The 72,089-nt window shown below is 39.3% G+C and overlaps 1 protein-coding gene across 4 annotated transcripts; it reads left to right on the top strand.

Moving 5' to 3' along the window:
- Nucleotides 1-25,027: 25,027 nt before the first annotated feature.
- Nucleotides 25,028-59,458, top strand: NGF (nerve growth factor). 4 transcript variants are annotated; one of them, XM_056361371.1, is made up of 4 exons: nucleotides 25,030-26,150; nucleotides 31,528-31,647; nucleotides 55,166-55,306; nucleotides 58,579-59,458. In XM_056361371.1, exon 4 carries the CDS (start codon nucleotides 58,591-58,593, stop codon nucleotides 59,308-59,310), a length of 720 nt encoding a protein of 239 aa, XP_056217346.1. In that variant the 5' UTR covers nucleotides 25,030-26,150; nucleotides 31,528-31,647; nucleotides 55,166-55,306; nucleotides 58,579-58,590; the 3' UTR covers nucleotides 59,311-59,458. The 4 variants fall into 4 exon arrangements, with proteins under 4 accessions (XP_056217349.1, XP_056217346.1, XP_056217347.1 ...); XM_056361372.1 differs by lacking the exon at nucleotides 31,528-31,647; XM_056361374.1 differs by lacking the exons at nucleotides 31,528-31,647; nucleotides 55,166-55,306 and having other exon boundaries at nucleotides 25,028-26,150.
- Nucleotides 59,459-72,089: the final 12,631 nt, after the last annotated feature.

Raw genomic sequence — 72,089 nt, 5'->3', positions numbered from 1 at the left:
TACAGAATCTGTCAAATCAAACAACTTCTGGTCAGATGAAGTCCAAATACATATAAATGCTGAGCAGCAATAGGATGTATCATATGACACAGTCAAGAAAAAAAATGAAAATAGCAAAAGAGGGAAGGAAATCTTGGCTTTGGTTAATTTATAAGTTTGATCTTAGTAATTAAAGAATCAATACCAATATCAAAGAATTACATTGCATGCTGAACTGGTTTAGACAAAGAATTCTTAAAACTAATTTCCTTGCAGTTGAGAACAGATAAAATCCAGCTGTCTGATTGGTGTGCCACAACTCACATGCTACAAAGGAAGTAAACTATTCACAGGAAATACTCTAGATGTGGAAAAAGTCTTACTCACAAGGATGAACTGTATAAGCAGGCAGTGAAAGAAAAAGAAATCCCCTGCAACAAAACCTGAGCTCAGATATTAAGAGACCCAAGATTAATGCAATTCAACACGATGGGTTAAGAAAAATAATTTAGTACAATACAGCAGTTATATATGATTTTTTTCAAAAATATTTATCTATGTTACATACCTTGCATGTGCCAAAAATATTTCCTTCAATAAGAAAAATTAGGATTTTTTGTCATTCAGATACACTATTTGTCTTACTGTAATTCATTCACTGATTCTCAATTACAGGCATTTTTTTGGTATTACTGTACTTGACATCTATGTGAACTTTTTAAACATATTTCAGTTCAGTAGAGACTTGCATGGAATAGTGCTTCCTGTCATCTTTTCCTTGTAATTACAAAGAAAGGCACTACCGAATTTCCTCTCTAATATGAAAAAGTCTTAGACAAAAATATTATTTCCTGATTAGCCAGACTTCTGCTCACTCACACCATAGTCAGTTGTTTTTCCTTTTCCTGCTTTAAGCTAAGATTCAGCTTCAGACTAAGAAAGCATCTTTTAGTGCCATTACCAATACCATGCAAGAGAATCACCCTTCTGCAAGGACACCCATTTGTAATTCATTGTCAGGCCAGCAGCCAAGAGATATGAATGTGCTCATTACCATTTTAAAAACAAATATTGAACTGCGTGGACATCTTTGAGAAGAAAAGGCAAACACCAATGTGGGAATAGCTGCTTTTTTTTTCCCCTCCTCCGATTAGCATTAGACACGATTACTATCTCTTTGTCTATTCCGTTTCTACTTTCCGTAAAAAACACTGAAATACTAAGTTAAACTCGGTGTGGTTTAACCTTGCCTTGCAAATAAGGCCTTCCTGGGGCTCCTGGATCCTCCACTACCACAGGGACCCTGCCTGAGTGTGGGTTGGCAGAGAGGGGTGCAAAAACACAAAAAGATTTCTTAGCAGATATCTGATATTTCCTCTCATCTGTTTCTGGTATAAAAGAAAACTGACCAAGTTCAGCATTCCAGAAATGGTACTTTGGTAGCCTGCAAGACTGTCTAAAGAACTATGAAAATCGACGTCATTACTTACACAATTTACATTTTTCTACTTTAAAATGAAATGCTCTATTTGTGTGAACTCTCCTACAATTGGCAGAAGAGGTAAATTTTCAAATTAAATGCTTCATCTCACCAATTTAAGAAAAAAAAAAACACCACAGCTGTGAAAGCTTTGATTTTCCCAAACCACATTTTTAAATTTATTTTAAAACAAGATGGAAAAGTTTAATAAATTTACTGCTACATATAACATTCATTTAAGCAATCTGACAGATAGTTTCCTGGCATTATACATGAGATACAGAAGGAGCATCACTGTATTTGTGTGTGCCTCAAAAAGGATCATATTATTCTTAAAAACCAAATAGTAAAAATTTAATGGTTTTGAGTTAAAGAAACAAGATTTCCAGGATTTTGCCTTCCAAGCACAGATTGTGCAAGCGTACGTGTCTTCTAAGAAGCTTTGTGAGAGAAGTTGAAGCGGACATTACTTTTACAAAACCACCACCATTCATTCGCATACTGATTGCAGTTTTCCCAGCTATTTCCATAGATCCTGGCTGCCTGATGGGCCCTAAGGATTCCATAACCTTAAACAGTCTTATAAATCTAGTGGGGGAAATGATCTGTCTCTTGTCTTAAGCGGAGAGCCTAGGAGGATGTCTACGGGACTTTACCAGCAAAGCTGCTGAAAAAAGAGCCAAGATTCAGGGGTCCCTGACCTTTCCCAGCCCTCCTCCACCAGTATCAGCCTGCAGCCTGCTCTGAAAAATTTTCTGCTCACCCAGAGAGCAAAATTAGAAATCTTCTCCAGGGACACTCTCTCTTTCTTCCACCAAGCCACTCATCAGTCCAATGAGGCATGGAAACCAGAAAGAAAAAAGTGAGTTACAAAAATGTATGTCACTCAATAAAGGTTTCCCACAGCAGAGTGAAAAAGCCCAGACCTGCCCAGAGCCTGACGCTGCCCAGCAGCAGAGCTCCAGCCTGTGCGTTCAGGCCTTTGGTGTTTGGAGAGAGCTGTGATGGTGAGGAACCTGCGCCAAGCGCTTTCCTGGTGATTCACACATCTATGAAGCATATATGTGTAAACATGCTTAAACTGAGTTAACATCAGCACTTAATAAGTGTCCAGATCCCGTCATCCTCACTGTTAATAGGAATGCACATGGCATTTCATTAAGGGCGTTTTTTCTTGAAAAAATTTTGGACTTATAACTGTCATGTGAGGCTTTTTGAAGTACCAATTTTTTGAAAAAAACTTGTTAGTATAGACTCATTTTTATTGTAAGTCACCACAGATGAAGGTGAAATTGACAACTGTGGAGAATTTTCCAATAAACTAAAAATCTGATACTAAAAATAACCAACTTCAGTACACTATTTTTTTTTTTAGTTCAATTTACTAGTTGTCAGGTTATGATTAGCTTTTAAGTGAAACATATAAAACAGTTTGTCTATCCAATTTTTGCAACCACTTCTAATTCCCGTGGCAGGTTCTGCCCAGGATGTGAGCTTTAGAGAGATTTTGCACCACCTAGTGAGCCACTGATGCCTGCATCAGCAAGAGGGGAATCGGCTGCTGGTACTGAGCTCCACGTGTGTATTGAATGGATAAAATGCTGGGAGTGCCCCAGCACAAAATTCACAGAAGGTTTGGAAACCGCTGTCCCAGAGACACAGGTGTGCTGATGTTCTTTCGGCAGCATAGTTCTAGCCTCTTCACTGTGAGCATCTCCTGCCTTTGCTTTAAAACTGCTCCCTGCTAGTGCTGCTAGACCCTCCTAGTGCTTGTGTTGGAAGAGGCCTTAACAAGTCACTACCCCACTGGCTCCTGGAGGCAGCTACATTCTCTACATGGAGGTCTGAAGTTATAATAGTCTTTACTGCATCCATGTATGAAAACACGATGAAAGCCACAGCCTGCGTGCTCCGCTCGGTAGGCTCTCATCCCAGGAGTCTGGTGGGAGTACAGCACTGGCCGTAACACAAGCCTGCTCTGGGCTGGGACTGCATACAAGTCAGTATTTTTTCCTTAAATAATCACAGTATATCTCAAATTGGAAGGGACCCATAAGGATCATCGAGTCCAACTCCGTGCTCTGTGCAGGACTGTCTAAAACTAAATCATATGACTAACAGCATCACCCAGAGATAATGTATGTAATCACCAGAAATGTAACAGCATGTAAAAATTACTCTATCTCTTAGAAATCCTTGTACTACAGTAAGTATCCCCTATTTTTCTGTACCCTTTTACTCTCTTTTGTGCTTATACTGACAGTCATAGGTATCTCAGGCAGCCAACTACTCTCCGCTCACAGCTTTAAGTACCAGTGCACTGTTTCTCCGGTACTGAACAGTATAAAAACTGCATGTAAAATAAGCAACACAAAAGCAGGGTTTCCCCCTTCCACTCAAACCTCTGTGGAGGTGAAAGGCAAAAACCTTGAAAGATAATGTCCACTGTCAACTATCTTGTTCAATGTAAAAGCTGCAAAATTCATAACTGGACTTCCTTTTTCAATAAATTCTGTTCCACACTGTAGCAAGTAAATGTAGCAAATATTTAACTTCCCTCCAACACAAAGTGCCATAAGTAGTGAACCAGATCAAACATCTGTTCAATTAAATATCTTGCTTCCTGCAGTAATGTCGAAAGGGTAACCACGGAAGTGTGTAAGATTAGGACATACATGTATTACAGGGCTCCAGAATATTCTCTCATCCTCCAGAAACTTGCGTTTTAGGGGTTTCTTAAATCAGAAGACAGCATTGGTCCTCCTGGGATTTCCTTTCCAGGAATGTGCTCATTTTCCTTTGAACCCATACAAATTCCCCATTTTCACATTCTACGTCAATGGGAAGAACAGTCATCTTTTTTACTCTGAGTGGCTTTTGTTGGCCCCTACTTTGCATGTTGTAGAAAGTACACTAGCATTACCTTTGCAATGTCTCTCATGACTTAACAGAATTCTATCAGATCTCTTCCTTCTCCCCCATTATTTTACTCCTTTCCAGACTGAAGTGTTCAATTTATTAGGGTGCTTCTGCATGAAAAAAAAATTGCATACTCTTCATTGTCCTTCTCACCCTTCTTTAAACCTTTTCCATTTCTGCTATCTTCCTTCTGAACAAGTGGAATGAGAACTGCACATGTGTACACAGAGAATTTTTAGCAGTGACAGAGTTTATTCTGCAAGTCACATTGCTTTTTTTTCACTGTTACACACTAATTAAAAAGCAAAACCCACCGATGACTATTGTAAGTATTTTTCCTGATCTATAAAAGTCCCAGACTATGAGAAGTACTTTTCCTGATCTTTAAAAGTCAGCTCAGAGCAAATGACTATAAATGTAAAATTAGGCATGTGAGGGGTTTTTTTGTTTTGTTTTTTTTATCCTGGTGCATCACTTCACATTACCTGCACTGACCGTTTCCTTTGATTTCATTTGACACATAATGTAACAATATCCACCTATAATTCCTCAGAGAGATTGAAGGCAAGATTGAAAACGGAGTCTCCTTATTATCTTCCCATTCCTAATCCCCTATGAATGCTGATGAGCCTGGGTTGAAGACCCCTGCAGGCCTTCCTGGAAAATGAGTACTTAACCACTTCTTCTGGCCTGCCTACTAGACATTCATTTCAATGTATAAGCAGGCTACTCTTACAGACCATGACAGCCTAGCGGTTTCAATACTGAAATGTGGTTGCTGAAATACATGTCAGCATTTTCATGTATCATTCATGTATTTTGATATAATTTTGGACTAGAAGATTATATAATATTTTCATTTGGTTCTATTTAAGTGCATTTCCCAGTACCAGGCTTTAGCATAAACAGGATTTTCCACACCAACTGTTCAGCAGTAACTATATAACTTTTACTCCAAACAAGCAAGGTAACCCCTAAGGTAGCTCATTCCCTGCTCTGCAGCTCTGTCATCAATGCTAAAGGTTTCTCCTCATGGCCAGCCCCAGCATACTGCAAATGTGGCATTCAACTACACTGAAGAGAAGTATAACTAGAGAGTGTTCACTCAAACAAAATCTGTTGTGGTTTTAATTTACATAGTTGCATTACTTACAGAACTTGTATAATTAAACTCTTTAGGAAGAGAGTCATATAACTGTATGTAGTTATAGTTTATACAGCAATTTCAAATATCTATATCTATGCAGTTACAGTTTACCTGTCACCAGAATAAGTTCAGTTCAACATCATACTAAGACAAATGAAATTTTACTTGGTAGTCCGTTAAAACAGGAAGACAAAACATGTGTTAGCAGTAGATTGCTTTTGTCACTAACTAGAACAAATAGTATATTTCCTGCTTATAGTCAGAGAGAATGAAGAATAATTTTTACTGAAGATAACTAGGTTTACAGCTGATTCATGAATCTGCAGATTGCACAAAGTCTCTGAATTATGCTTTGTCAGTAAGTGGAAACTAATGGTGTCTCCTCAGAGAAAGACACTTGTATTCCTCCACAGCCTACAGCTGTAGTTCATAGACTGTGGCAGAAAGAAAGGGCAAGGGCAAGGGCAAGGGCAAGGGCAAGGGCAAGGGCAAGAGAGGAGAACAACAGGAGAGGAAAATGAAGAGGCATTATGGAGCTCCACTGCTTTCTCTGCTCTTATAAATTGTGAGGGGAAAACATATAAAGATTATAAACTTCAATTCTATGAGATAGTTTTACACAGATTTTTGTGAAGAAGTTAAATCATAAACTAAATTCATAAAAAATAGTGATATCAAAATTTACCAGTGCTGTAAATAATTTCCAGGGAAGTTCCCCTCTCAGCTAATGTAAATAATCATAGTTCCACTGAATTTTATGTGTCTTCACATTAACTCTTTCCAATCAATTTTAAATCAATGATTGAAACACCTAGGTTTTGCGCAGTTGATCTCAACTGTGGAATTCAGAACCACATGCCACGAGTAAATGTACCACAACACGCGGGGAACAAAGCACTCCCGAGCAATGGTCATGCCACATCAAGGGAAGTTTAACTGGCTCAGTCTAACCAGTAAAGACTACCAAAAAAAGTGACAATAAGGCTACAGCATATCTAAAATCTTACAGCTCACTGGGAATTGGCTATTTTACCCAAGTATGTAATTCATATCCTGGAACCACTCTCTCAGTAGTAGGCACCCGCAACTTCATTTTCAAAAATCTCTATAGACCCCATTCACTGGAAATGTGGCAGTGAATGCAACTGCTTCCACTGCAGCACACCGCACTCATTCCCTGCCTCCGTTTTTATCGCACCTATCCAGGAAGCAGGAGGCACAAGGTGAATTTCTTCATTCTGTAAAAAAATAATAACCCACATCTCCCATCTTCTGAGAGTGTTCTGCCAACCTGTTACGTTAGGAGTGGGCACTGGCACAGAGCAGAGCAAAGCCAAGCCCACCCCTGTGCTTCCAAGGTCCTCTAAACCACAGGCCAGCCTTAACCACATTCTGAGAACATCTGTTGGATGCAAGCCCTTTGGGATTGTGAGAGGTGACTGCCACATTTCTAGAGTCTGACCTACCTACTGAGAAGCTCAGGGAAGGCAACCACTTCATTTCAGAGCCTCATGGCTCTATGTACTAAACAGCTAACCCTTTCCAAGACTGCTGCATCTCTAGGGACTTAATTAAATTTAAAATAAAAGACTAAGGTGACAGCTCATGGCAGTGCAGTAGATATACTGAAGTTTTTCCACATCACTGTTTTAAAATTAGGTGACCAAACTTGGCCCTCTGATTTTTCTGAACTTTGAATCTGGCTCTTTATGTAAAGTCTTCTGAATATGAAAGACCACATAAAGATGTCACCTGTTATCTGGGCTGGATGGGAGGTGATATTTTTGGCAACATTAATTTTTTATAGACCTTCTTTATGTTCAAGATTCCTTAGCATTTGTTGTTTAGTTATGTGTCCATGTCCTCTGGGACTCTTGGTCTTGAGAACTTTCTGCCATGGTTTTGTTCAGTATTTGAATTAACATTCAGTTTCTTTTTTGGGTCAGGAAGTCATGCCCCCTCCCCAAGACTGAAGTTTGGGTTTCTTTACCCCTCTTTGGAGAACTTACCTGACATTAATTCCCTGAGCCTACAGATTAACCATCCTGGCATATTTAAAGCCTAAAATTTGAAAACAATCAAATGAGCAAAAAAGGTGAAACACAACACTATCAGGATAAATGCTACACTGACAGATCAGCTGGCAACATTTCAGGAGCTACACAAAATTGTTCTCATCTCCAAGTGGCAGTGAATCTTATTTTTCTTTTCAAGGGAATGACTATAGGGAATTATTTGTTAATGCTAGATGGCTAAATTATACCAGTCTATCAAAAGTTGAACCTGGTGATCTGCTACACTGCAGTTTAATTTTGAACAAGGAAAGTCACTGTTTCTCAGGCTATAAACTCATCAGAAATGCAACTCTGTCCTTTGTTTTTTCTTGCCTGTAAGGACGAGTGCAGACTTTAAACAGAGGCAATCATCCTTTGTTTTTCTAAGCAGAAGACACTGCAGAATATGCAAATAAGAAGCATAACTTCAGAGTATCCAGAAAAAGGAATAAAAACCCACAGTTGCTGTGCCTGGAGGGCTGCAGACCACAGAACCGCTTCACCCACAATAAAAAGATGAAAAAGAAATAGACTCTAGGAACCCATGGTACATAACCAGATATTTACATTTCAGTCTGATAATTTTTGAGGACCCACAGGTGTACTCTAGAAAACAGACTTCTCCTTTACCAGAAACTGCATCCAAAGAAAACCAGAGAATGCTGTACATCAGGTTTCCTTAATTGCTCTGACTGCATCTGAAATCACCCCATGTTTTACACTGCTTACTGTTCTTACTTTTAAGAATTTCTAGGGACAGTTGACTAGCCTGAAATCTGACTGTAATTTTAACAAAAATAAAAGCAATACCTTCAAAACATTGTCTTAAACAATCTATGTAACAGATGCTGATGCTTTGCCTTAAGGTTAAATTGGATGCATTCAGCATCTGTTACTGAGTCACCATGACAAGAGATTAGAACGTTATGTTTGTGTTTAGATTATCTGCTATGAAAGCATCTGGGTGACTGTCCTGGGATTAATTTCGTGAAGTCTGATATTTGTGCATTATCACTTTATCATTATCTGGTCCTCACAGGGTTTGTTGGCAATGCCGTAACTACCTCCCCCATTCAATTAAAGGAAGGGAAATAAGAAAATGGAGAAGGTCAGGCTTCTGAAGTAATCTTCACCATGCAATTAACATTTACATCATAAGAATTAATGGAATAACGGTATAACCATAGGCATACAAGATGAAGGACAGATGCTATTTTTCCGTTGTGGTGCAAGCACCTTCTCACACAGAATCTGTCGCTGATTCTTTTCCCAACCGCATGACATTTATTCCCCATTCTCTTCCAAGATGCCAGCAACCCAGCCTATAGCTAAAGTTTGCCAAGACAACTATTTTTGACTTCTCTTGAAGAAACTGATGCATCACATTCTAAACACTTGCTATTTCCCCTGTGATAAATGTTCAGGTGGAGAAACATGATTGTGCTGGAGTAGATTAGGGGTGCTGGAGATGTGTACAGTATCACACCTGCTAAATCACTAGGAAGCAAAATATTGCCAAATTTTCATCCAGCCTTTACTGGGACACAGTATTAGTCCACATATAATTAAATGCAAAGCTATTCTAACTTGGAGGTATTCAGAGAACAAAATCTTCTTAAAACCACTGGGTGCAAATAGAAGGACTGTTACCAATATTTCCTTTCTCATTATGCCAGTTCAAACCACTGTTGTCACTGGGCATATGAAACAATTATAAGTATTATTGTGGCTTAATAAAGTTTGCCTTCTAGCAAACTGGAAGCTCACCTGCCTGCCATGTCCCAAGACAGTCACACTATCTATTTCACTGAAGTAAAACCCTGAAGTCTGAAAACCACAGTATTTTGTGTGTTTCTGACTACATATCAAGTATCTTCATCTTCCAAAACCCACTTTGCGACAGGAGGCCTTTGAACAGGCACTCAGTTCTGGATGTGTCACCAATCCATGCTACATTCAGAGCCTTCTTACCATTTTGTAACTGTGAGATTTTAATGTGAGCAAATAAAACATCTGGATACTTTTGCTTTGTTACTTGCATCCACAAACCCAAAACTGCAGCACAGCATTGTATGTCTTTAACATAGTAGAATGAGGATAACTTGTGGCTATCTTAATTACAGCGATTTAATATGGGCTTTTTATATGTATCAATTTATGTCAGCATGTTGTGAAATAATTCTAAAGGACAGCCTGAAAATCTGGTACACGATCACTTACATCTGAAAACATAGTCATCGTACTGTATGAAATGACTGAAAAGAAAAGTAAAAAAGGGCAGACCTATAAATGAAGTTAAACTCCAATGAATAAGCAATGCTGCTTCATGGAGATCCTCCATCAAAGTAGTGACAAGATCCAGTGCTCTCAACATAGGTCATAAAGACTGACAAGACCCCTAAATTGGAGCAGTCAGTAGCGGCCAAGAAAAAGACATCAAACACACAAAACAGTACTAAATGCAATCTTATTCATGTAGCATCTTTAAGTGAACACCTACATTTGCCTAGGACAGGCACACTCAGACCAAAGCAACAGAAGTTGAGGCTTATGCCCCAGGGTCAAGATAAACTTTAAGTAAGAAGCGACAGCTTGCTAACTTTTTTGTTAGCTGGGAGCTAATGTGAAGGTACTAATTTGGTTTGCAAACGTCCTTGCTGAAATACACTCAATGCTAGATTGAGAGGTATCCTCAAAAACCTCGGGAGTGAGGAAATGTGCAGGAGTAAATAGTGCCTCCCTTTTGATATGTAGGTTCACAGAAGCTTTTCTGAAACGATGACAGTTAGGTACCGAGATGCAACCACTTAAAAGGTGTCACCTATTGTGAGGGAAAATGATGGAGAACTACATCTCACTTTAAAAAGCTTCCTATTCTACTAATTTACTCAGAGGTGGCAGCTTGAAAGAATATGGTCTTCTGAAAGTGCCTGCTGTAGAGTGCAGCCTCCGGAATACATGCAGAGCTCTGATTTCTAATATAAACAATTTTAAACTGAAGTTGTTTGAAAGTTAGACAAATGCTTCAATTTAGCACATCTCTATCTCAGTACAAAAGAACTCTGAATGCTTGAGAGCTCTCAGGAAGGTACTACAGGTGCCTCTCCTCTCAGAGAACCTGGAGAAAGTCACACCTGACAACTCTCCCAATGAAAAGTGTTGGAAGCCCTCTTTGCAGCAGGTGAAGGAAAACGCTAGTTTTAGTAAGGAATCCGTCATAGATCTGACACAAGGTCCAGCAAGACAGCAGGTGGCATGAGACAAGTTGTCTATGAAAAAGTCATGTCAGCCACATCCATTCCACACATTGCATGAGCTACAACAGAAATGGGCAAGGTCCAGTTTTGCAAAGCAATGCATTTTGACTGTGATGATGTCCTAGCGAACATTTCACTTCAGCGTCAGCTTTGTAAAACTTAAAATCTGAATAATTTGTCTTTGCTGTTTCTTTTCTATAATAGTTTCCAGTGTGGCCTACAGGCTTTAACAACCAACATAACCTGCCACTTTCATCATCATCAGAGACACTGATCATCACCTCCTTCTGCAGTTTTACAATGCAAAACAAAAATCTGTCCAGAGTAAGTAGTTTATGAAGTCCACAACAAGAATAAGCTTTAATATAATTCATTAGTTTCTTCTCATTCAGCTCTAGTGAGGACAATATGATTCCAGGAACATGTCTGGTCCAAAAGTTTCAATGTCACTGAAATCTTCACCATTAGAAAACACTGAAAGATGAACTTTGACTTTATAGAATTTTAAATAAAAATAGCATTTTTACTAATGTACTCTTCCCAAGTGCTTGCTTCTTCCTAGTATGTTTCCCATCCTAATACTGTATGTTTTTGCAGCTGGCAATTGACACTGCCAATGAGCCTTTATGTTCAATGTTATTCAATGTATTCCCATCAGAAAGCTATTTTTACTATACAATTCACTATCTTCGTGAAGTGTCTTGCATATAATGTTCATATTTTAATTTGCATTTTTTCCCATAGGATAAGTAAATAAAGATTCAAACAACAATATTTAAAGAATTTAGGCTTGTTTGCTGAGAGAAAGAATTTTATAGAATGGAAAACTGCTTTGTTTTAGCAAAAAAACAGGAAAAAATGCAACTTTATGTTTCAGATTGCTATACTGGAGTTTGATACAGCACCATCATAATGAGACATTTGCATTTAATTTTATAGGTATGGGAAAATAACACACTCAGTGATCATTATAGATGGTAGGATGAAAAGTTCTCAAAATATTGTTCCATTCTATAGAACAATCTCTTAAACAGCTACAACTGGCCCTTCAGGAGGCAGTCTGTGTGGATCTGTGTGTGCATGCCATTTTGCCGTGAAACTGGCATTTCCTGGCCTAGCATCATGTGCTGTGGCTAAACCCATGTCATCCAATTTTCCCTTAATAATTCAGCAGTGTGCTTGCAAGGAATCACACCTCACATAGCTCTGGGCTCTGCCATCAGTTGCAGGCTGATGCAGTGGAACCTTCAGGCTCCCCTCAGGGGGAAACACCAGCCCGGTCTAAGGCTCAGGACCGTTCTTTGTGCCACAGGCATTTGAGTTCAATGTTCTCACAATCCTTTCTGGATTTTCATATGTACAAAATTCAAAACACCTAGCAAGATGGAATCAAATCCACCTGAGAGTACAGCAGCAGAGACTATGGTTCTTTCATTTACACTTCAAATATACTTTGCTCACAAAACCGTAATCAGCATTTAGTCCATATTGCTCACAAAGCTCACAATAGCATGGGCTGATTTACAGTGTTTGAAGAATAGATATCATTTACATATGTTTGTTCAGGACATGTCTGCCACTGCTGCATCACAGTAGGATGCAACTGTCCTTTCTAAGCATGCTCTAAATAAGCATGCTCTGTCCCTTCCCCTGGACTGAGAAAATTTTTATTCACACACAACAAGTATAAAAATACTGTGACCTCTTTAACAATCTTCAAGCCAATATTTTCTGCTGAATTGGAAAAATAATCTTATGTGGCTACAGAAATAATGTTTGTGTTTTATCAGTGTTCTTCCCACCAAAGGCTAGATTATCTGTTTCACATCCATTTAAACACAGGAAGGTTATAACAGGGCAGACAGCAATCTGGTCTTTATTGGCTGGGAAAACTGACCTCATAAATCTGATTTGATACATCTGTCCTTTCGGCTGTCTGCATATATGCCCATGCATCCAGTTGGCCATGTGCCTGCTCAGTGGTAGATCAGCTTCTGTGGCTACTGCACAGAGGGTTTTCCACCTCCCCCTCCCTGCTACAGAAATAAACATATTGCAAGAAGTGCAAAAAGGAAAATGTTGCTTGTAGGTGCTTAAGAGAGACAACGCACTATTATGATCAATAGTCAGGAAGCTGTTCAAACTACCTAGAGCAACCTCAATTATGTCTATCCATCTATTTCTCTAAGCAGATACTGAAATTACTCTCATTGGCATACTTTCTGCGCACACCTGAATGGAGTCCATCACTACACAATGCTGCAGGCCATCTCACACCCCAAGTACCTTACAGCTCACACTTCAAGAGCAAAAGATTGGTATCTACCACGTGAACCCAGTTAAAAGTGCCAAACTTTAAAAGAGACCGAGTTTCAAGTAGGGAATGAAGGATCAGAACTAGTACTGTATAACTACAAAACAGGTATTACAATGTAACAATTATTCCAGGTACATGAATTTGCTGAATTGTATTTACTAGAGTGAAATATTTTTGTTTGTTTATCACCAAAGGCACCTTAAGTCTGTTGCTCTGCAGTGCAAGTTTTCTGAAGGGAGTCACCAGCAACCCCTTTTTCCTCCAGTGTTCTGACCATTCCATGATTTAGGACTAGCCATATGGGCTCATAGCATTTGCTGTCCATCAGTAAACCAATTTAATATAACTAGTGAATACAAGAGAAAGAAAAAAAAAATCACATTTGGCCCATTGCCTTTTCAAAATTAAGACTGTCGGTTTATTTAAACAAAAGTCCCTCTACCAATATACAGTTTTACAAACAGCTCTTACTAGCATAATAACATGTTCTCTTCTTCCTGTTAACTTCCACTGGTCTCTAGGAGCCTCAATGTGAAACTTCAGAAGTGCTGCTATTATACTTTACCTGGAAAAATGACTCTATATGATAGAAGTAGGAACAAATTAAAACTTAAATATTGTCATTTTAGGACGTTCCCCTCCTGCCTTGATTTTCTGTTTTGATAGACACACGGGTAATTTCATGACTGATAAACATTTATGTCCCAAATGTCTGACTTAGTTGCCAGATGCACATAACAGCAGTAAACTATATACCTAAGAAGCCTGGCATCTGTACTGATTTATGCTTGTTTCAGGCACTGCTGTTTAACTTCATAGTGGGACGGTAGAGGGTTAAAAAACAGATTAGCCTCCATACAATGGATGGATTTGGCAGTCCAGCTGCTTAGCAGGAAAGCAAAGAAGAATAGTCTCATGGTATTGATCCAATTTTCTGCTATGTGCTGAGAGGATGAAGCAGTTTGATCTGATTTTACAATGACTCCACTTCCCAACAGCTCTTCCAGTAGCACAGGGTAAGATAAGATCATCATGGGAACAGCAGCTGATAGAATAATCCACCCATTGATTTCTTCTCCCTGCTTACTCCCTGTGTTTTAATTGAATTTTGTGGTTCAGCATTGGTTTCAGTCTGTGCTTTCCAAGTCAACTAGAGTCCAAAGTAAAGCAATGGGAAAAATCAAATTCTTGAATTTTGTCCAAATGGAATTGGACAAAAATAGACCCAAAGATTCTCATTGCAAATTTGACTCTGGAATGAAGGTTGTGTAGGGTGGGGGGGGGTTGTTCTGGTTTGGGTTTCTCTCCTTTTCACTCAGCTCTTCCTTGCAATAAGGGCAATGTGAAAAGGAGAATGCTGGGAAAGAGACATTTTCTTGTTCCCAGCAAACAGGTTAAAAAATTAAGGGCACTGGAGGTTTTGAAGAACTCACTTTTGACACAGAAGTCACGGAAGAAACTTCATAGAGTGTGAAAAGTTACTGTCAGTCACCTCTTACATACTTGCTGGTCATGCTACAACTTGGTTTGCAGTTTCTTATCAGTGCACTATGTAAATGCTAATAATTTAAATTCTGGACATCTAAAGGCATTACAATGTTAAATATATGTTATTCTAAAAGAAAGCGAGACATGTAAAAATAGAGATGAACAGTTCACTTCCACTCCACCATCGGGTAGAGTCTTTGCATGCCCTGCCTTCCCCATGCCTAAGTTAAGCTTCAGAAAAGTAATGGTGTTTTTCACCACCTTGAGAACATGGTCCAGCATCACTCTTTCTTTCTGTTTTACCTGGACAATGCCTTTAAGAATCTAGAAGTTAAGACTTACAAATATGGATCATGAGTTGTCTGACAATTTACTAACAACCAAGACTATGGATGATAAACTCCAATTCAACCTCTCAATCTCTCCCTATTCTCCAGCGTCCCATGCAAACTGCAGGTAACTAATGCCCTTTCCTTTTTCACAGAGGTGTCACAAAATCATGGCTTCATTCCAAAGGTACAGTGTGTGAACAGCCCTGTGTACTTATCAAAAGTTCAAGTGGCTAAGGAACTGATAGACCATATGTAAACAGAAAATACATGTTGGGAGAAAAAAAAAAAAAGCACACACACAACTTTTCACACTGACCACAAGGTTGTACAATGACTTAGGGCTCACTCAAGAGCTGCATATATAAAATCCAGATTACAGCTGAAGAATAAGGGAGACACTCTTTGAATATCCTGTAAGCCACTCTGGACCTCCAGAACTCTTTAGTCGCTGTTCTTCATAGGAAAACATTAAGCATATGTATCGCGTGAGATCTGTAAGTTTGAGTTCTGCTCTTAATATAGTAACACTGACAATTCCTAGGTTAATTTCCAAGCAGAATGACTTTATCCGTCTGACAGCTTGCATTTGGAATGATACAAATTTTGGAAAGGCTTATGGAATGACAAATGCAACATAAAATTGTATTTGCATGTCCTGAGGAGAAATAGTAAAAAGAGGAAAACTCAAAATACCAAGTCTCCTTTCTTGGATAATCAAGAATAGCTTTAAGACATAATGCGCTTCAGCATTTCAAAAGAATCACAGCAGAGTAAGGAGAATGGTGCCAAGACACAGAGCAGAATGGCAGGAACTCAAGCAGTGCCAGCACTGCAAATGTTGGATATTCATGCAGAAGCCAGGCATGATGCTACCCTCAAAGCAGCTACATGCCCAGTCACCAGCTACACTGTGTGGTCTTTCAGATTACAAAAACGAAGACAAAATGAGGCAGGAGCCTTCAGCAATACTGATTATCTGCACAGTTTTCTAATTAGCAATCATAGGATGGACAATCGAAACTCCTTTTTATAGCAATGACTGCTCTAGTCTTACCTTCTTCATGTTTGGAAAGACAATATGACATGTGCATTGCATTATGGAAAGGAGGAATAAGATTGATATCCAAGTTAGAACCAGTAACTCCCTCTTCTTTGGGGATCACCTCGTCTAAGTGGGGTTCTTCCGGCCATCCAAAGAGGGCCCACATGAGTTTCATAACCCGGGCTCAAGATGAGCTACCCAAAACATGTGCCTTCCACCACTGCTTCCAGAACAACAGTCTTATTGAAACACTCTGTACTTCACCAAAGCTGAGGCAGCAAGGTAATTAAACCATTGATTCCCAGCATAAAATACTGTGCAGATCTTGTAGTGGCAATTACATCCACTTCATCCATAGTCTCTAGTTCTTCAATAGCATGTAGAGTAAGTTTTTGTTTGCTGAGCACTACATGACCACATTATATAAAGCTGCTGCTAGCAATATCAAAACATATTAAAAGTTTAACTAAGACAATGTGTTTCAAAAGAATTTGCTTTCTTTGGAGCTGGAATGTCCCCATAAAAAGCCATGATCTGTACTAGACTGAGCTGTCCAATGATCTGCAAATGCTGCACATTGTGTCCTGGAGTAAACCCTGCTTTTTCAAACCCAAATTGGTTTGGATTCCTCCTGTGCATACAGACAGCATTTAAAACTAATGCTACAGCTGTGTGTCTTAAACCTGATTTTCATTTGTATACTTGCCTTTCACAGATGTACTTTCACTTTACAATATTGCAAATCTACTGACAATGCCACAGAGCCTCTTCCTGGTACCACTGGGAGTGGAGGAGGGTGTGTGCAAGTGTCCCTGAAAAGCATAGCTGTTCCTGTTTTCAAGGCTTGATCCACTACCCTGATTTGGAAAAAAAAATAAAAGGGGGGGTGGGGGGGTTTCCCCCAGAGATTCTCCCTCTTCCTGCTAGCCACTGAAAATACTATTATTTCTGTAGATCTGTACATCATACAAAAATATAATTCAGCACATGCAAATTTTTAATTTCTCCCTGTGCCAACACAGACTTGTGATTACTAGTGGCCCTCTGGTTCTCCTGAGTGCCTCTCTCCCCACCTCTTGCCACTAGTTCACCTCGTCCTCTGCAGCGTCCCATATCTCTACTAGAGCTGTTTCACTAGTTCTCCTTAAAGCTTTGTATTCCCTAGTCTGCCCATCTCCTCGTTAATACCTGTGGTCCCACATTAGCACACAAGGCGAGAAAGTCCAGGACACATAAAAGTGAGTCAATTGAGAGCTTCGCTTCATTGCCGATAAAGGCTGAGGGATTTTAATTTTGCAGACTCTGAGAAGCCATACAGAGGTGAAAGTCATGGTGAAAACAAGACAATGTCTGTATTACTGAAAGAAAAACCCAGTGTATGAGTGTTACAGTCCTACCAGGGGTTGACTCCATGCCTACTTTTCCTCATAGCAAAACTGAAGAGCTGTGCCTTCATTCAGTTTTCAACTTGCAATACTTCTCACACACAGAACCATGCCTTTTACTGCAACACAACTTAACACACATAAGCAGTCCCAGCCTGGCTCAGTCCAAAGGTAGTTCTGTCCTGGAGTTCAGTCTCCAAAAGCATCCAGAAGACGCGTAGAAAACAAGCGCAAGAAACAGGGTAAGCACAGAGCAATTCACTATTTGATATACCCTCCCTGTTTACTGCCTTTTTTAGTAGTAAAGACAAGTTCTAACATTGGCAGGGAGTCCCAGCTTTTAACACTTTCCTCAGCTCTATTGTTGTTACACAATACAGAGTCCAGGTCCTGGAAGACAAGTATGATATGCAATCATTTGCACTTCTTTTCAGACTTCCCCCAAAGCCTCTTTAAGATTTATCACTAAAGACAAGAACATACTGGACACAGAGATGGTGACAAGCAAGTCCATCCTTTGAGTCTTCTAGTGTCAGGGCAGGTTCTCTCCAAATAAGCACATTCTTTAAGCTACTTTAAAATAAGTCCCACCCTCAATAGCTAAATGTATCTCACTCCAAGTTTGATGTTAAGTCTATGTTATGTTCCTAATTTCATAGCAGGACTTCTTACTACATCCTTCGTACCTCCCCCAGATAGAACTGAAGGGACTACAGCTGAGTGCACAAGCTAGGGTCAGTCATAGCTAGACACTGAATTTTTTCCTTTGTGTGTGTATTGAGAGAATACTTATAAATGCAGGGGATAGCCTTCATGCTTTAAGGTAATATTCATATTCTGATATCTAGTAAGAGAAAGGCAGTTTAAAAAATTATTAGTGACAAGTGCCTTAAAAAAATGGGCTCCCTCCAAAAGAGACAGAACTAGCTTCTCTTCGCAACATGGAGAGTTGTTCAGTAGGATGGACTGGTGTCCAGTCTGAGATATAGTTCACATGCCTGAAGGTAAACTGCAGTCCGGGTCTGATCTTACTGCTGTGGAAGTAGAAAGGCCTTGTCAGTATCTGCAGAATGTGAACAACAGAAAACCTAGGAATCGGCATGGCAAAGTGATAGCCCCGCTCCTTTCAGTGAATAAAAGCCACTGCAGAAAAAGACATTTTACACTTCATTGTGAATCTGGTCTCTAGGTTTGGACAGTTTCTCTTGACCAAGTAATGCAAACCTATGTGTCCCTAGAAAGTGGCAGTCTCTTCAAGCACATTTTCCTTTTTAATTAAAATAACAATTGCCCTGTGAGGAGAATAAATGACAGAACAGCAGCTGTAGTGATTAGCTCGTAAGGACCTGCATAATGCAACACTAATGAACTGCAATATACTCTTGCAGAATATCAAAATGATTTCTTCACATGGGTGAAGGGGCTCCTTGTTTTTTTCATGAACATTTAGTGCAATAGATGGCTTGACGACTGTGGACAATAATATGGTTTTATTAGATGCCACTACTGCTTGCAAACGTCAGACATCTCAGAAAACATGTGTGCCTCAGAAATCACCTACACAAACCCTGGGGCACCTCTCTGCATCCGCGTGCTGAGTCTCTGTGCAGTTCTAGTCTCAGGAAGGGCATAGTGGGGTTAGAAGACGTTCACAGAAGGGCATGTAAAGAGATTAAGATGATGAAACAGCTGCCTGGTGAGGAGAGACTAGAAAGACTGTGGCTCCTTGGACTGAAGAGGAAGAAGGTGGAGCAGGTCATGATGAAGGTTTACAAAATGATCAAGGTGGTGGATAAGGTGATTATAGAACTGGTGTTCAAGGAACCCGACGTTACTGAAACTTGTGTACGCTCACTGAAACTTACATTAGATCAGTTCAGAACACGTACAAGAAAGTACTTCCAAGAAGAGAACTTCTGAATATTGTTGCCACAGAGGGTTGTGGAAGCAATAGTGCCTGTAGACTGAAAAAACAACCCAACAAGTTTACAGACTGCAGGTTCACCAAGATGTAAATGGAATTAGGGTAGGGGTGTGCTTTCAATGTCCCTACTTCAATGACTATGAGTATATCTTATCTCCTGCTGCCACTTCTCAGGACAAAGTCTGTTTTTTATTAATCTAATTCTGCTGTAGTCATTAAACACTTTTCTGTTCCTAAAACTTCGATGAAAACAAAACAAAACAAAAAAAACAATGACCTCAAACCCAGTAGATTTACCACAGAATACAGACTAACAAAGTCAATGCCTTCAGGCACTGATGTATAAAGAGTGACTAACAGTACTGATTTTAATTACTGCCATGCAACAATGCTAGGAACAGAGAACCATGTTTTACAGCAACTCCTAAGTGTGCTCCTCCTTAGGAACACCAAGAAGCACTGGCCAGGGAGAATCCTGCAGATGGGATTCTTTTTCAAAGACTGAATTAAACTTAAGGAAATTAAATCTTGAATGACTGGGAGGCAATCTGTGGTCATCCCCAAAGTATGGCCTCTAGCATGGTAACTGATTTATGGTAAAGCATAGGTAGCTTGAAAACTTCTACAGGGCATAAGTGTTTGAAGAAATTCACTGATATTGTAAAGCCTGTCCTGGTACCAGAGCTTGGACAAATCTTAGATGAATTTCAAAGCAGCCATGTAATACCTGTTACCACAAAGTAATTTGCTAACTTTATCAAATTATTTTTTTTAGCTAAACTTCATAGCTTGGCAAAGTTTTGCTAGTTGGTACTTTGGTCTCCTTTGTTGCAGCACAAATATTCTCTTAAAGACTTTCAGCAAAACTGGGGCCCCTGAGAAATAAGTTTTAGGCAGCATGTTTATAGAAAAAGAGGTGGGCCAAGCCAGCTGGACCTCTTATGACCATGTTCAGACCAAAAAGAAGGAAAAGATTTAATGACAAGCCTAATTTTACACTTTAAAAAAAATTATATACCAGTAACTTACAATGCCAAACAGTTTGTCCCACCTCCTCAAGAAGATTTAAGCAACGAGGCAACCTTTCCTGATAGCACAAAGTTCTCCTCCTGTGGTCTACTTGATGACAGAAAGTCAAGGGGGTGCCCTGAAATGTTTTGGGGCTCACTGGAGAAAGAAGGTACTTCTGTTGAAGAATCTGTGGCACGGTGCTTATAGTTCCTGTGATGTCCCAATGCTGCTTGCTATTCAGTGCCACTGAAGCCTTCCTGAAGAACAACATGCTGCCTTGTGGGGATTGCCTGTAGGTCAGTCAGATACACATCATATTCCATGCACCTGTGCCTCTAGCAAGACCTGCTGCTGTATATGAAGATTCAGTACTGCAAGTGAAAGAAAAAAAAATTGTGATATGATCATATGTCATTTGCCCACTAACAAGGCAAAAAGGATCAGGTTATAATACTCATCCCCGGTGGATATAAAATCTCTTAAGCAGCTGCCAACTCCCAAAGGTCATGAGCAAAGTATGGCCGTACCGGCAAATTATTCCCGTTATCCCAGCACGCATTATGCACATGTGATGAAGCCCGACTTTGACAAGGAGACATGTTTTCTCTTCTTGCTCTCCACCACTCTTCTACCATGCTCTAATAGAAACTATGAGGCCCGTTTCACAGAGCAGAGCAGAGAGGAGTAACCTTTTGCCACAGCTCTTCTCTCTGGTCCCAAACCCTTTGCAGCAAGCAGAGGAGCAATGCTGGAAGCCATGGTTTCTCAGGGGCCATGCAAATGATAGTCCCACTATCCAGCAGCAGGTGGCATGGCCAGACCTCCCAAAGAATGGTCTCATTTCATGCTGACATTGGGTGAGTGAGTCCTTAAACAGCGATGAGCATCACTGACAGTGCTAATACCCCCCCAAAAAAGGATAATGCTGTCAGATGCTGTGGATCTTAGAAAGATTAATGCTAGCACACTGTTAGTAACATATAACCAGTCAAAAACCCCTCAACCCCAAAACAGGGGAAGCACGCATTTTACTAGCTCTTGAAATGGAACAGAGATTCATATGAAAGGTACACCAGACGATGTGTTTGCCTTATAAAACTCCATCAAAGGAGCTTTTGTCCACAGAGAGAGACCTCGTACAAAAGTCCACAACCAGCGAACTCTGACTGACAGACTCTTTATGGTTCCCAAAGACAATTCAGAGTTCAACACAGGTCTGGTTCAGCCCAGTGCAAAAAGCTACATCCTGGGAAAAAGCTTTGCAGCTAGTAAGCAGAGTATCTTAAAACTTTTTAACCTCTCACAGAAGTGCAAGAAATAAAAATCTGAGTGTTGATTTTCCAAAAACATAGGTTCTTTAATAATTTAAATAGCATATAAGCTCTTGTTTGACCCTCACTTCCAATCAAGAGCTGAGCGTTAATTAAAAAGGTATTCCACAGAAGTGCAGGCCTTGTGTATTCCAGAAATATTTGTTGTTACTATATCTTTCCAAACAACTACCAGGCAAAATCTCTGCTGAGCCTGAAGAGTAATGTAAAGTTTTTCTCATAGCTCTGCCCTGTCTATATGTCACTGCCATTAGATTTATATTCTCTGTCTGCAACAGTGCTTGAACAATCAACTGACATTTTGCATTTAGTAAGCTCGGGCTTTTGAGATGTTTTCATTTATAGTAAAATGTTGTTTTTCTACTGTGCACTACATAACTCACCAAAAGTGAAAGAAAAGATTAGTTCAAATCACTTCTGTAATTCACCATAAATGAATGTTTCTAGTCTCTGCATGGTTTGAATTGCTGTGTATTGGAAATGCATCATGTATAGATCAATTTTCCAACCCACCCAAGCTACATTCTGTATGTGTTATTGACTCAACTGTGAAGCCATGTGGCAGAAACAGTTAAGAAAATATTTATAGGAGACTGAGTCCTACAGTGAATCAGTAATGAACTTGTTTGTCTGACCTATTTATTCATGACCCATGGGTGAGCTTCTGCTTTTTTCTAGTAACTTCTACCATACGCATAATACTATAAAGTAATGCTGCACAAACTAACAAGGATAAAATAGATCACTTAATTCCTGTATCAACTTTTTCATTTTTTTCTAACTAACACAAGAATAAAATATGCATTGTGATCATTCCTTCCAACATTTTGATTAACTTCTATTTAGCCAAATATGGGTAAGCTTCCTCCAGCTGAGTATTAAGGGAAAAGTTTAATATCTCTTTACATTCAATTTAGCCTTAGGAAGACAGCTCTCAGACAAGTTTGCTCAAGATACCTATGTTCTATTTTCTGGAAATTTTGAAAACTGGGAATGATAAGTATTTTTTTAGGTAAACCAGACACTGTCCTACACTTTGAATGCCTCATTTGTGATACTTAAAACTTTTCCTGCATTCACATCAAACCACCTCCAGGACAGCTAAGGGAAGGGGCTTATTTTTGATACATCTTTATTCATGTAGAGACTTAGTATTACAAGAAGTATTGAATGTAACTGTTTGCACACACACACATGTAAGTAGGTGTCTCTCAAGAAAATAAAACTTAACCTTATCCCATGCCCCTAGACCTTTATGGGATCTCTGTAAACTGTTTGATGCCCTGTGAGACCTTTTCTCAGTAACTCAACACTTCTTTTTAAGTGCCCAGATTTTAAGAACAGCAGCTGTAACTCACCTGTGTTACTTCCAAAACCACAAATATTTCAGAAATAAATGAGGATTTTCATAATTTTGGGCAGCTTTTTTTCCTCAAAGAGTGCTGCTTCTAAACAGAAAAGCCCAGCCACATCCTCTCAAATGCCTTCCCCAAGAATTTCATCAACACAAAAGACACTGACTCCAGGACACATCACATACAGTCCTCAAGCCCTTTTACAATCCTAAACATGCCACATAAGCATAAGGCACTTTCTTCATATATAGTGCCTCCTCCACCCTCCAGCTTTCTTGGACAGAAGTGCTGATGTGGAAGGAAGAGGCTGTGATGATCCACAGTTGCTTTTGTGGAACTTAGGGCGATGTCAAACTCAGCCTACAGTCTGAACGGACAGCCCTACTGTCAGGAGAGCACAAAACATTTTACCTTAGTCACCACTCAGCAGTGCTGCTCTTCATTTTGGTCTAAGCACTTTTTTTTTCCTGAAATGAAATGTCTTAGTGCACTACATGGCAGTACTCAGGCACACACTGGATTGATTTACTCCTGGGGGAACTGGAGATACTGTTTAAGGAACTCCATACACGAGATCATGTGAGACTTGAAATTACTGTAGTAGAGGCAGAGAAATAACTGGATGCAAATCTGTAGAGAACCAGGATTCATTAGTTCTGTGCTTACAGAAATGCTCTTTATGCAGCTGCTTCTCTGATTCCACAGAACATCTTTTCCTTGCTCAGCCTAACATTACTGGTCCTTCACCTTGTATGCACTGACCTGCCAAAGCAAGAAAATCCTCAGCTCATGGAAGATAAAAGTTAAGCAACCACGCACATAGTAAGACCTTTCTCCTTGAATCTGTGGTTCAGACCACTGCCAAAAGAGGAAGATGAATGACCTCTGTGCGATGCTTTCAGCCACTCTGCTCAGAGTATAGTAGTTCAACCAGCATCAGGCATTCTTCTGTGCATTGCTAGCATGCCTGTAGGGCCACACCAACTCGGACAGCTAGAAACGATGCTTGTTTAGGTTACATGGGAACATCAGAAAAAAAAAAAGCTAGTGCTTTTTCCCAGGGATTGTCACAGCAGTCTTGCTTGCTTGCTTGTATCAGTCTACTGGTGTAAACTTGAGAGGTACAAGAATAAGGTACAAGAGAAGGACTTCTTCAAGACAAAAATAAGTGTTTGTCATACAGATTAAGTACAAACACAGATTATTATTGATTACTGTGACCAAATGAGCTTTTGTGGCCACAGTTTTAAGAAAAACAGGCAGCTCTGGCCAAGAAATCAACTGTAGAGATGCTAAACCCAAGTGTGCACTAACTTAAGCAAAGGGGGGGAAAAAATCATATCTTTTTATATCTCTGTTTTGATGCTGTTTGCTACAGTCACAATGGGCTATAATGCTCTTTCAAATTTTCCAACACAAAGTCCTAATCTGAGGATATTCTAATGAAGTGACACAAATGCTGAACACAAGAATAGCTTGGCATTTCTGCAATGAAATATGAAGCTAAGGCCAAATCTCGAGGTCAAGTTTTACAGGCGAAACTTTCAGAAACTCTGATGGCTGGCTGTGTAAATGAAGACATCACGCTTTGGCCTGTGATGGCTATCGTGTGGAAAGCATTTTTCTTTTAGAAAAACAAAGCAATCTGCATAATCCTGGCATACTGGAAAGGTAATTTTAGCACTTGCATCAAGCATTTTGTGCTGCAGTTTCCTTAAGGATATATCAAGCAATTTTAAATGCACAATACCTCCAAGAAACAGCCTAGCACTGAAGCCACTATTATCTTCGGCACTGCGGGAAAGAAATTTAAGGTTTGTCTGCTAGTTTTAATAAAGTATGAAGATTTGCTTGCTTTAGGTTCAGGAAGCAGCATATCCGTGGGGCAAATAACAAACATTATTACCTCAAAGCTACTTTGACTTCGTGCTCTGTGCCTTTACGTAGTATCTTCCACACATCTCTCCCTTCCCCAAAGGATTTTAAGGACAAGTCTCTCCAGATGGCTGCCCTCTTCTGGATGGAATCAAAAAGTGTTTGATTATTTCCACATAGATAAAATGCGGTGGTCTGCTTTTCAATGGAAGACGACTTAAATTTTTTCCTTGTGTCTGTGTAATCACAAAAGTTACACTACAGTGGAATGAGAGTATGAAATTCTAAGGGACGGCTTCATAATTCTCTACATAGTTAGCCAAGTTTTTTTAAAGTAGAGAGTTTTTAGCCAACTTGCTCCCATCCTGCCCCATTTCTTTCCTATATTTATCAGTGCTTAAACCACACTGTTATTTCCTTGCAAAGTACTTAATCCTGCTTCACAAAAATAATGGCAAACATTTCCATATCTCTTTGTTGCTTAAGGTAAGCATGTTAAACATAAAATATTACAGTTGGAAGGGTTCTTATATAATCTCTTCCTCTGTCCCAAGTCAGGGTCAAATATTTCTTTGCTACTCTAGATAAGTGTTTGGATGACCCCTATTAAAGACAGCTGATAGCAGAGAGCGCACAATTTTTGCAGGGAACACAGTCCACTGCTTTACCAGTTAACTATTAGTGTTCCTATAGGTTTGTTTATAGACTCATGACACGAGTAAAGGGCTCTAGAGATGATTTTCAAAAGGACCCATTTGTCAGGGAGCTCGAGTTTCTTTCTGCGAGCACTCATCTTTAAATTGAGTGCAAGGATTAAGATGCAAAGTAGAAAGGCTGTAGACAAAACATTCCTTAAAGAGGGTTTCAGTTCTTGACAGTGGAACCAGGAAGTTGGAGGTTTTTCTCGGTATTATGTATGCGTAGTCATACAACCAGTGCACGCTTTGAAACTTTCACTGCACATCTGTGCATCACTGCGTGGACTAGGCACCATGCCAAAGGCTGAATTCCTGCGAGTCCATGCAGCTCCCACACGTTTACAGCACTAGGACCCAGAGGGAGCTTAATTTCTGTGAGTCAGTGCAGCTAGCTGAGCCCCGAGAGCAGTGAATGAGGCTGGAAAAGCAGAGGGAATGTGAATGGCTCTTCTGGCTTGGAAAAGTGTCCACGGACCGGGGTGCTACAGACTACAAAACAGCTTGGACAACCCTCCAGAATCCCTGTACCCCTGACGTCCAGTGATACTGCTCTGAGGTGAGTGACCCCACAACAGTCAGCTTTCACAAAGCAAGTAACACGGCTGTTGCACCAGTTGTGGAAGTTTGGTATCTTCAAAATTAGCCAATGTGTTTTTGCTGTACAGTGATTTTCACTCTCTTGAGGAGGAACAGATCAGATGTCTTTGAAATATATGGAGTGCTCGTTGCTCTAAAATAGCATTTGCAAGAAAAGTGTGGTCTAGTGAAACTGAAAATTGCATCTACTAATGCAGGTTAAACTGCACGCACATCTGGAAGGTGTTCATAAAGCATTTGTGTTGAAGTTTAAAGCTTGAAAAACATCTTTAGTAAGAGGAGCTTAATCTTAGAGAAACATAAGTATTCTTCTCATTCTTTTTATCCAGGTAGCTTAAGTTTTATTTGCACTGTACAGCAGTTACACCTACATGGAAATTCTTTACTGTCTTTGTTCTGAATATTAAGGCTTACTTAACACTTTCCTTTTTTCTTTTTTTTTTCTATGATAATTCTACTCTAGGTAAGAACTCCTTTCCTTCTTTACTAATGTAAACAAATGGGAATTCTGCTAAATCAAAGCATGGCTGGCCCAAGGCAGAAACCGTTTAGCTACAGGCAGAGCAGTAATTCACTAGAGACTGTATCCTCTAGGATGTCCCCTTGGAAAAGCTTACAAACTCCCTGCTGCCTGCCTGTTAGTGACAAGATGAAACCGACAATGTTTATTGATTTATACTGGGTGATAACACTGTTTTATCTGATGCACTAGTCAGAGACAAAAATGGGGACCCCAGTCAGGGAGACAGAAGGAATTTGTGTGCTGAGAACAAAAAGCGTTCGTGCTTCAGTTGCTTTCTTGACTTTAAATTCTCCTTATATGCTCAAGAAGTTTTAGAAAACCAGTGAAAGTGAGCGTGCTTGTCAGGCTGGTTTTTCCAAGTTGTCACAACTTTGAAGTTGCATTGTAACTGTTAGACAGATAATTTATGGGTGTTTTCATGCATTAGAGTATCACAATAAAGTCTTTTGGGCACTCTTTTGCTAAGCCAAAAAAAAAAAAAAGTTACCATTATCTGCAAAAAGACAGAGAGGAGCTAACTTGCCTGTATATTCATATTCTTTGCACTTCTGAGCTGTTTCACATATTACAGAAAACATGTTTTTAAAAGAACCCTGACAACTATAATTTGTCTGAAACTAAGAAGGTTACAATATTCTCAGCATTTTCACAAAGAGGTTACAGTGACGGAATGAAGAACCAAGTAAACTGGAGTATTCGCATGAGTGTGATGAGAAAGATTTGGCCTTTAAATATATTAACAATTATATATATGAATAATTTTCTAACATATCTTGGCAAGGCCTGGATAGGAGCCCTCCTGACGAATCTGTGCAATAGAACAGTGATTTCACATCTTGGTCAGTCCCAGCCACTCACCCTAAAAGAATCTGTCAGTCTCACAAGGTAGTAAAGAAAGTGACCGGGGCTTTCTTTTTCTCATCCTTTTAGCTATGTAGTGTCCATTTGCTCAATCAAAAGCTTAAATTACCTTTTCAGATGTCTTCATTTAACTTCAATGGAGAATTACAATGAGCACAAAGGATCATTCTAGCCCATATGCTAAGTAAGCAATTGTTACATAGAATAACTAGGCAGTCTATGTAATCACCATAAGATGTTAATTTAAAAAATCAGGTTAGAAAAATACTTAAAATATGTATTCAGATTAGCATTTTCAAGTGTAAAATGTCTTTCTTTAATGGGATACCTAGGACAAGGTACCTAGAACAGATAGAACACATTTAAAAAATAGATTATTTCAATCGATAGAATAACTCCCATAATTCCCCCTATTGCTCCTTGGCTTTGGCCATATAAAAATGTTCCTTTAAAAACAAAATTCTATTCATTGGTTTTCTGTTTCTTTATTAAATGCTTTTGGGACTAACAGAATATTAAATATATATTAATTAGCATTCATTTAATTTAAAGTCATGTGGGAAGAAATCCGTAATTTTAGGAAGTTAACATAATTCTGCCTTTTTTTTAGTCTATATTTTAAGAACAAACTCCGCTAATAAAAAAATAAAGCGTTAATAAAATTAAAATGCTTTCATTCCAGACGATTCAATATTATAACAGCCAAAGTCAATGCTGGGCTGGTGGGTTTAGAAATATTTGTCTGTCCTTCAAATCTCAGTCCAACAGGAGCCGGTCAGACCCAACCGCTTTCAAACCAGCTACAGAACGGTGACCTCTGCCGGCAGCCACCCCCTCATGGAAAGGGCTTTTAAAGGCTTATTCAGAAAGTGACAGTGAACTAAAACGTTTATTAGATCAGCTGATATGCTTAGAGAAATGTAAGATAACACCTCTTCCCACAAAACTTGCCTCATGGTAAGGAAAGTAAAAGGCACATGTGACAAGGCTACTGCAGCTGCGTTTCTCTCACAGCAAGAAGGAGATTCTCCCAACGCTGAACTTGACTTGAGCACGGTCACAGAGGCCAATGTATTTAAGAGTATTTCTACAACAGAAGCGTCTCCCACTCTGAGATAATGTCCTATGGGCTGCGTGTGATTTGTTCTCCTGCCAAAATGCCCTTTGTGCAGCTCTGCTGAATTCATTAAATATTTGCCTGTGTGTGTATTTATACCAAAAATTATGTGGCCAACCAAAGCAGTATCATTTCTGCTGTTGCCAAGAGATTGCAGTATCTATTAATGTGATTTATGTGCACTCTTAGCTGCCCAGTCCCACTAATAATAAAGCTATGGAACTTACTGGAAAGAAAATTCCAGACCCTCGCTATAAGCCCATACTTGTCTCCACATCCTGAATATTGTTTGTGGTTCTGGTCATTATTTACATCCCAAGAAAAAGAATAAAATAAAACAAGAAAAGCTGGAGGAGGATGAAAGGCCTGGAACATTTTCCATATTTAGAGAAACTACATAGATTATGATTTCTTAGTGTGGAAAAGAGATGTCTGAGGAGGGATATAGTGAAGATATTTACAGTCATAATTGTCCTTAAGACATTTAAAAGGAAATGGCTGTTGTCCTGTCTCCTAGTTCAAAAATTGAGTAGTGGGAAATAAAACTAGCAGGTGGCAAGTTCAAGGCAAACAAAATAAGGTAGTTCCTCTTCCTTGCATGATTGAGCTATGGAATTCCTTTCCACAGGATATTGTAGTTTGCAGGGGTTCAGCAAGTAATCAGACATACTTTTTAGTGTGCCTGTGGTTCAGGACATCTGTGATTCAAAAATGACTGCTGAGTGGGAGAGTACACCAAAGAGATGATCACCACATGGTTGCCCTATTTGTACACCACTCCCTAGACATTATTAACTACTGCAGGGAATAGAATACTGACCTGGATAAACTTCTGTTCTAGTACAGACACCCCAATTTCTCCTCTATGTTTTAGCCTGTCAAATACTTGACCTATCCTAGTAAGAAGAAAAGTGGCTATGTAGTATTTTACTATGGGTTGCTGGTTCACTGATGAAAGAATGGTGGTGCTGGGAAAACAAAAAGGTAAAGATAGAATTCTTCATGTCTGTTTTTGTTCAAGAATCAGGTGTAGGCATGTGTACATATACTTCCACTACAGAAAGACATTAATGCCCAGATTCACAGCTATTCAGGCAAATCAAAGTCTAAATATATTATGAGTTAGATACTGGAAAAAGGCCTGTGAAAGTACATAACTGGTTGATCTTGTAAAATTCACTGAAATATACTGCTAATAAGAAAATTCAATTGTATCTCATATCTTTGTGACCTGTTTATTTGTGGAGCTAACACCTCATTTGAAACTGGTTATTGAACTCAAATCTTTCTAATTGCTTTTACTAAAAATATTATACATACATCTAAGTAAAAAGTAGCATGGAAATATTACATTATTAACTACATTGACAATATAACTTTTACTTTGAGAACTGCTTCACCCTTAAAAATGCAACAGTCCAGAGAAAGGCAATGGAAACAGTGAAACCTGAACGCCAAGAGCACTGGCATATGTCTGGGCTGAAAAGCAGAGATGTAAGATACCAACCTGACTTTGCTAACCTATCCCCAAGTGTAGCTGACTTGTTACTGATGCATTAAATGGGCTTTTCAGCCTGTAGCATGCATAAAATAACACTAAAATTATACAGAACTTCCTGTGTGTAAAAGTGGGATTTTGTGCCCACAAATCTTGCTCCTCTGAGATTATTAAGTACTTGCAAATAAGTTGTGAGGTACTGGAACATTAACACGTGGCACTTGTTAACGCTATGAGGACACAGGAGAAGGGATGAAATCAAATTCAGTGGATACACAAATGAAGACGTAAGATGCTGACTGCACTGACAGGGAGTTGGGAAGTCACCAAGGATATACAGAGGTGGCTACAGCAATTCACTAGTCAGCACATCTCTGAATGCATTAGCTCCAAATGAAGCACACCCAAGTACACCACACTGCACAGCTGCTTTCACGTGTTTAGAAAAACGAAACACAGAAAGATACAGTACTTGACCACCTTCAGGCATCGTGTCTGTGTGATGTGTATATTCAAGGGAAAGACATTTAGATTACACCATTATGGTACAGCAGGAGAAAATATGCAAAGTGCTGCTCAACATTTTGAGCCTGCATACAGCTATCAAGATGAAAATTGCTGTATGCATGTAGAATTCCAGCCCTACATACACATACACACGAACAAGACTGCTCTGGCATATTATCTAAATCCAAAATTAAAATGACTGCATGAGGCAGTTTGAAATAACATGCTGGGTAGCTTTACTGCCAGGCTGCTGTAGCATCATTTGAATTTCCCGTGACATTGTTCAATGACTGAAACAACTTTGACTTTTCCTTACTGTGGAAGCAATGTTTATTTCCCAGTAAAGAGCCTTCTTTTTTCCTAGGCTCTTGCATTTACAACAATGCTATGAGGTTTTATGGCATAGTAGTTGACACTATCAGATGACCCAAATCAAGATCTATCAGACTCACACTCTCTGTTGCTGGGATCAGTTTATCACATGAACATGGCTTCCACACTTCATAGTGGTATTCCCTTGAAGAAACTGTGAGATGGTGACAATGCATCGCAAAAATCCTGAGGAACTGCCCAGCCTGGACTTCATAATCCAAACCCTAACACGGTCTCCCCTCAGTCTGGCAGTCCCTAGAAATATTTTCTGAACACAGCTCTGATCACTGTCAGAAATCATCCCTGCAATAACCACACCACTTGATGTAGTTCAAGACTTCTTTTGTTCAAGGATTTTCTAAAACTGAACATTAAACACAGACCATTAAACTGATTAAAAAAAAATCCTTCCCTAATTTATGTTCCTGGCTCCAAAATCAAATTTCCTGTTCCCATAGGGTCTGTAACAATGTGCTAATAAAAGAACAGATTCTGCTCCCATTGACTTGTTATGTATCAAGACTCCCATTGATTTCAGCAGAAAAAGATTCAAGCACAAAGACAGAAAAAATCAGAAGGTGAGACAATTTCTTTGACTTTGTTTTGGGCCTTGGTTTACATATTGACAAAATCATAATGACCATTTATGTTATGAAAATATGAAGCTCCTTCCAGAATGAAATGAATGAATAATTGATAAAATTAATCTGTTTCCTACACTCAGGGTTGGTCATTTATTTTGAACTGCCAGATTTGTGAGAAATGTTGCTGCATTAAAGAGTATACAACAAAACCTGATTTAGCTCAGTTAGTTATTAACTGCTCACAGAACTAATAAAAGATTAGACTGCTTTTGACAGTTCTGGCCTATAACAAATAAATCAGCCCAGTATAAATATAATTATCCCAGTATAAATCTGCTAGGGAGCAGATTATTTCTTTGACAGCTTTCTATTTGCTAAGTATGGCTTTGCTAATCTAAAAATGTCTATTTTGATTTTTTCCTATTCTTAGTTGTTTCATATTTTTCCCCCTGTATTGTATAGGTATAAAGGTGAGAAGATTTTTTTGTGCTCTGGTTCACTGATTTACTTTGATTGTCTTTATTTTGTTCTTTACACAAGCACATGAGATCCAGGCTCCAAAAAAAACCAAACCAACAAATAAAGAATTCTTCAGAAATTTTTGCGAAAAAAAATTTTGCCAAGCACCTCACTGTGATATATTGCTTTGATTATGATACATGTAACAACTCTGGCTCATAGAATGTGTTTTTCTATTTTGAAACATATCTTTTTTTTTTTTTTGAAGCCTTTATGTGCTGGATGACTCAGGTATGAAAAAAGATCTGTTCACAGAGTTGCCCTGTGGTGAATGACACAGCCTGCATTTTCCAAAATGCATCATTTCCTGCCCATTATTTCACGATCCCTTTGAGACACTGCACGTACCAGCCCCAGACCAGCAAGGTGTTTAAGGCCCATGCACAACCACAGCCACAGCAATCGCTCATTTGAGCTATTCATCACTTAACACATTCCAAGAACAACTCACAGTTCTCACGAGCAGAACTATAAATTCAGCCCTACTTAGGGATCTGTACTTTCACTAATCATGGAAATGATGACACGGTGGCCTTTCGGGAGGGTCAGCAGAGCACGTCAGCTGCAGTGGGTCAGCAGGCAAGAATTAACTGTCAATCTGGGCAAGCATGGATGTCTTTTGTCACTGCAGTTGTCCATATCCTTCATTTTCTGGTGCTTTTATATTTCGGACTGTAGCCTTTCAACAATGGGATTTTCCCTCATTAATAATGGTCAAGGGGGCATAGAATAGCCATCACTGAAAATGTACAAATATTTCATCTTATTTAGATATATGAAGCAAACTTTCTAACTGCAATTGATGGACTGCTACACTGCACAGTCTGCAGGCAGCTGCAGCTCAGATTAGTGACTTCATAGGACAATTTGCTTCAGGGCAGGATGATCTACAAAACAAAGGACTTTTTTCTTTTTCAAAAGCAGCTACTAATTTCCAGTTGCACTGTATATGTTGTGTGTCACATTTAGAACCCACTTAGCAGGTTCTGAAGCATATGAAAATCAACGTGGAGTTTGGGAACTTTGGAAATTCAACCCCAGGAACTGAAAATTGGGCATTTAAAAACTGAGATACCCACAAATAACGTGCTCTATAGGGCACCTGCTAAGAGAAGTATGCTAACTTACACTGCATATCTGTATCAGCTTCTGCTTGCATTTCTAGAAGTCCCTAGGAAACCAACTTTACATGATGCTTTTGTGTTTAAATTTGTTCCTAAGGTTTTATAACTTAGAAATAAACAAAAGAAATGCTTTCTAATAATTCACATGTAGTAGAGTTTCATACTCCATTCAAATTTTACTGCTGTTTATCTCTACAGATCTCAAGTAATCAAGTACACTATGAGTGTAAGGTGCTCAAAACCTTTGAGACAGATATGCATGCATGTAATCTTAGGAGGATTTAAATGTTCTGAATTAGATTAACACATTGATTCTTTTGAACAAAATATGCACATGGATATAGATTTTTTTTTTTCTATGTATAGCTACTATTCATTAAATTTGAGTGATTTTCAGATTCTCTAGAAAGGCCATAGATTCCCAAGTAACCACTGACTTTATTCTATTTTCACTAATATATCAAGCTTCCATAAGTTTGCTTGCTTATAACATCAGTAACCCAAGTACAGGCTTATTTCACTTCCACTTGCTACCAGACACCTTGCTGGAGAATGATTTGGTGCACATGCCCCCCATGGATAAAGGGAGAACTCCCTTCTGTCTACCTTGCTCACTGAGAGTTGCATTGCAGAACTCACAGCTTTCTGTCTGAATTAAGAAAATCTCTGAAGTCTTTTGTGGTCAGTGGATGCATGCTCCTTATGTACTGGTAAGAGAACAGGAAATTCCACATCCAAAATTAATAATGTAGAGGGTATTTTAAGTTTTCCATGGCTTTCTGTCTTTTCTGTGTGTCCTAGCACTCTATGAACACAAGTAGAATTATGGACACCTCCTACAGCATCATGCTTGACAAGTCTGTTCTGATTGCTGATCACCAGAAAATGTCCCATTTGTACACTTTTCTGTTTGTTTCTAGTCTCCTAAGAATTCTTAAGTAGCAAGAAAAATAAATGCAGTTACATCTTCCTTTTTATTTTTAATTATTGCTACTATCTTCACACATCTAGAAAAGGACTAAGCTTTGTGTTAGACTTTCAACATGGAAAATACTTCCAAGGTGACAAACATAAATACATTTCTGTTCCCTCTCAGGGAACCCTGTATAACTGACTTGCTTAATTTGTTCTGCATATATGGAGCCAGTTATTTTCCAATCAATTTTTTAACATTCATCCAAGGTTGTTTTATACTCACTTCTTCCCATAATAAAAACTCCAGTCCTGTAAATAAGGCTAGTATACTTTGTTCACCTATGGATGACATTCCTCCATATTCCTACCACATACTGGCTGTTTCATCACGTGCTCTTTGCTTACGCTCAGTTTACCAGGCAATCCATAATGCTCTATGAAAAGTTTTTTCCTCTTCCTTGTTTATCATACTTTTCATATTTACATTAATTGCAAATTTTATTTGTTGCTGCAGGTCATAGGCACATATGTTAAATAGCTCAGGATCTGCCCTTCTCTGTTTGTATTTTTACATCAGTCCCTTCACTGTATTAAAACAAGCAGTACAACAAGCAGAAATAATGAAACCTTGTTCTCTATGGTGATCAGAGCTTCTGGTGTCAACTAAACTGGCAAGAATTGACAATCAAGAATCTGTGAAGTCTCAGTGACTTTTAGGACATGCAGGCACACGTCTGCCTTAATATACATTCTCTAATCGAATGGCCCTCTAACACCATAGCTTTTGTTTTGGTCAGGACCTCTACCTATCCCACATTTTCATCAAACTTGTAGAAACCTACTACCTTCAACATAGCATCTTTATGTAGAAATCTATTGGCCTTAAAACCTCAACCATTCTGTTAGATGTGATCAACAGTCAACAATTTCAAGGGTCATTGGGTTAAGGGTTCACCAGACAGTGTCATTTCACCAGTGTCATTTCTGTATTAGAACAAGCTAGAAACAGGTGATGTTCTTTGTTGAACCCTGTTTGAAGTCTGTTCAGCAACCAAGAACTGTGTACTCAGTTATGCACTGCACTTGTGTAGTAGCTCATGTTTTATTTACAGAAATGTCAAGCCACAGAAACTAGGCATGCTCTTATTTTCCATGTGAAGAAACCTTTCCATTCCTCTCCTTGTTATTGGCGTTTCTTAACAATGCTATAAATATTCAACATCTATGGTTTTGTTCTGCCTAGATCCAAATCCTCCCTGCCCCATCCATTCTTGCCAAACCTTCCTCTCATCATTTTCTTGGGCACGTGCTGTAAACAGAAGAATGCAAACTTTCACTGCTCAGCCTCACTTTATATACACCAGGACACTTTATATACGCCAAAAGTGTGAGTTTCTGGCTTTGCCAAAGCATGCAGAATCACATGCATCAGAAGGATTTTGATCCATGAGCTCTCCCTAGGTGCACATTCCTGCACCATAAACTGACTTGTGGAACAGGCTCATGTTGTGAAGGACTGTACTAAAGACCACTTTTTCTCCTCTGTGTGTTTTGAGAGAGAAAATCATGTAGCTTTTCTCATTTCTCCCACTCTTTCTATTTGAAAGCAAAGACATTTGAAAACTGTTTAATGAACTGTAGATTTCTTACGTTTGTTTAATATTTCAAATTTTTAGATGAATTCAAATTATTTGAATTCAAATCTTCAGCACTTGACCCACAATTGTGCCATCACTTGAAAGTGAAAGGAAATACTTTCTAAAAAAATAATTTCCAATGCCACAGACAAACTGACATAATATTGTTGGCCAGATTTAAAGTTCATCTCTCTAGCTTTGGAATAAAACAAATCTGCAAAAGCTAGTTTCCAATATACTGGTTTCCTTATATTTAAACTCTGTGCACAGAAACATGCCTAATCACTGAGACTTCCCTCTGGTTTTGATTTTAAGCAGACAGAAAATCATCTTACAAGGTGTACAACTTGATTATCTGCTTTGAACCCGATGTTCATAAAAAAAACCCTACAGAAAGTGGAAAATATGCTAAATGCAAACACAATAGGCTTCTTTAAAAAGACTTTTAAGTCAGAAACCTGCTAGGCTTAGGTTATTAAAATAAATAATAAAGCTTATTTCTTTTGTGATAGACAATCTAAAATTGCCATGTACTCATCATCTGATGAGAATTGTAGTAAAAATAAGCAAATACCAAAGAAAAATCTATTCCTAATGCCATAATTATAACAACAGTCTGTGGAGTCCTACTCTTCAACAGCATTTAGGATTTTCATACCATAGATCACATCTGGCTACAAATGTCATCTTTTGTCCTCTCTTTCCACCATATGCTCATGCATACTACCTTCCTTCCAATTCAGAATAAAATTGCTTTCTTGTAACTACTGTTATTGTTTCTGACAACTGATTAAAACAGACAAAAGCTTTAACAAATAATACTGCAATAAATACAATGAGGTGCACATCAAATATCCAGACAAAGGAAATATGTGGTTACATACACTGTTAAGTGATATAATGACAGTGAATTTCAAATATGTCAGGTTATTTGAGCTAATTAATATTGGCACACAAAACATGAAAATACAGATTTGAAATCAGACTTTTCTTAACGCTTTTTTATATGGAGCTAGAGAGTGTGTAGAGTGCAGACATGGTGTGCTGTCCTGCCTGCAGAAGAGTGCCAGAGGCTTTGTGAATGTGTTCACTTAGCACTTCGCCTACTGCACAAATACACATATTTCATAAAGGATGCAATTTCTGGTTTTCACTATAGGAAAATATTTTTAGGTACTCTGCTCAGGCAGCTGTTCTCATCCTGTCCTGCACACTGCTGATGTGCACTAAACTGAAATACAAACTAGAGTCATAATTGTGTGGGGAAAGTATTACGCATTTTATTATGCTTCCTCTACTGTGACTAATGACTAGACAACAAAGACCAAAGCTGTATCAGATAGTTCATGTGCATCACCAGCAGGTTCCCAGCTGATCGTAAGTTATAGGTATGGTATATAAGCTTTGGAGTAAATGTGCCTAGTTTCTTTATGAAATCAAATACTGGTGTTCACAGGGTGGGCATAAAGGTAGAAAAAGAAATAATTTTTGGTTTATGTTACCCAGCACAGAAAACGGAATTGAAAATTAGCATTATAAACTCTGAGTTATTAACAAGTTTTACTTGTTAGCAAAAACTCCAGTGTACATTTAGAATGAGAATTTATATCCCTTTCCACCTTCCCAATCATGTGAGGGAGCTCCAAATTACCTGTTCTAGAAGCAGTGCGGCATGGATTCAGGGTAAGGCACAAAGCAGAGGGAATAGAACTGAACTCTGAAGAAGGGCTCTGAAAAAAAAACTTTGACCTCCTTCTCCTGTTTCCTTTGGCTTTATTTCACTTTTCTCCCCACAATGTCATCATTCAACAAATAAATTCGTAAAATAAATCTCATATAATAAAAAGGAAGAACCTTTCAATTCCAGCATTTGTGTTGAGTGAAGACTTCTTGGCACAGGCAACATTTATCATCTTGATCCACTAGGAAAAAAAAAACCAGAGAGAAATAAAAGTAATTGCTTACTTTGTAATAATGTATCTTATCTAAGGTTCTACTGCCTGCTTTGCACAGTCAGTGCTACACATTATACTAAAGCCAGATGAGAAATGTTTAACCCAGGTGCATGGTTTGCAGCCAGATGTCTGTGTTGTAACTTTTATCTTTATATGATTGGTAATTAAATAAGACTACTGTGTCATATTATATTGGGTCACAAAATTATTATGAATACATTAATTGTGACATCGTATTAAGGTGTTAAGTGTGCACGGAATTTCCGATATTACAAATATGATGGAATAGCTTCACATGACAAATATCAAATATTCATCAAAGCAATCAGTCAGTAAAATTGTGCAACCATGTGGGTGCGGGAAGAAAGATGATTCATCTACAGATGTGCTGATGATAAATTTTTCATCACTGCACACAACCTGGGGCACATTCAGGAACCAGACAAGTACTTAAAACAACCAGCGTTACTTTCAACTACACAAACTCTTGCAAAAAATTTGACATAACCTGTCTTCAGCTCCTATTTGAAATAAATTTTCCTAGATGTAATAAATAAAATCCATAAAAATATTCTTTTGGGATTAATTCTCTAAAAATAATAACTGAAAAACTTACTGACTTAACTCTAAAATACCCCATCTCCCTTCCAGGTGTGACTTTTGCTGCTAATAGTAATATCTGCAACAGGTTGGGTAGGTTGGTATTATTTATCTTTCCTAAAGCTTCTAAAAACTTGTTTTAATTCCTAGAGGCTCTGCAAATTATCTGTCCCAGAAACAAGGCAGCATTGTTCAGAAAGAGGGATGTGAGAGATGCAGGTGCCATGTTCCTGTTTGTTAATTCCTACATTACAGTGTAACCTAATGTTAACCCATAACATGGGAATAAAGTTCTTTTACTTAGAGGAAGCCCTAATGAAAATCTTCAAATTATTGTGAAGAACAATGCAAGTTTTCAGGAAGCAATTAACTGCTTGACTGAGAATATCCCTACTTTTTATTTTATCTAAAGCTCATGGGTGATATCTTGAAACATTTAATTGAACTCACTCAGTCTTGATTTGGGATTTCCCTCTGTGTAGGGCGATCCATAGGGAATGCCATTCATACCAACACTGAAGAAGAGCACGATGACTCAGCTGATTAATTGGCTTTCTTTTTTCTTATTGAGAAGCAAGGATTTGCCTTCCCCAAACGCTAAAGAGATCATTGTCAAGCTCATGTTATAACTTACATAGCCTTGGTCACCCCTGATTCATGTTCCAAGAGAAGGAGATAACCTGTAACCTATGCTCTGTTACCCAGCTGTATGACCGATGAATGTACATAGCAGCACCGCACCCGGTGTTTTCTGTTCACTGTGAAGTCCTTGGCATTTGTGGGGAGAAATGTTTCTGTTCCTGTTACTTTCTGATCAAGATTCAGCCCAAATTTGGAATCAACCATAAACCCAGGGTTTATGGGTTCTGACAGCAGTCTGAATTGCTATCTAGACAAGTAGCTACTGAAACTGGAGCACCTGTATTTTGCTAGATAAATACAGAGAATAAATAAATACAGAGAATAAATAAAGAACATAGCACAGAATCTGTAGATGGGCCATATCTCTAATTTCCATTCCAAAAATTTGCTGAATTTATTAGCCAAGTTAACAGAAGAAAAAAAAGGCTACTTGTAAAAATCTTAAGTAAACATGGAGCTTTTTTCTTTTCTTTCATTAATAGGTAAATCACAACAGAAACACAGCCAGTGTACAAGCAATGTATGTGATCACTGTCATGAAATGCCTACAGTGTCAATGGACTTAATGACAGTTAAACAAATCTCAATTAAAGGCACAGTGATTCTAGACAGACAAAACACATCATTCTCCCAGCTTCCCACTAGGTAGGTCTCCAAGCATGGAAAGGTTGCCAGCTATGGGGAACAGTTTAGAAAGTTAATGACAGCAAAAATGGGATTCACTGGAGGCTAATGCTAACTCCAGTAAGCATTGCCAGAGGCCTGACATGAAGAAACAAGTAGTATTTCAAGCAGACTGCAAAGCCAAGGGAAAGATTAACATCTGTCGGAATCAGCTACAGATAAGATTCTTACTGATCTTTGAATGTTACGTAAATTTAGAAGGACTAAAAGGAAATTTAAGGAAAATAATCACCTGTCTCTGGATTTGGTTTATAAACGTGAAATACCTCTTCCTACATTTCAGCTATACATTTTCAAATAGCTGTGTGTGATGTAGCTCAATGTTATGAGGCAGAAGAGGTATTTCCTCCAACTTATTCACTGTCAAGCTTAGTCTTGTACAAAAAGCAGGGACAGGGAGCAGTTTTGTTGCTGTATCTACCATTGCTGTTACTAGCCTCCAAGCCATTGAGTTTTATGTTTAGGCTATGTTGCTGTGGATTTTGTTTCTGCCTTATCCATGTCTATCTCTACTAATAAGATTAAGACGTTGCTCACATTCTTGTAATTAAAACATTGTAATTCTGGGAAGAGATTCCAAGTCTTCTTTTAGCAGGGTAATCAGTAGATCTGTGAGTTCAAGTTACCATTTTTTAACACCAAAGTCTGCACAAAGATAGCATTCTTCCATGCAGGCCATAACTCTTTATCCACACTGGTTTGAATAACATGGCTCCATTTTGTAGCAGTGGTATCAACAGTATTTGCTGCAGTGCTGTCTCAGGCTGAGCAGTTTACAGGTTTTGCAATTGCCATCCTTCTCAGTAGTTTAAGCAACCAAAGGCTCTTCACATCTTGTCATGCTAGGAAGATATGTGCATTTGTCTACAGCATTTTTTCCTTATTAAACTGGAAGAAGCATGATCTGAACTTCAAGCTGTATTGCTCTTACCAGCTGTAGCCTTCAAATATTATTTACAAGTCATTATTTCTGTAGCTTCTTATTCCTATAGCAAGTTACCATTCCACAACTTTCAGAAGTACCTCCTCGCACTCTGACTCCTTCCCCCATATCTTCTATAAGATATGTGATGCAGTACTAAAATAAGTTTTTGTTTAATCAGCTTCTGCAAAATTGTTTTGATGACTGTAGGGTGAGAAAACCTTTACAGCAGTTTACTCTTCCAGTTTCTAAGAGTTCACACATTCAATCTATTGATTCTTCTCACTATGGAAATGGAAAAAAAGGTTTATACCTAATATAATAAAGACAGCAAGGAAAATCATATGCTGGTAAACACAGTAACAGTAGTCTTCTAATTCTGGCTTACTTTATTAGCATTCCCCGATTTCAGACTCTGCATACCAGGAAAGTCAGTGAACCCCACAGTAATTTGAAGCGCAAACAGCATAAAGATGTGCAACGACATCAGCGATTAGCATTGCTCTGCAATTTAGGCATTCAGATTTACTCAGACTTAGAACAAGGCCAAAAAGAGTTCTAGAAAAAGTGGTAGAAACATGCAAGTGCACAACTAAAAAGAAAGAGATGCATCTTCCCCTTTATACCTTTTGGTTGTAGATAAAGCATGCATTCAGCAACCAGATGACACTAGAAAACAGAAAAAAAAACCAAACATTTAAGAACCCTCCAAATGTTCCTAACACAAGTGTGTTGCCAAATACAGATTTATAGGAATTGTTGAGGATGACAGGTTTGTCCAACTCCCTGTTTCCTGTTCAGAATCAGAGGTTGCTGAAGGCTGAACTTCATTTAAACTTCTTTGCACTTTGTTCTTTGCTTAAAGGATTCCCATGAACTAGGGAGTGAACAGTACAAGAAAGGATGGGATCTTTTCTTTACAGTTTTCTGATGAACTGTCCTTTTGCACAAAATGGCTGTATGACCAGGAGAACTGTACAAAGAACACAAGCATTTATTTCAGAGACAGCTGCAGACTCCCAGCAAGGGAGGACATCTCGCACTCTGTGTCATCCTTCACTTGCTCTGCGTATTACTGATCGCTGTCAAGGCTTTGTGTGAGGTATGGATGTTGCAGAGTGGTCAGGCTCCAGAGGCTGCTGGTCCAAGAGCCAAACAAATCCCTTCGCAGACTTAAATTTCACCTTAAATATCATTGAACCTTAAATGTCTGGGTGGGGAAGAAAAACCTCCTATCTTAAAACATTCACAACAGCTGCCTCCCCTCAAACTCTGACATAATACAAAGACAGCAAACTCCTACTCGCCCACTGCTCACTGGGTCTGTGGCCAGAAGCCCACACCATACAGCTAAAATATGGACCCAGTTCAAGCTATCTTTGCTCTCTGGGAGCATTAGTCAGATATTTTGTGCAACAGCTGCCTGACACACTCAGGATTTTGGGAGTTTTGCACAGTGTAGAAGTTTGGACTGTATTTTTTGGCCTCACAGGTTTAGTGTCAGGGTCTCAAGTAAAGCAGAGCTGAGATCCTCAGAGCATAGGAATGAAGTAACCTCCTTCATTCAAGGATTCAAGGAAATTCAGTACAAGGAAATGCAGTTTGATTTCATTTTTCTGAATCTGTACGTTGTTGCTAATGTACAGAATCCACCATGGTTTGTTACTACCTCTCTTTACAGTTGCCAGTGGCTGTCTGGCACTGCAACTGTGTGAGCCACTGTGCAATGCGTCAATGCAGTAATGGGTAAGTACCTTCCACAGACAATGAAAGTCAAGATGCTTAGGACAAGAAGAGGTCTAATGTGCACTGCAATGAAGACTGGGTAGGGCAGCAACTCCAAGGCAGCTGGTCTCAATGTGTGAAAGCAGAAGGCAAGGAGAATCACAAATAAAGGAGAGGACACAGGCAGAAAGCATGTGGAGCAGACAGCACTGGGAACTGGAGAGAAAACAAAAGGGAGTAGTCAAGACATAGGCCTGACCAGGGGCAGGACTGAGTTCCAGAGAATACAAGACTTTACCAGCAGGAACATATTGCTTGGTCCTTGAGCGTGCTGGCAGCAAATCATCATCAGATTAGCACAACTGTCACACAGAACAGCTGCTCTGTTTAGCCAGGGAATGCACAGGTCTGTCAGGCCCTGATGGAACGGTTTAGTGCAAGTGCCTGTCACGTGTGTGTGCTGCTGTACCACTTAATCTTGGTAGCAGTCACAGGCTGGACTTGATATTGGTAAACCCATTCTCCTATTGCTTTTTAATCCATTCATTCCATAAAGAAAAGTGCAAAAAAGGATTATGGTAAAGAGAGAATGTATGGAGTACAAACACTGGCAAAACCACACCTGTGTTTCTACCACTTGAGGCTCACATGCACACACAAAAATACAATGAACAAAGAAGGACAAAGAAGTGCAAAGAAATAGGATCTGTTTCCCAAACTTACTGAACACTTCTGCAGATCAACTTTGCAATGGGTTACTCTGCTGTCAATTAATCAAGACAATATCCTAGGCTGAACACAGCTCAGAACAGAAAAAAAAACAGATACAGGGAAAAACATGTAGGTATGGAGCATTTTGCATAATGTCAATGCATTTACACAGAAACCTTAAGTAGTTTCTGAGTACAAACATAGAAAGTATGAGAGCATACAGGTACCGCAGTTCACAAAACAGCTCTGTTTCTTCATGGAAAATGATGTAGCATCATTGCTTCTGAAGTGCTAGAACTCAAAGATGAAATCCTATTTGCTTGTTTCCCTTTTCTCATCATGTCCAGATCAGCCAAAAAATTAGAACAAACGGCTTAAAGGTCTAAGCAATAGCAAGAACCTTGTGTTTTTCTTGGTAAACCACCCTAGATGTCAGGAGACTCACTTCTGTAAGAACTACTTGTGCTTCCAGAGAACATTACACCAGTTACACAGATGATACTGCAATCTGATAAGTCCTTCAGCATTTCTGTGTTTTACTTTATTTGGCAGCGTTTCCAGATATTTTTGTGGACAGCTCTGCTACAGACCCTGTTCTTAGGAGATTTTACCCGCTCATTTCAACATTGCACCAGATTTAAAAGGGTCTTGCTGTGCAGAGAAATAAAACTGTTTTTTCCACACTGTTAGTAACTTCCAGGTTTTAAGTCACCAGAAACTACTAAAAAGCTTTCAAAGTCAAAAGGTTTTCTTGCACCCAGCTAAACTATTTCCTTAGTTTAGATAGCAAAAAGCACAATTATTTCACACTTCTGTACTGGACTACTTAGGAGTTCTAGGGAAATTGTTTTGAATGCAAATTAAATAGAAAAGGCAGGTGGAGTACAAGAATTTGAGCATCACTGCATTTTACAATCTTCAGAACAAGGTCAGGCTTTGCAATGAGAAGATATACAAATATCTTCAAAACCTTTGCACGTCACCTTGTGTGTAGAAGGACACAAGTCACTGCTCTCCAGTGCCTATGTCCAGTAGTCATCCAGAAATTATGTACTTCTCAAATTTACAGGATACAACAAAGAATACATAGTCAAACTGCCAATGAACAACAGCCCAATTACTTAGGCTTTTATACATTCAATTCAACTTGGGGCGTGTTAATTTAAAGAAAAATATTACCATTTTGATTCAATCAGAAGTATTATTCCCATACCTCATGTGGACTTTTAACAAGGTGGGTTAAATGCAGTTAGAATAAGGTGGGCCCAGAATGAACGTGACTGCTGTGGGGTCAATACACATTTTCAGCTGCAATGAAATTAAGGAAGTCAATTTCTAAAGCTCTTGTCTGAGTTTTCTTGTCACAATTTCCATGTTGCCGTGTAAAGTAAATAATTAGAAAGTGAATTCAATCACTAGTAAGGTAATCGAATTCTGTAGGTCTCACAAAGGTAAAATAGATTTAAAAATAGGAAAGAATATCCTAGAACTGCAAAAGGAAAAAAAAAAAGGGGGGGGTCAGGGGGAGCAAGTGGGAAAAGGAGCATAGCATAGCTACTGCTTGGCAAGAATCCTGTGTTATTCTTCAGGTTCTTCACTTGCTACAGGAATAACTTCTACTGATGGATTTGATAAGCTGGTGGTGAGGCCCATTTGATTCAGTGCTTGTAAAATGATTTGACATTGTTGGATGGAAGATCCTATATATGCAATGTAATATCCTGTTTCAATATTGACTATTTCTCCACTAATCTCAGCAATCTCTGAATGAACACAAGAGCATTTCCATTTTGTAAGGTGGAAGTTTTATTTTGCAACCCTTTGTCTATATCCTTAAGGGCTTTTTACAGAAAAAAATCCAGCACATCATTTTGAACTGCTCTGGCTACAAGACTTTTTATCAAGTGGAGCCAGATCCTCAGCTTCAGCAGAACATACATTTTAAAGTTCTCTCAACCCTAGCCTTCACTGCTGCATCCTTCCTGTATTTGACATACAAGTACAGACAGACTTAACTTCCCTTTTGTATTTTCAGAATTCCTGCCCCATTAAAATATCATTGAGGCTTTTAAAATAATTATAAAAGCACTGGAAGATTTGTAGAAGACAAAAGTCCTTTTTAATGTAAAGACTGAATAGAACAAGAAAGCCTGAAGCGCTTTCAGGCATCAAGTATTAAAAGTCAGGAGGATCTTGGCCATAACTTCTGGATGCTCTATGTACTTACATAATGTTCTTTTCCAAATTCAGAATCTAGAGAAACATTACAGATTATGGAATCTACCTTTGGGAATCTGATCATGACATACCACCTCATTTTTATTTTCTACCTCATTTTTGGAGTCACCACATTTTATGCATTACACTAGAATGCATGTTCAGTCGCTAAAAATCTCACTTGTTTGAACTTTTTTTGTACAGTGGTAGAAAAGTGAAAAATTATTTTTAAAGTGAGAATTATTAGTTTGAATAAGAACTAAAGCTAGCATTGCTATTAGGATTCAGCTGGTTCTTATTAATCAGGGTTTGGACAAGAATCAGGATTTATATTCCCTTTTGAATAACTGGAATAAGATCACTAGTTGGAAAAGTTTACTGGCCCTTAAATATATTGTATGTTTCTGCTTAACTACTTATGGATGTAAGATGGGATAGTAACATTGCAGTCTGATAACCCTCATACTTTCTTTTCCCAGATGAATTCCAGTTTGATTTTGGTAGTTTCATAGTTTGAAATTCCAGCTCTTTCACTTCTGGTCATTTTGTATTGGAAACCTCAGGACCAAATATAGCAAGCTAGACACTTCACAGAACCAGCTGAAGATCCATTTGGGAAAGGTGGGGGGAGAGAGAGGACAGGCCGTGCACCCACCCTCATGCGGCTCTTTGGACTCGCTGTTTTAAGCAGCAGCTGGGGAATGACTCCTCTTCTTGTGTTTGGCAGGACCTTCAGGTGAGCAGCAATCTTTCATGCTGGCTGGCAGCTGGGTAGGATGAAGGCATCTGTTTCCATAGACGTCAAAGGCATCCAACTTTATACGGGTGGGATGATTTATCCCATTTATGCTGCAGTAGTTTTCCTGTCAGTTAGTGCCTGAGATCTTTAGTCATTCCTTTGTGCCAATGAATTAGGATTTATGTAACCCTGGAGTCCTATAAAATATATATACAGTTTGAAGTCTGTATTCAAAGTTCCAAAGTTATCATCACATGTCAATCATTAATTTCAGGATTTGCTTTATAGATTATAATATAGGGATGATATACAACTGTAGTATGCTCAGATAACTTCTAGCCAGCATTTTTATTTCTAGCTCACCTAATTTTACCAGCTTTATCCCATTGAGGCCACCAACTTCAGAAGAATCAGATCCACATGCTCCTTTCAAAGGCTGTTTTCTGGCATTTATTTTCAGAAAAACTTTTCACTAGTTTTGGTAAGTGACAATTCATTTTTCCTACACTGTATTTAAGGAGATTTTTATCCTGACAGAGATAACTTCTGTACCTTTTATTTAATGACTGTCAGTCTGTCTTTGTTATCTTAAACAGGATAAAATTTTCTCTCCTGTCAGGGTGGCTCTGTGCATGTCTCACACTCTACTAAAAGCCAGTCTGTCACAAGAAGAGCTGCATCCCTTCGCAAGGTTTCACTGGTATGGCCACCATGACCTGAAGATCATGTATTGTTTTCCAAGAGAAGCCACATTTTAGATGACTGTTGGTGACTCTAAATTCCCATGAGCATATTCTACAAGTCAGAGTATCATGATGCCAAACAGTACATTCTTAGAAACACAAGTCTTATGTTTGACAACTCAGCAGTTACAAAGTGAGCCTTTTAAAGTTGAGCTCTGTCTGTCCCATGTCGCAAGTCTCTCCACTGCTGCAAGAAAGCACTGCCTGTGGCTGGAGGCTGGATGTCTCCCATCAGGTAGCTTCACTCAGCACCCTGTGCTCTGACGGAATGGAGTGTCAATGAAGGTGATGGGCAATAGATTTTTTTTTTTCCTCTTTTTGGGCTTCTCTACAGAGGCACTAGCAATTTAAATATTTATGTACTGGTTCAGGAGGATAAAAGTGATAAAACTAGTCTCCTGCAAATCAGCCATTCCCATTGCTTATGCCCCAATAAGCATAAAATAAAACCTAAGAAGAAGTGTTTTCCACAGCCTTACTGGTTTGATTTGGTGAATCTCCACTGTGCAGGTCAAGACTCATAGTGCTGTTTCCCCTTAAGTACCCAAAAGGGACAGACACATCATGGGCTGTCAAGCATTCTTGTTATTACTCTTGCCTAGACTAAACCTGAGTCAGAAACCTAGAGGTAGATGTTTATTGCTCATCCTGTGATGACGATGATCATGGTGACATGATGCATGCTCACTGCTGCGGGGCAGCATTTTTCTCAGTCTATTGCTCTCCCTAGAAATACTCAAAGGAACGTTTCAGTACTGGAGGCATTTGGAACAAAAGGAAGTGTATGAGACACAGGTAGCTTCCAACTGGCTCTTTAGTGTACATAAAGCTCTTATTTACAGGATGAGTAACTGTAGATATAATACAGGAGTGAAATCTCAAGTCCATTAGAAATTCCCATTTTCTTGCTCATCAGCCAAGATCAAGGGAAAGATGAAATGCAGTGCTTCTGACATGGCTCTTAGTCATAATGGAATTTGAAGGATTCCCTTCAAAGCTTCTCAGGTCTCAGAAACTTCTTCCCTGAATCGCTACTGCCGTATTTTAATTTATATACCTGTTCAAATGTTTCAGTGAGGAAGATGTGCCAATAGACACTTTCTCTTTAACAGCAACTGCTTCCCTCATTTCTCTCTTACTACCAGAAGCAGCAAGATAAAACACACACACTACCTGTTGCTTATTTTGGTGACCCTCATGATCCCATTTGCTGCGTAGACAGTTAAGCATACCATCCATCATTGCAAATAATACCAGAAAACAAGTGACAGTGACTCGCTGCAAACCATCTACTATCAGTAGCCCTAGCACAGCACACATGCTCCATGTTGTATCATTGGGAATAATTGCACAAATTTCACTGCTGGGTCAAACCCTATATAGTATGAACTACTTCTTTTGTCATTATTTAATAAAGTAATCATTTCTCATCTCTGAAATGGAGAAGTCTCATCAAATACTTTTGGGGGCTCTATTGGCTCATTCAATACTCTGAAAACTATCATTTCCTGTTCTTACAATGCTGGTTTTCTTCTATTTCCTGTAATCTGAATTAGAAAATTGGTAAATCAGATGTGTGTTCTCACAAGCCTAATCCCTTGTTCTTCCACTCCTTCTGCATGAACTGCATGAGAATACAGAGTAACTAGGTTATCTGCACTAGGGAGCTCACTTCTGAAGCATGCGTCATTTCATTAAATTGAGATGTATCAGGGTTTCTGTAATCACAAAGTCAGAAAGATTTAAATATCCTTTTTGTGTATTTTTCGCACGTCCCTAAGTAGGCCAACAACTCCAAGAATGACAGAAAGCAACATTCCAAATTCTATCATGCTTTAGATTACAACATTCTATGCCAATGTTTATTTTCATTTAGAAAATAATTTACTTGCTGTATTTGACTGAACCAAACTGAGCATTAATTTATCTTTCCTCTCACTAGCGTAGAAGCTACTTCAATGGAATCTGGTGAATGTGAAATCAGAAGGCTGTACTGTCTTCTCTATTAAAATTAGACACTAAAAATATTCTGTATTACAGACAAACATACCTCGTTTTTACTGACATTAATAGCAGTAATACCACATTGGCAGCCCAATTCAATTCTAGTGCTTCACTTTACCTAGTCAGGTATCACTGGAATCAGCAGGATACCCAACAACCTCAAGGCCTACAAGACAGACAGGTTCTTAAATATTATCATTGGTTTCTGTGTTCTAACAGCCTAATCAGTACTCTGTGTGCAGCAAACAGAAAGTATCTAGGATAAAAACTGAGACAAAATTAAAGCCTTACTGGTGCATTATGAACAACAAGCAACAAAAAGGCTGGTCAAAGCGTTTTGGAAAATTTTGTTCCTTCAATTCAAGCCACAGCACACTTCATGCAAGCTGAGGATGCTCCCACCTGTTTAATACTATGACAGTAGATACATGAAGCATCACAGGTGTCCTGGTATAAAATCAAGGCTTGGTCTTAAGTTTCCACTTCATGCTGGTAGAACTGCAACACAGCTTTAATTACTGATTGCTCCAGCAGGTTTTTATTTGTTTTCCTGGTCTTTCAAGCCTTACATCATGAGATTTCACAAAGCAATACAATCAGCATATTTACAGGCTAGTATAATGCTAAGATAAAAACCTAAAAGGAAAAAAAATATGGCATTCTTCAAGGAAAGCAAGAATACATTCCAACCAGACATGATGGAATTGCACACTTTTTAATAGAGTGTATATTAATCTCCACCAAACTAATAATGAGGAACTTTTTCCTGCTCACCCCATCTCCACTCAAATTTAGGAAAAGCACATGGCAATAAACACTCAGATCACACTGTCAGCAAAAGCTAATTGGAAAATTAATTGGGCTGAAAAATGAAAAGTTTTCAGTGCTGAATGCACATCCTCAGCCCTTACAGCTCACTATAGAAAACTATTCTGTGTTTCTGAATGGAAAGTCAGTCATTATTTTGCAAAAAATCACATTTTTTTAAACCTATAAAGTTTGGTGGCTGGAGCTAAATCATGTGCAATTTAAAAATAAATGTAAATGTTTTACCTGTTTAAGTGAAGTAATCGCTTAATCAAAAATGATCACTCTCATTTGTCTCAAAAGAACGAGTATCAAATTCAGCAGTAGTGCAGCCTGACTATTAATGACTGAATCCTGTTTTCTAACTTACAGCATTTGGGGGACTCAGCCAATATAGAAACATTAGGAATCATCTTTGTAGAGCTGTATGAGACACTGTAAGGCAGGGATTTGCCCCAGAGGAGATGGCTGTGATTTGATAGTCGGAGCCTTCATTGTACTAGTGCTGTGTTTGTAAACTAAACCTTAGAGGTTCTCACTATAGCAGCACTGGCTGGCTGTCAGCTGGCCTAGCAGGGAAGCTTTGTATACACTTGTGGCTAAAACTTCTATTGTTCTTGGTCATGACAAAACACATTTTGCTTCACCTCACAATGATTGTTCTAGAAGTATCACGCTCATTTTAAAAAGCTGCGTTATTGTTGATCCTGAAAAAAAAACCTGGATGACCGGTCTCTGAGTGCTGGTTCTAATTGATACAAGGCAGTACAGCGAGACCACAGTATGTGCTGGAAACTGAATTACCAGAATTCATGTTCCTTTAAGACTTAAATGTATCTTAACTGTATTACATTGGCAGCAAAGAAGAATGCAGGTGTTTCTCTTCATTCTACAGTATGAAAAAAAGAAAATTGTTCCTAATCTCAAGGATGATTCTCAGTGATCTGAATGCCCTGGGACTGATGGGTACTGGGAAGTTCTTAAAAGCCCCAGTGCAGACTTCCCCACTGGAAAGCTATCCATTGTTCATGATATCATGGTCAAACATAACCAGAAATAAGAAACATCAGAAGACCACAAACTTTCTGAAATGTAACTGTATGTTTTTCAAGTGAATTTCAAGTAGCAGCCTTTCATCTGACTCCCCCAGCCTTTCCTGCTGAGTCAATGAAAGAGCAAAATCAATCCACTTTGCACACAAATGTAAAAATACCCCTGAAACGTAGTAAAACATGGTGTTGATGTTCTGACAGTTACCATCAAGTATATATGATGTTATTCTGTCTAAACAGCTGATTTTGGAAGAACACATAACTGGAAGGAACCCTCCTGGTTTGGTTAAGTCCAGTCACTTCTGCTTAAAATATAGCCCCCAGAAAAGCTATTCAAAACATTAGGATTGTGACAAATGTGCAAAAGAAGTATTTCTGATTTGTTCTGACAGAGCTGAATACCTGGGGGAGGACTTTATGTGGGTTAAACATCACCACTGCTAGTCTGCTGGAGTTGTGTTAAATCAAGCTTCCATTTTCCCCTCCTTCAGAAAGCTTAAAATAAAACATTAACATTCTTGAAGTGAGAAGTGGCATTGTTCAGTGTCCCGGGGAAGAAGAGTGGGTGATGTCCTGGAGTCCAGTCTTGCACGCTAGATTTCCAGTGGTATATACATATACAAGTGGTAGTCATGAAATGGAACTACTTCAACACAGTACACTAGTTTTTCTCCCCACTGTAATGATATTTTATCAATGCTTCCAGGTTTGAAAGAGCTAGATAGAATTCTGTATTCCAGCAAAAATAGAGCTGCCAAAATTCAGCAGCAGTTTTCACAGAGAAGTGTCAAATCTATAAACTGCTCTTGGAATTCCAAAACTCTCACATGTATCTTTACATGCTTTATATCCCAGTTGCTAAGTGTTGAAGTACTGCAATCTGAATTGCAATTGATCTGGAATCAAGAGCCACAGGTGAGGGGTTTTACATGGAACAGAGATCTATACAGAGATCTGGCAACACTTTCAAGCACTGACATTCCTATTGGAAGCAATTAATTTAGTACATTCACTAAATTTTCAGTCTAAATATGTTTCCAGGCAACACACACTTTTCCTCCATTCTTCCTCAGATTCTGTGGGATAACTGTTTAAAAAACTAGGAATTCCCTACATATACTTGTCTTGTTTGGCACTTGTCTCACTTACAGGTGTGTGCAAGCAAAGAGTTTTTGAAGACACAGAACCACTTGGTTTTTTTATGTGATCCATTTCTCCACTCTTACATTAAGCCCCTCGTAACATTGCTTTTAGATTGTTCAGCTTTTACTAATGGCATCTTCATTGCATGATTGCCAAATAAGCAGATAAATAGGGAGACTGTTCATCTATATTTCATTTTTATTACCTTTTTCAGACAGCCCTTAGATCAGTTGGTAAATATTGTATTTGTTCTACTGTAAACCCCCATGAAGCACTCATGTGCAAATAGCATTTTACATATTTAGAATGCGCCAGAACTCCTACTATATGTGCTGAGACTAAGAGATTAAAATGAAGTGGGGTTTATTACCCCCCAGGTCTGCAATCCTGAATGCATGTAAATGCTGAAGAAATACTTCAGTAGGGTATCTCTAGGAACGGTAGGTAGAGAGGAATAGTATATAGATGCTGTCTTCAGCACCATTTCAATAACACTGCATCATTTACTGGATTCTGCCACAAGCGGGAATCCGGGAATAAGACAGTAAAAGAACTTTAAAAAAAAAAACCAGCTGAAAATAAACTCTTGTGGTTATAAAACCAGCCAGTTGGAAGTGAAACACTGTTTTCTTAGGGTGGCAGAACAGTTGGAAAAGTTGTTGGATTACTTTTGGCAGTGGCCGGCACATTATAGCTCTATCATTACTGTTACTAAACTGTCAAAAGTCCACTGAAAGGGTTATTACTTTACTAGTGCATTCTTGCAAAAATATAGGATACTCAATCTGCTAGCATGAAGCTTTGGATTTTAGAACTTTGTTTGACCTTTCTGACACAGTCATACCACTGTAACTAGCTTAACTCCTAAATACTTTAACACAGGTACAGTAGAACATAAGCTATGATCTACAGACAGAGTAGATCCAAGGAGTGGCCAAATCATTGCAGAAGTGTTGCAAAATGTGATACAACAGGCACAAAAATGATTGACTTGGAAGATTTCAGTTAGATTTTTAAAAAGTAAGTAGCTTGTATTTGGATCTTGGTAAGAGCCAAACCCAATGGCTACAGTTACTGGCAGCCAGCTCTCCCATGGACAGAAATTGTGCAGGTGTAAAACGAATCCAGTTCATGCTTTTGTGTTAGCAGCATGTTCTCCTTAACAAATGCACCTGAATCTCCACACTGAATCCAGCAGGATCTTCTGCAGTACAGGACTACTTTATACTACTCTTAGTTACCTTATTACATGGAACAGATAAGCTATCCAAATATTTAAGATTAATGAAACACCATTCCTATCACTTTCAATGGCAGTCATGAAATTAGTCAGAAATGTACTCTGCTGAGCAGATGTCAGCATGCTGGATTTAAGTGGTGAAGACAATGATTTTGCTTTGATTTGGGGTCTATATGACTATTCACAGTGTAGTAAGATGAGTTATTTCTGCCTTTACAGTAACAAAAGGACAAGCATTTAATATGTGCTTTCATGCGTCTGCAAGCTTTGTATTTTCAGTAATTCTCAAGTATCAGCCACAAACAGATAATTCTCTGCCAACAAATGGCAATCTCTTACTCTCCTGATTATCTACTGAACTGATCAAGAGATTTCCCTGCTGTTGTAGTTGTTGCTTTCAGCCCATTGCTTTCCTCTTCTTCCCAAGACTTCAGCAGCTACCCTTATCTTCTGGCCAATTCCTCCTAAGTCCAGGAGCAGGTCCACAGTTTATGTTGCCTCAATGAAAAGAGTATCCCAGCCAAATACCTCATTTGGACCCACTCTGAATCACACACCAAGTTTAAGGCCTTTGTCCTGTGAAAGGTCTTCAGATTCTCTCCCAAGCCACGAAGATTTGAGTATGTCTCTGGCCCTCACCTGATTCCTGCCTGAATACTAGTGAAAAAAGGAAGCCTGCCTAGAAGAGAAAGAGGGTGACTCATTGTCTTTTCACCTCACCAGTGCTAGTTTGCCAAAGGTCTCGATTAAGAGATTCCATCAGATAAGGACACACTTGGTTCACCACCTAAAATGTCATCCCAAGCTTGTCTCCAAGTTTCATTTCGTACAGCATACTGATTTTCCGGTGTTTACCTAAAACTGCAGACATCCAGCACTGAGGCTGACCAGTTTGCTGGCTTTTAGCACCAGTGTCTTTTTGCCCTGGCAGTATAAGACCCTTATAACTTTTTTTTTTTTCTTCTTTTTCCATGTGTGAATGAAAGATCTCAGTTATCATCTCTTCACTGAAACAGACCCTCAAGCTGCCTCTTTTGAAATTGCCCAAGTGGAACTTGCATTCCAAACAGTCAGCAGACTACTGTCACTGGACAACATATGAGATGTTGTCACTCCAGTCTAATGAGCTGTATGATTTATTTTTTTTCTCCACTCACCTCCACTGAATGTGACACTACTACAAAAGAGTCTAGCCAACTTTGCAACTGCATTTCTTCACACTTAGCTTAGACAATGATGGGGAGGCTAGAACTATCCTGTGGGCAGCTGGTATTTCATGTGGAATATTATCATCACTGCCAATATTACTGTATGCATTGATGAAAACTCAAAGGAGAAACTAAAGCTACTTTCCACTAGCTATTCATAATGTAGGGCAGTATGCACATCTGCAACCCCTTTCAGGGACTTCCAGCATTTGGGCATCATGAGAAGACAACGCGCAGGGCACGAGCCATGTAACTAAGGTGTGTGCATAGCAGGTTTGTGGAGAGGGAATAGACAGGTTCATGTCTTGTAGGTACTATAAATGCCTCTGGTTTTGTGTGCTTGAGTATTGACAACAGGAGTGCACCAATTTCAAGTACTGTAACAGAAAAAGGACACAGAAAAAGCTGGTGAAACTGCTGTTTAGACCAATCTGGACAACCACAAAGAGTAGCTGCCGAGTTATACCTTAGCTGCATTTGATGGCACACAGCTAGTGGTACCTTTTGTGTAACCAGATTTTCTTCCCAGACAAAGATGATGGGGGTGTGGGTATGTCTTGGTCCTCATTTATCTGTTGCTACTGTGCAAACTCAGTGTGTGACATCGGCAGGTATTGCTTCACTATGGCTGCATCACTCCTGGTTTTGGTGAGCCTGGAAGATGCCTGAAAGGGATCAGGAGCAGCGGACTGTTAACCAGAGTCTCGTAAAGGTGCCTAATAAAGGTAGCTCTGTCTTAGAAATGCACTGCTCTTGAAAGTCGTGAACTGCACTTTAGACAACCTCTACACTGTAACAGTGAATGGGCACGCTTCAGAGAGCCAAGCAAGTAGATTTGTCCCTGCACTCCTACTGCCAAGCGGGGAATGGAACTGAAAACACTTATTTGTTGGCTATTTATTAAAACAAATACTTCTACTTCTAGTGGAACGCAGAATAAGCAACTCCCAGACTCAGCTACGCAGTCGAACTGGCCCGATGGCATGCTGCAGCCAACCCCAGCTCAGCGTCTGGATGAAATAAAGACCTTGCTGGGGGAGCAATTTTTTGTGCAGTACACTCAGAGGTAAGCACAACACACACACACTCTATTCTCAGAGCAGACTGAACTCATCTATTGCCAGTATCACACAATAGCCTTAATAGCCATACCAGAAGCGTTTAAATGACACTTGACCAACATACAAGCGGGGAAGAGAGCTGTTATCGTGAACTTAAACAATCATTGGTCTGTCTATCAAAGAATGAAGTTGAAGACAGTTTGCATTTAATACTCTTCGTTTTGGAAAAGCTTAGTTCTTTGACTTATTAAACAAGCTGTTTCACTGATACCCGCTAGCAAGCTATTGTCTGGCTAAAATGGGAGTTTCCACTTACTTTGTCTTTTTTTGTTCTGTCTCCAGATGTTGTGGGTAATGTTTACTTATAATGAGAGATGGTTCGCTTAGAAGTCACAGTTCTCATTAAACATCCTCTGTTTTAGTGAAGTTTTTGTATTTTTGGCATTGAAATGCCTGCAACAACCTTTGTGGCCAATGTTACAGATAGCCACGTGCTACCAGCACTAGAATTGGCAGCTGTGCATCTCCCTGGAAGTTCAGGCGGCTCCACTTGGCATGCACTGTGAACACATCTAGAAAGCACCATGAAAGGGTGTAGTAACTGATTATGTGACAAAGTTTAGAAATAACCCCCTCAAAATAGCCTGTAAAATAGCTGCACGTCAGCAAAAAAGTCTGCAATCCTCACTGACAAAGGCATACCTATTCTTTAAATGTTAACTTTGTTTGCTTGTGTTGTCATCAAGTCTAGTCCACTTTTTTAATCTGTCAGTTTCTATTCTCCACTAATTTAATAATTCATTGAAAGATTAAATTTTGAACCTTCAGGAAGACTACCAGGTGTCTCAAATACATTTTGTCTGTCTTTGGGCCACACTGCCCACAGAATGCTTTGACACAAAGAAAGGAAATACAAGACACGTTAAAAAAAAAAAAAGGCGAGCAGGTGAGATCTTTCTGATTTTGTGTTAATGGCCTTAAAGCAGTAATCTTTGCATAGGCAACATAAGAAACTCAGAGAGGGGAGATAAATGTAGCTGCATTTTAGAGCAGTGAATCTTGTATAGCACAAAACCAGAAACAGCTCTTTGCTGACATTGCAACGTCTCTTTCCTATAGAAGGAAATAATAAAAAAAGGGGTTATGTATAAACACAATAGGTTGAGGCTGCTATTGGCATGTCTAAATTGTGCCTGGATTTTGTTCTGCAAACCTTTTCCATTAACATTTCTGTTGGGAAAGCTAACTCTTTAGAGATGTAATAAGCCATCTGATTTTAATTTGGTTGTAGAATAAGGGGTTACTCTGAATTGTGCATAGCCGAGCTATTGAGCTACGCCCAGCTCTGTTTCCTTATACAGATGATGATGACTGTTCAAGCACAAGCAGCATGTGGGAAAGCAGCAACCCTCAGCCTTGTTTTAAGCAAATTAAAGTAGCTTTGGAACAGTAAGGATTTTCTGTGAGATTTTACTTTCCTCATCATCATTTTATCCCCAACAATTCCAGCCCAACTGTTGTACAGACAACTGTTAATGTGGCTTTTGGCCTTTCTCTTCTTTTCTCCCCTTGATGCCGGGACTGTAGCACCTTCACCCCCTTCAGTCACTACCTTCACTTGGCTCCTTCTACTGATTTCTTAAATGCTTGCCTAGCCCTGCACAAACACCGCTGTTTATTTCATTTCAGTTCTTGTCCAAGATAAGGCTATCCACACAAGATCCTGTGGGACATCTTCAGGTTCTGCATTTTCTACAAGACTGTGCTCCAGCAAAGCTAAAGCCCTGGCTGAGTGCTTTAGGGCTGCTTGGGATTCTAGTCTGAGAAAGCCGAGCAGAATGAGAGGGGGAACTTCAACAGTAATTGACCCACACCCAGAAAAAACATAAAGACATGCTGGGAAATCACAGCGGAACTGCAGAGCCTGATTCCCCTTTTACAAAACCCTGTTTGTCCAGTCTCTGTGCGGCTGCCTGCCTGCTGGCCGGACACAGTGTGATTCGGGGCCAGCTGAGGCATGTCAGGCAAAACAAGGCAAAGAGACAGGGGAGGAGCCTCACTCAGTAGTTTGCTGTTTATACCTATTAAGTCTTCACAGAGGAAGTAAGTCTGCTCTTCAGTGCAATTTCAGATAATTTTTTAATCTCTTATTCCCAGGATGCCTACTGCTAATTTGTTAACCTAACGTGGCTGAATTAGTGAATACGTGATAGTTACCTAAAAAACTATTACTGCCGCTGGTCTTCTAGCATAATGATGTTCTTAGTGAAGTTTTAGGCATTTGTCTTAACGCTTTTCCACACCCAAACAGATACGCACGTTCTCCAGATGGAAGGAAGGCTAGCACTGGATCTGCTATGCCGTGGCATTCATGGAGCTCCCTGCTCATGGCATTCTGAAAAAAGGAAGATGCTTCCCTGTACATAATTCCCAGTACTATGTCCGCAGCTGGGTTTTACCTATGCTATACCCAAGATGCCAGTCCAGAAATAGCCTGTCACCACGGTGCTCCTATGTAATACCCATATTTGCCCTAATAGGCAGCTTGAACATGGAGAAATCCCATCTGCCTTTGTGACATGTGATGCCTGAGCTCTTCTGGAAAGGAGCCTGGGCTTTATCTGCCCCAAATCAGCAATGTGGTGCATCCTGAAAGGGCAGATAGGATAGATGGAGGCTGCTGGAGGCTGCTGAGCCAGCTAGAGTGGTGGGGCCTGTCCCCATGGCAGGTAAGCGTGGCTGTTGAGTGTGTGATAATGGCACAATTCCCTGGGGCTCCCTGCCCCTCCACAAGTATCGGCTTGGTAGTCCCCACCCTAGCCCCAAGGACACCTCTGCAGACAAATTAAATGAATGGACAGCTATTTTAGCCAAGGGACTGCTTCTGCTCTCACTCTGCCGGGTATTTGCAGCCAAGAGACCAGCCCTGGCCAAAAAGGTTGCTGCAAAAATCACTAGAGATTTCACTCCTGGGAACATGCTGTCGCCATATGGCCTCCACATTAACAACACCAAACAAGCGCTTCATAAACAGCGTTCTAATAACAAATACCAGAGGAATTAATAATAATCTAGCTATTATTTTCTAATGTTCTTGCTTTATTAAGAACGTTTATGCTGTCTGAATGAGCTCTTCCGGAAGAACAACATCTGGCACCCACATGAATACCTGATGAAATCCACACGATCCTGAATATCTTACAAATTTATTGTCAGCAACAGCATCTGTTTGTGCCAGCATGGCTTACAGTAACGTTACATTTTTCTTTTGTTCTAGGTGCATAGCGTAATGTCCATGCTGTACTACACTCTGATTATAGCTTTTTTGATCGGCACACAGGCAGCTCCAAAGACAGAGGGCAATGCTCCACTGGAGTATCCTGCAGAACACTCCCTGCTCAATACCCACCGGAGTAACAGACATCACATTCCCCAGGCAGCTCCACAGACGTCCCACAGCCACTCCACTTGGACGATAGGTAGAAAAGAAGCTATAAATATCACCATGGACCCAAAACTTTTTAAGAAGAGGCGGTTCCACTCTCCTCGGGTGCTGTTCAGCACACAGCGCCCCCCAGTATCAGGGCAAGGCCAGAATCTGGGATTTCTCAGCAGCGCAGGTTCTCTCAACAGGACTGCCAGGACCAAGAGGACCACACATCCCGTATTACACCGGGGAGAGTTCTCTGTGTGTGACAGTGTCAGCATGTGGGTTGGGGACAAAACCACAGCCACTGACATTAAAGGCAAAGAGGTGACAGTGTTGGGAGAGGTCAACATTAACAACAACGTTTTTAAGCAGTACTTTTTTGAGACCAAGTGCAGGGACCCTAAGCCAGTCTCCAGTGGGTGCCGAGGGATTGATGCAAAACACTGGAACTCTTACTGCACCACAACACACACCTTTGTCAAAGCGCTGACAATGGAGGGCAAGCAAGCAGCCTGGCGATTTATCCGAATCGACACAGCTTGTGTATGTGTGCTCAGCAGGAAGTCAGGGAGACCCTGAGCTGGATCTAAGCCCCATGACAGCATCCTCCTACCCCCCTACCTCACACTGTAAATTATTTTAAGTTATAAAGGACTGCATGGTATATTTATAGTTTATACAGTACAGAAACAACCTCATTATTTATTAAACTCTTTTGGAAACCTTTTGTGGTTTGCAATTTATTTACTGGCAAAACCCTTCAGAAGATGTTCACCTTAGTCCCATTCAGCCCTAGGACTCAGAAACGTTCACAGGGCTGCTGAACAATCTTTGCTCGCCATTCTACAAAAAGAACACATTTTGCACACCGTTTTCACACATAATTCCTCTCTTCCACAACAAAAGAATTTTCCTCACAAAACCCGCCAGTTTACTGTGAAAATCTTGTAGGTTTATTTTATATCAAGAATTTTTTTCCAGCTACCAAGAGACCGTGAAAGACTTTTCAAGACTTGCTTCCAGTTTTAGTAATTATCCATAAAATTATTAATCTTTTTCCGTCAATCATCTTAGTGAACTCCTGCTAGAAATACTATTCTGCATATTGCCAGATAAATTTCTAAGGTCTTTGGTGCATTTTTTAAAATTGCCTTCACTGCAAAAATAATCCATTCTGAATTATTTTGGAACATTTGTCTGCACAGGAGTAGAATCTAGATGTATGTATTTTTGCATTTAAATGGTATTTTACAGCTCATTACTTATGAGCTGTATTAGACTGATGAGGTTGCAAATGTCAATACACATATAAAAATAAAAAGGGTCATGTGGCTTATAATTAAAATTTGAAAATTCTCTCAAGATAGCATTTTGGCAACTGGGGACTTGACATTGGAGCAAGTCTTTCCATGCATGACAGAAGAAAATTCAAAATAATAAAAAAAAAAAAAATCACTGAGGCTGTGTTTTAGCAAGGACCCCCAAAATAACTCTATACTTATAATTTCTGTGCTTTGGGGGACATTGGTCTCTGGAAGTCCATAGCGGAGCCTGAGGCCTGCAATGGGTGTTTCAGTCACTGCACACTGAAAAAAGCTGCAGTTTCTCTCATTGTTTCCTTTGGAAAAGCAGCTGCTGCCCATTGCAGAAACTGTTTCAAAACAAATACCATTAAGTTTTTTCAGCTTGGTTTCTTCCAAATCATAGAGAGCACACTCTCACCCTTGCCTTCCCTCACACACAATTATTTCTTTAATGAAAAAAACAAACCTGACATTTTCTTCCTCCACGTAAAAAGCAAAGGAGGGCAGCAGATCTCTAGAGAAAATGCACTGTGGTGAAATAGTACCTCTGGAAATAACCAATCCCAGGCAAGGTATGCTTTCTGGTACGATAGTGCCAGTCTGCATGAAGTGGAAGGCGCTGAGACAGAAACCATCCCTGATAATCACTAGCATGCCACCTCTCAGCCCTCTCTAGTAGGTGGTTATGGTGTGGGACAGCAATATTTTAGTGAGAATGTTTTGCTCTCTCCAGAAAAACGTATTTGCAATATTTGCATGAATAGTCAGTTATCTGAAAGGTCAAGGAGAGGGCTGGCTCCTGACTGTCCTGTGTCCCCCAAATAACAGTGACTTGTTCTGGAGCAGGGGGAGGCCAGGAAGACTAAGAAATACTTAAGAGTGCAATCATGTAGGCATCAGATGCTCTGACACAGTAGTAGAACACAACAGCAGTAGCAGCGACCTGCCTGTCATCACAAGAGAGACAGAGAGATCAGTGACACACAGTATTCTGAAGCAAAGAAAAACACAGAATTGGAGCAGAGTCCCGCCTGTGCTCTTTAGTGGTCATAAAGCAATGGACCAAAGTAATAAATCTGCTTTAGAAGTGTTCTTTACCATATATGACACAACACAACTAGGGAAAAATGAAGCTGCTACTCTCCCAGGACTTCCAGGTTTATGGAGCCTGCCATTATTTTACCACCGACATAACAAAACTGCAACTGAAAGCGTCTCATCAATGCATTTAGTAATTTCAAACACGTGTAAGCCTTGGCATTGCTTCAAAGAGCCTTGAAACTGACAACTTGCTTCATCAGAAAAGCTGGAAGAAACAGTTTACAAAGGCATGTCATGATAGCACAAGGGGGAATGGCTTTAAACTGAAAGAGGGGAGAATTAGATTAGTTATAAAGAAGAAATTCTTCACTACGAGGGCAGCGGGGCACTGGCACAGGGTGCCCAGAGCAGCTGTTGATGCCCCATCCCTGGAAGGGTTCAAGGCCAGGCTGGACGGGGCTGGGAGCACCCTGGGCTGGTGGAAGGTGTCCCTGCCCGTGGCAGAGAGATTGGAGCTAGATGGTCTTTAAGGTCCCCTTCAACCCAAACCATATGCTATGGTTCTTAAAGCAATCTTGGGAGTTGACATTCCTTCCACATTCAGCCCACTTAGGAGTTCCCTGACTACACCTCAAAGCACATTCTTGACAAGAACAAGGTACTACAACCTGTAACACCCAATCTGAAGGGCAAAGAGCTGTCATTAAAAGGTCTATGAACTACTGTTATAAATCTGGACCTTGATTAAAATCTCTATTAATAAACATTCACCTATTCATGATGGGAGGAAGGTTTATTTAGTCTTGCAGATATTGATGTGATCTAGTCCACATTTATCCCTTCACCTGATTTTTATTTTATGCTCCCAAGACCAAAACTAGACTACTAGTTCATCCTTCATGACAGTGATCTATTGCATTACTGACATTTCTTGCCTGTTCATAAAAAAGGTCTCATATGGGAGGGTGGAAGAGTGAAAAGGGCAGGTCAATGCATTCACACTTGATTTTGATCCCATTGGCAATTGCAGAATCTGGAACACCAGACTTAGAGCTACAAGCCCAAGACTGCAACTTAAATTTTAAGTGTGTACATTATTTCTCTCCTTGCACATATGTTATTACGTCTGTGTGACACCTTGACATGACCAACAATCTGCTGATAAGCGATTTCAATAAATTAAAATCAATGAGAATGTGTGGATTTATGATTATAAAATAAGAAAAACCTGGAAACCTGCATTCTTAGAAAAAGAATTATTGCCATATTTTGATTTTTTATTAACTGTGCACTTAGGTGGTAAGATAAGGCTCCATCTCAGACCACAGCAACACAAACCCAATCTGTGAAATTGCCCCTGCTGCACTCAAACTTCATTCCACTTACAGATGTTTGCACCACATATAAAGACTAGGATTTAAAACAACAGTAGTCCTGCCTGTTCTTGCAGTAACTGGCATCACACTTCCCTGTTACCTCCAGCAACAAAGAAATACTCTTGGTAAAGCCCAAGCACAGAGTTTCATGCAATCAAAAAAGGTTAGTATCATACGATAAGGATACCCTGAACAACCAGAAATTAAGTACAGGACTGACTGCCTGGAGGTATAAGAAACTGCCATCTCTGGACACACCAGAGAACAGATGAGGCAAATATCTGCCAGAAATGCTTCTGCCTTGAGTGAGATGCAGAGACTACAGAACTTTCAGTGACATCTGCCACAATCTGCATGCTTCCAGGCAGGAGTTAAGTCATGTTCACAGCTGTCATTCATCTACAGAAAGCTGAGAAAGAACTTTAGAACATTTTCAGTGTTGTACATGGACACTGTTAAACATGGCAACATTTTTGGAATTTCAATATGTGAATGAGGAAGTACACAGCAATTATTGCATTAATTTTGTACAAACTCACAAATGCTACTCGTTTACAGTACATAAGGCTGGGTTAATAAAATCAGAAACAAAATAAAACCCAGGAGAGCATTTTTGATACTGTTGCTGGTACTCTGGAGGCTTAGCCTTCCAAACCATAGTGAAGCCAATGACAAGACATCTTTCATAAAGACCTTCTGATTATCTCAATTAAAAGTATCTCTTAGCATCCTGCATCAGACAGGTGAGAAGTCATGGAAAATTCCTCTACACAAACACACTGCGAGGGTATTTTAAAAGCCAGCGTTTCCCACATCATACTAGCAACTCAGTCTCAGAATGCAATGCCTCCAGGAGGTGAATCGCATGCATTTGTTACCGATTATCCTGGCTGCTCTCTGCTTCCTTGGGCAACAACTGGTATCTTAAAAGCAAAGAGCTACATCAAGATTTAATTACAAAACTAACTTACTGCCAAGCTGTTAATTTTTTGTTTTCCTCAGAGATAAAATCCAGCTAGAGATGCCCAAAATATCATCTCAGTTGAAGCAACTCGATCTTTGACATCATTAGGTTACAGTACATTGTTGTACACTTCTGTACAGTACTGTCTAGCCCGAGTACTGAAAAGGGAACCAAAACACCTGTCTTCAGCTTGCTCTTCTGGAAAGTAAACCCATGAGGAATATCATACCAACATATAAGTGACAGAACTTTTAGAGATTATGCAGATTAAATACAAACAGCAATGCAAATTTATGTATCCTAATTTGAAATATCTAGCTTCAGCGTTGAAGTAAGTAATTTTCCAAATACTGTGAATTGATTTAGTGCTGCTGTTTGGGAAGCTGTGACAACCATTATCAGCTGTCTACACAGTTGTTAAGTCTGCAGCTTGCAAATATTTCAGGAACTGTCCTTTATCATGGTTAGCTTTTTTCTTTCTTTTTTTCTCCAATCAAGTACGTGGTAGTCCACCATTTTATTTTCTGCAACTCATATGACAATCAACGTACAGAATTCTGTATTGACGCAAAGTCAGGTACAAAGAAGCTTGAGTGTCCTGCTTAAATGTCATTTTTTTCTCTATTTTTTAATTAAATTTTTTAATTTAATTAATATTTCTCTCTAATACACATTCCTGTGTCTGTGTTATATTTACTGACTGAGAAACTGTGTTTTCAACAGTGCCATCTCTCAGTGGCTTAGTTATTGACAAGATGGCATTACAGACTCATTTGCTGGAGAAATCAGCCTGATGGCAATTACAGCATATCAGACGAAGAGGTTATAAGTTGCAATTTGAGTTAAGATGGCCAACAAATATTACAATACACCCATACTGATTAGTTGCAACGGCTCACTTCTCACGGTGTCTGTCACGGGGCACAGGCTCTCCCACTTGTTTCAGCTACGTTGGGTGCCAGTTGTTGTAGCTGGAGCCCAACTCAGGCAGCCTCACGCGGGGCACCCGCTGCTGCAGCACAAGCAAGCTATCAGGCTGCAACAAAGCTTTACCGTCAGTCAGATTCTACTGTCTGTGCTGTTTCTCCTTCCTCCAGAGGCCAGACCACACTGCTCCTCCTCCACCTGACCCCCTCTCCCACAATCCGCAGGGCTATTTAACGACTTAGCGGGAACCAGCTACACCTGCACATCATCCAGTCAATCAACCCACTGCCTCTGAGGCAAGGCCACAGCTGCATGTTATCAGTGCTCATCAACCCACCGCCTTCATTCCTCTACAGTTACACAGTAGAGCAATGGTGGAAATCTGTTTGCTGATGTGATTTTAAGGAAAGGGGAAAACAATTACAGGATTACCACTCCACAGGATCGTTCAGGATTCTGAAGAAGACCTCACGTGATCAAACCTATACCACAAGTGCAAGAGAAGGGATGAGGCACTGAACAGCCAGGTGTCATAGCTCAGCTTACACTACTGAAACACTGTTAAAGGCACCCAAAATGGCTTATTTTGTTGTTGTTCCCACTGCACCTATAGAATGACAAGAGTATCTATATTTGAATAAGTTGCTTTGATTTGTAATAGCTGCAGTTTAAACATATATGCTGATTCAAGACTGCAGTTCACCTGATAAGCCTGCTCACTTACTTGTCTAAGGTGACAATAACTGAAAAACCTGTGAGGAAGGATCACTACAAATCAAGTTTGTTCAACATAACTGCTAGCTTGCAGCACACTTCATTTCTCAAGAGCGCTTCTGGTACCCACAGCTTCTCCACTTCTTTTGAAACAAGGGCTGCACACCATTTGCTGGACTCTCCTCTGACTTCTTAAGAAGTCTGCCAATATTTAATTATTTATATGAGCTTGACAACTTGCTGCTTCCCTAAAGATAGTGGGACTTTATTTCTTCTTAAAGCCTTACTTATAAATACAAGGACTGAAAATAATTTCAGCTAAGAAAAAGGAAAGTGACTTCATACAAATTAAGATCAATTAGAAAGACTGCTATGAATCAGACAGATTTATTGCAAGAATTGCATAGCCACTATTACAAGACTCTGAAACTCATCTCTTTAGATTCTGAGGAAAGAAAAACAAGATCCTTATGTTTAAAAAGCAAATCATGCCAGAATTGGTTTCACCTTTAGCCAAAGGCCACATGCATGACACCACTGATTTCACTACTGCCCATTTGGTCTGACTAAGGAGTGCAGGTTAAATTTCACCTGGAGGAAAACAGATAATTCTCTAGAAAGATGAAGGTGTGGACCATAATCAGTTTCCATCACCTAATGTGCAGCTCATCCTCTCATCACTACTGTTATTACAGTTTTGGTTTGGTGGTGGTTTTTATTGGGAACTACAACACCACATCTGAAATCCTGCTGGTTATACAATCATTCCTCCTGCTGAGTTGGTGCAAAAGTTCGGAATGCCAGAAAGCCCATTCTAATGCCTAGACCAGCAATCAAGTTATACTTTGGGCCTTGCCTTGATTATTTTCACTTCAACTGCAATATAGATAGGAAGTTTTGACATTGACAGAGAAAGAGCCAGGTCACATAATAGTCATGCTTTGTCTATATGCTTCCTTTCAATCCTTACATGACACCACTGCTTCATTATCTAATCTTTTATTTAAACGTGATCAAAGAGAAACGCCATCAAAGCCAAACCCTTGCCAGCTTTTCTTTAGTAAGCAACATCTTTCATTAGAGCAATTACAACCACTGTCAGAGCCTGGAATCACTGTGTATTATATTATCACTCTTCTCTATCTGTCTTCTAGAGAAATTCTTTGCTCTAGAAAAGTCAGCTTCTACGTGCCTACAAAGAAGCTATTCTGATATTTTATCTCTAGCATTATATAACAGTCATTGGACCTGATAGGCAATCTTGAACTCCAGCACCCTGTATAACCATTGAAGATCACACATTGACACTTCAGTAGCCCTCTTCAACCAAGCTGCTTTATCAAGTTAAAGAAAACTACAAAAAACTAAGGAACACTGAATGTTGCAGGCCAAAATGGAACAGAATATGAAATAAGTACTATATAACAGTTGAATATTTAAAGAAAACAACCCAGCAGAACACCTGGGCACAGGGGGCAGGGTCAAAACAAAAAAAAAATACAAGACAGAATTATCCAACTTCCAATCTGGCCAGGAGACAGTATCCAGCACAAGTGAATCATGCCAGGACCAACATTTTGTTAGAAAAATGGATGTTCCCTTGGTTTGGTTGGTGTTAAAAAGCAAAAATAGCTTCATAATGGTTTAAGGAAACAATGACATTAGCTGCACAACCTCAGTGCTAACATTCAGGGACATGCCTTCCTCAGCACAATCAGCTGACAGCTTTTGGTAATTATAAGAAAAGGTAAGGTTAACATGCAGCACTGAACAGAAGACAACATCCCAAGCATGACAACAGCAGACAAGAAGGGGCTTTGCAGGCAGGGCACGTTGCTTGAGAAGTTTTAATTTCTCCAGGATGGAGTTTTTTGACCAGAGGATCACCTCTTTCCTATGTGCACAATTCTATGGCAGGTCCCATACACTGGCCTCCAGTTATCAGATCAAATATTTGGTTCCTTATCCTCCCAGGGATAACTGTTCCTGCAACGATTATTTTTACTTTATCAATCTAGTAGGAACTTCCTCAACATTTTTGAGTTTTTCTTAGAATCCTTCCAGACTTCAAACAGCACCAAATACTTCCTGATGGAATCTGAAATTCATAGCTTTTGGAAGCTTTTCCTAAACTCTCCAAGAAATTAAGAGGAAGTATGAAGCTGCAAAGTTTTACTATGCATCTTTGTTCACAAAAGCCATCATTTTACTACCTGTCATCCAAGTGATGAGGACACTACAATCTGAGTATAAAGTCACTGGGGTGGGGTAGGAGGTTCTTCCATTGTGCTTCTACCAAAGTTTTCTGGAGGACAAGTTCTTCTTGGTTTACACCAAAAGAAATCAAAAAAACTCTCAAAAATGCCCATGTCCAAATCAGTTAAATGCATTACTACTTTAAATACCTATGTTTTTTTCTTTTGAAGCATTGCTTTTGGAATACATGGCTTTTAAATAGAATATTGCCAGCCAGCATTAAAGCACAAAATCCACCATATTTAGTCTGCAAACTGCTGCTTCACTGAATACTCAAATTCAATTACTGTGTGATGGCTCCTTCTGCCTGGAAAAGGCAAGCCTGTACTGAATGCACTGACTCAGGGATGGTCTCACTTTTATCACTTCTGTTTACATAATCCAGCATACACAGTGGCCCCTTTTCAGGCATTTAGCAAGATCTTGCCCTTAAGTGTGTGATCCAAAGCATGATCATTTGGGAAATGAATCATATAGTTGTAAAGCTACGCAATAACATTCAACCTACGTAATACCTTTAGCCTCTGATGAACACTGTGCAGATGCTTTCAGCATCCCTATGAAAAGCACGTCTACTGTTGCTACAGATCATATGCATCCTCTGGGGATTTTATTCTGTTTTCCTTTTTCCTCTTGAATCATGTGACTTGGTTAAATTCCAATTCTGCTGCACAGAATCCAGCTCTGAGAACAAGTTAAGCTGTGGCAGGAAGGAAGAAACACGCACAATCTGAACTTCCTTGTGAGAGATCTACTAATCAATAAATAACAAGACATATTACAGGTTCTAATTAAACAGAAATTGTCTGATTTGGGAGTTAAACTGTGTACTAGTTTCAAAATTCAATTTGATACATTGCAGCAACATTTAAGCTCTATTCATTTTCATTTTGTATTGACTTGATGCACAATTAAAAAAAGGAAGGGGAAAAAAGTGTTCACATCACCAGCTGCAAATGATTGCTTTGGTTCTAAGTTCTTCACACAGACTGGATCTCAAATTTCTAAAATCACATGCACTGTGAGTCTTTAGACATCGTGGGATGACAGTTTCAGTGGGGTGCAGTGTGCTGAAGATAGGAAAGAGCCACTAAATAGGTAAAATAATGAAAGTGTGTACAATTTGATAGACAATGTCCACTATGTCAAATCTATAATTGTAAGATCCAAGCTTTTATTCTTTTTTCCCCACAGTTAAGAATATTTTTCAGGAAGTCATGAAAAATAATGTCCTATTAAGGTAGTAAAAAAATGAGCAGACAGATTTTGTACAAATTTTTCAATAGCTTTTATGTCAACTGACAACAATCCTAAGAAATTTTAGCCATGGATATTGTTTAGCAAATTAGTAAAATTAGAGGCTTAGGTTAAAAATATTCTGAACCAGAACAGCTGTATGTAATGCTGAAGGTGACCAGAATGTAAAAAGTGTATGAAAAGTCCCTTGACCTCCATTAGTTTCCTGAGACTATAAAATCAGAATAGACAAGGAGAGCAAAAGGAAGATGTTGGTATCATAGAAATAAATTTAGGTGGTTAGCAACATAGGAAAGGTGGTATCTAATGGGAAAGTGCTGTTCTAAACTGGGACTGTTTGCTGCCTAACAATGGAAGTCCAGTTCTCATTCTAGGAAAACAAGAGTTCTTAAAGTTTTCTTTCAAAGTGCACTCCCAAAGCAGATCATTGAAGCTAAACACAACAAGCTTTGCAAGGGCTGTTGTCAGTCTGAAGCAAACAATTTTTCAGATGTATGACTGAAGCAAGTTATTAGAGAAGATAAATTCAGAATAGTTAGGCACTAACCATTTTCAACATCCATCTAACATGTATCTCTTGCAGAGTTATTTGCTAACTACAGTATTAGAATTACTACATACAACTGTATCATTGAACCTTAAAACCAGGCGAAACCCAGAGAACGTAAAGCTACTTTTTGCCACAAGACTGCTACCTACTTGGCTGTTGCAGAAAAGCCATCTGTAACAGACAATATCATCTTCATGCTTCAACTCCTTGCCGTGTAAGTATAGTGACCTACACATAATGTAGCTTACTATGTATTGAAGGTACTGTTACAATTAATGACTAATTGCTGACATATGAAAGAAGAAAAAATAGTTTGGTGTACTTGCACTTGACAACCTTCTGTTGGAAGTTTTCATGCTTCCTCCTTGCCACTACTAAGAGCCAGGAGAACTGTGGCAATAAAGCTTCTGAAAAAAAGGTAAGGGCTTTCTGCTCTGTCCTGTACTGAATCATTTACTCTGACTACAATTTCCACAGAGAGCACGAGGAGGAGAGTGGCACTATGAAAATTAAGGCCATACATTCCAGGAGCAGCAGACTTCTATATAAGTTCAGCACTACTGACAAAAGCACCACTTTCCATTCAATTAAGTCATATCAAGAGATGTATCTTTCTGAAACTGAAAGATGATGGTGTCCCCAGCAACTGAAGTTATAACCAACCTAGAAATTTCCTTCAAATTTGCACTTGAAATACTGAATTGCCCTCTATTTCACCAACGTTTTAAAGAGATTACAGGTCCCAATTTTCTGATTTGTTTAAAAATAATCAGATATTTCCTTGGAGAATTTAACATACAGACTCTCTTGTCTACAATGCATTTGCCACAAATTGAAACAATATTTATCCCTTCTTCCCTAAACTCAGGTCATCTTTACTTTATCGTACTGCTCTAGACATTGTCTAATGCAGGTGAACTCATTCAGTGATTAATAACTTCCAATACAGCTGTCATCTGTGGCAAGGCTTAAACACTGACTTCTGAACATCAAAGCTATGTAAAGGCAAACAGGTGTAACCAAATTAATAAATGAGATTTTGCAAACCGGAATTGTTCCCAGCTTCTTCAGCACTAGACTGAAAAAGTGTTTTAGTGTAAGAGTTTATTCCTTACATTCATAATAACCAGTCATTCTTCAGATAAAGTATACATTTGCAGCAGGCTTACCATTGATCTCACACTGCAAGACAAGCCAACAGATCCTGGTTTTCAGTTAACTAGTTCTAACAGGATCTTACACTTGAGCACAAAAGGTGATACAACAAACATTTAATATTGCCACTTCTCAGCATCACCCTGTATTTACTTATAACTGCTGCCTTTTTTTAGTAATGTTAACGTACTTATGAAATAGCTGTACTCCTAAGCACCCAGCTGTAGCTAACAAAAAACAAACAGGCTGTCTTGCAGTTTGCATGTTTCCATTTTGTTTTAGCAGTCTCCATCCCATTCTTATTTCTCTTTTATTTTCATGCACTAAATTTTTTGCGCTCAAGATCTAGCTTTTTTTTTTTTTAAATGCTCAACAGCAGCAGCTCTTATTCTATTTTTGACAGTTTTTCACAATATTAACCTACTTTGCATCTAATCCCATAAATCTTCATTTTCTATTATGCCACCTGTTTGTTCCTCAGATTGTCACCCTGATAAATAAGACACACAAGATGACAAAACTCAATCACCAGGCAAGTGACTACGCACAGTGGAGCCCAGTTAATCAGTCTGGACCTTCAAAACAGATACCATTCCTTACCTAAAGATCCTACCTGTCAACTAAAATGGCAGCTGGAGGCAGAAGCCACCAGGCCACAGTTTTAGCTGCTTCATATAAAGTAGTAGATGGAGCAATGAACACACATTTTACCCTCCAAAGCTCATGCAGACCAGGCTGCAACACCACCAGTGCTCCCGCCAACATGCCTCACTCTTTGCCTGACAGAGACTCTGTCGTCCAAGTACCTTAGATCTTTCCCTCAGATATGTATTAAAAGCTGTATTTTGCAACTTGAGCATCAGTTACAGTTGGACACAAGCCCACCACTCTAGAGTGTTCAGAGCAACCCACAGAAAGAGTAGGTAGGCTTTCCTGCTCATTTGCCGTTTGTATCAGAGCTCTGCAATTCACTGGAAAACTGCTAAATATACCTCTCTGCAAGGCTGACCATTTTCAGACACCTTGTAGATGTAAAGTTACTATATAGGAAATGAACAATGATTTCTGCTGACCTGAGGCAGGACTGAAAATGAACGAAAGTGTGTACACATAAGGCATTTATTTTATGTTTAACAGTTTCCTACTGGCAGTCTTCATGTAGGTACCACATCTCAAGCAATCCTTGTAAAGCCCTAAAATATTCTTTCAAATAAAATGTACATTTTTGAAAAAGGCTTTTTTGTGGGTTGGTTTGTGGGGGTTTTGTTGGTTTTTGTTGTTTTTTTTTCATTTTGTTTGTTTGAATAAAGTGGCTACAAGGACAAAAAATGTTTCTAGGCTGACTCCAGTTGCTTTCCTGGCTTTTTTCCAATGATGTTCAAATCGGACATTGTTCAAACTAGCAAACAGTAGTCTTGTAGTTTACTCATACAAGAAGCTGGGAGCTCTGGTATTTTTTTAGCACATATTACTAACAGGGTTCAAGAGTACCCTCTCCTCTGTCATGTGGTTCTGGCTGTGCATAAATATTGCTTTGACCAATAGGGGCAAATTTAGATACTTCCCAGAACGATTTCTTGCATTCTCACGACAGTTGCAATCCCAGACTGGATTAGATCCAGTGGGAAAATGTTTAGACAAAGTACTGCTCCAAACAACACTCCTGAGAGATGTGGCTGCGGTTTGCCTATAGCAGAAAGTAAGGTTACAGAAAGGCATTTTTAAATATCATGCTATTATTGTATGTTTCAGAGCAAATGACCTATTCACAAGGGGGTAATACTCCAAAGAGATTTCAGGCCAAAAAAACTGAG

This window comes from Falco biarmicus, chromosome 16, assembly GCF_023638135.1.
Source record: "Falco biarmicus isolate bFalBia1 chromosome 16, bFalBia1.pri, whole genome shotgun sequence".
Taxonomy (NCBI): Eukaryota; Metazoa; Chordata; class Aves; order Falconiformes; family Falconidae; genus Falco; species Falco biarmicus.
The sequence above is the reverse complement of the archived record's forward strand: the minus strand, read 5'-3'. Positions and strand labels throughout refer to the sequence as shown.

Coding starts and splice junctions, on each gene's coding strand:
- NGF (XM_056361374.1), top strand. CDS start 58,591: ATGTCCATGCTGTACTACACTCTGATTATAGCTTTTTTGATCGGCACA.